The sequence below is a fragment of the Ammospiza caudacuta genome, chromosome 2 (genome assembly GCF_027887145.1).
Source record: "Ammospiza caudacuta isolate bAmmCau1 chromosome 2, bAmmCau1.pri, whole genome shotgun sequence".
NCBI lineage: Eukaryota > Metazoa > Chordata > Aves > Passeriformes > Passerellidae > Ammospiza > Ammospiza caudacuta.
Genome location: NC_080594.1, coordinates 9054725 through 9126813, shown reverse-complemented (window position 1 = coordinate 9126813; position 72089 = coordinate 9054725).

Below are 72089 nucleotides of genomic sequence, written 5' to 3'. Positions count from 1 at the left end.
GAAATAGTTACCAGACTGTAGAGAGCTGTTAAAGAAGTGGTGATGAGGCAGCTCCATGAACAACTGACTTCCGCAATATTTGTTATTTATTCTTAACAGGCTGAAATGATGTAGAAATAGAACTGAAACCACACCAATATAACAGCCCAGGGAAGGCTGCCTTTAAGTGATTTTTTTTTTTTTTTTTTAGTTAGCATTACAAGCAGCTTCTGATACTTTAACTAAAGCACACTGTTGATTTGCCTGTGAATTTTACTCAACTGGACAGAATGCTCATGCTATTGATGCCCCAGAGGAAAAAATGACATTTTTTCACCTTTTTACATGGACTAGAGCTCAGGTCTTCCCAGCACAACCTGTTATGTACCATTTACAATGTGCAAATCACAAGTAGGGATCTGTGAAACCCTTGCTGGTGCTTTTCTCAGCTTGGGCAGCATCTGATGCTCAGCCATGTCATTCAGTCCCTCTCATGCAATTCTGTTTGCTCCAGGAACTCAGCATTTAGTGGCTGAGCAGCAGCCAATGTTCTGTGTGCATGGAATGTAGCACATCACTGATCACAGTTTTGTTTTCTCTCTTGCAACTGGATTTTAATAAAGGAAAATGGAGAAAATTCTTAGATCATCTAGTACAGCCCCCTGGTATTACAGGCAGTCACTTTTTGTAAACCCTTATGTAAACTGATCAAGCTCCCTGAAATTCATAATATTTTTATGACCTTCAGAGATGGCAGCAGTATATTTGTTTATTTCCCTTTTTTTAAACACTGCACAAACTCTTCCTATCTTCTGCTATTGCCAAAGATTTTGCTCCCCCCTACAACAAACACAACAGAATTCACTACAAAAAAGTAACAAATGTACTAAAAAATAGCTGTTTCAAATTTAACCAAATAAGTTTGTGTGCTGAAAAAAAAAAAGTAATACCATGCTATAATATTTCTGGTAAAGTATGAAAAACAATACATACCTGTAATCATAAACTCATATTGAAATATGAATTTTTGATAAGAACTGTGCCATTCCAAGGTACAGTTACTACTACAATTAAGAATGGGGCTGACCAGTCAAAATTAATTCAAAGCATTTATGAAGCTGAAGTAGCTCAAAGGTTGCAAGATTGGCCAAAAATTCAGTTATTTTGATTTTATCTAATTTGTGGAATCGTCCCTACTGAAACCAGAAGAAAAAGGATAAACAATGCACTGCACAGCAGAGTGATTCAGCATCTGAAGAGCTTAATGAGACACTACTACAAGTTCCATCTCGAAAATTCATCTCTCATGTAGAATTTAAATTTAATGATTTTTGAGGTTTTTTTGAATTATTGATCTTCCAAGACAAATATACAAATTTGTTTAAGATCTGGGAACAGGGGTAGCAAAAAAAGTTTCTGAACAGTATAGATAAGAATATAAAAAAAAAAGATGACTGAAACAAGAAATATAACTTTTCTATGGGCAACAAAGAACCGATAATTATTGGCAACAGCAAGTCAGACCTTCCTTAAAAACATTGAATAGCATATTAATATTATATATAGAACTCTTACATTTTCAGATCACACTTTTGTGTTTTTTAGAAAGCTGTTTGAAGAAAAGCAAACACCTGCTGTACTTGTGTTTGCAGAACAACAGCTTTATTTGTGGTCTCATGAAATACCTCATAGCTTCCTGATGATGGAAAAATGCCCGAACTCCTCACTCAAAGGCAAGCTGAAAAATCAGGACTTTGGACCAGGAGATGTGCAATGAAATGGTGAGGTTCAAATTATGAGTTTAGCAAGCACATGCTCAACTTTCAATGAGCAGAATGTGCTAAGGCTTTTCTTAGCTGTAAGGTAATTAGTTACAGATTGCAGCCTTCTCCAAAGGGTCAGACCTGAGGAGTGAGAGGGTCCCAGACCTGGCACCTGACAGCAAGGGAAGGGCTGATGCAGTGTGGGGAGCAACATCTGTGCTGTGTGTGCTTAGCAAGACCAAATTCAGAGAGAAATTCAGAGGATCAGACTCAATTTTTTGGCAAAGATTGTGCTGCTGGGCTGGGGAGAGGAAGACATTTGACATGTTGGCTGTTCCTGTCCATCTCTGGGCTTGGAAAAATCACAGTAGTAGTTACAGCATCCTTTCCTTTGCTTGCAGTTTTTTGCTGCACTTCATCTAAGTTATTCCTGTGCCTGGGAAGTGATGGGAGCATGAACTGTGGTTACATTTACAGCCACCTTTACCTGGTGCCCTCAATCCATCCAAAAGCAATAGCCAGGAGTGCAAGAGAATGTGTTGAGCCATCTCACATGAGCTCCATTTCTGTCACTAATATCAAGCACTCCAGACATATTTTATAACTCAGCTATAATAGCCTTACTTCTATGATTCCAAAGCTGTGGAAACCACTTAAAAAAAAAAAGAAAAAAATGTTGTGAAAGCTAGGGCCAACAGCCAAATTCAGGCCACTGCAGCTCTTGAAGTACCAGCTTCAGCTTTTACTGAGAAACACAGATATCTCACCCAGCAATCGGGCTGTATTTGTTTTGCAATTTGAGTGAGTCAGACACATAAATATTTAAGTTTTAATTCAATTGCCTCTCCTGCGGTCGATGAGTCACTACTACTCTGATATCTGAGGAGTCTCACTAGGGGAGGTCCTGGAAATATGTTATGACTCCCAAGTGGGTTCCAGCCGGAAAGTCTGTGAGCTGTACTTTTAAAATGTATAAACTTATTTTCCTTTCAAACACTCAAAATACATGTAATGAAGTAGAATGTGTTTGCTTCCTGGGCAGCAAACAATCTTGCAGCCAGAAAAAATGTTTACTTTGTAAACACTGTTTTCTTTTCAGAAAACTGTTTCAGCAAGAGGTTCCATGATGAAAAACAGTTTAGGTCATAAAAGACCTAAAAGAAATAGAAAGTGTAACAATTTTCCTTCTCTCTAAACCCCTGAAATTAACTTAGAAGGACTTACAGTCACTCTCATGTGCTAAAAATATAGAACATAATTTCTACAGATGGATGATGCAAGATAATTTCAAAAAACCTTTGCTCAAATAGGGGACATTATGACTATGTCCATACACAAGCTGCAAAGGAAGACTAATTACAAACTAAAAAGCTGCATTCCATTGGCATACACTTTACAAATCAAGTGGGTAAGTCAGCTGTGACTGTGAATAAAAATAATTAATGGAAAGGTATAAGAGGTGCACTCCATTTTCTATACAGCACTGTAATATTTCTGTAACCTTCTTGAGCCATGTCACCACTACTTTGCATGGAATGGGCCATGGTTTACTCACAGTAAACCATGCCTGTTTTGACTAATTCTGACAGTGCCTGTTTTGACTAATTCTGGATATAATTTTGGGTCTGTACCACAGAATTAGGTAATCACTGAACTCAGTTTCTGCCCTGAATCCATGAGAATTTGTTTCATCCATGGGGGTAAAGGAGAGAACAAGAATAACCACGATGATGCTCAACAAGTTCAGATTCTGCCCTGAATTCAGGAGAATTAATTTGTTTTATCCATGGGGGTACAGGTGAGACAAGAATAACCACGATGGAGCTCAACAAATTGACAGCAATGACAATGGTAAGGCAAAAGTCTAATTTTCATGGCTTTCCTGGCCTAGTGAACCTTGCAGCCCCGGAGATCCCTGACCCTAGCTGAGAACCAAGCAGCTCCATCTCAGATAAAAAGTAAACCTGCTGCAGATGTCCTGACATGGACCAAAGCCCCCAGGCCTCCAGCTGCAGGTTTTGGGGCCTGTGCAAATGAGCTCCCTGTGGTGTGGGTTTGACAAGCCCCAGTCCCCAGGAAGAGGTTCTGCACACACCTCGTGGGGACGAGGCCCAGAGTGGCGTCACTGCGCTGCACATCTGTTGGCGGGGAAATATTAGGTGTGAGCGCAGGGTTATTAAATCTTCCCCCACCAATAACCATCTGTTGTTACACCCACTAACTGAACTCTGTGTTTGTGCATGAAATCCATGGACATGCACATGCAGTATGTACTTTCTCCCTAAAAGAGGGACAAAGCCCTTTGGGTTTCACTTCACTGACATTTTGAAACTAAGATAGGTGTTCACAGGTCACTTGGTAAGTTTTGTGGCAGTTCAAATGTTTCAAATGTCACAATCTAATGCCATATATTTGTGGAAGCATTATTTTCACTGCTCAGTAGGGATAACCCAGGAAACACCCAACAAAATGTCCCCTGTTTTTACAGAATGCAAAAGCCCATTTCACTATACATGTACTAAGCCTTTCACATTCTTCTTCATTTTTCTTTTCCTCCTGCCAACCTGTATTAATGAGGTGGTAGATATAGGAAGGAAATTACATACTGCCTACACATGTTATTTCAGAATAAGGATTCCAAGAAGAACTTGGAATAAAATGTCCTCCACATGCTTTACTTTAAACCCATCTCTCTTCTCTAATGGTTATTAGATTGGCTTCTCTTTTACACTTTGCAATAAGCATATAAATTTTCTGGATGCTACAGTAATTTTATATCATGTTTTGTTCCTAACCATTGCATCTACCTTCCATCAATTGCATTTTTTTCTGAGGTACTGACAGGCAGCAGCCACTTTGCTGAACACAAGGAGAGGGAAATACACGCCATGGGTAATTTCATGGACATGGAGCGACATCATGCCACTGGTGCCTGAAATTTAGCGGTTAACTGTGGGTGCTGCAGGGCTGCTTTTTATCATGGGTGTCAAATTTACAAGAATTTTACCACAGAATCCCTTTAATGTTGGCTACACTTTTCAGCTCTGGAAAGTATCAGAGGGATGCAGGGCAATGGATCCCTCCCCATGTACTGGGATTTGTCTTTCAAAGCTGGAGCCATTATGGATGATGGGCTGTAGTTCACCAGCAATCAAGATGTCACAGAACTACAAAGAATTTCTTTCCTCACATGTCATATGAGTAAGATACAATTGAATTTTAAACTAAATAATTAGTTTATTTTTTTTTCTTTCACTAATTTAATGTGCAGATCTTCATGGCGACTTCTAACTCCACAGACTAAAGAAATTAAGTGACATAATTTCATCACTTGGAATTACGATCTTGTCCTCCATGTTCATCCAAGAAAACGCTAAGCATTTGAGTTTAGATAATTACAACTTTGCTACATTCGTATCTAAAACTATAATTTTAATCATTAGAAATACAGTTCTAGAGTGTTATCGTGCATAAATTAACCCTTTCCCAACAATAACTGCAGACACTGTCCAGCTTAAAGTAACTAGTTTATTAACTAAATATCTAAATTAAAATGGTAGGAAAAAGTATTTGAGTATGACTTATTACCACTGTAGCAAGAGTAGGGATTTTACATGCATTAATTTGGCAAGATTTGACATACAGTAGTTGTATTTTCCCAAAGGGAGAGCTAAAATCTGGTCAGATCTGTCATGGTTTTGTAAGTGTGCCAGATCTGACACAGAAGAGATGTGATTAATTATCTGAAGAATTATACGTGTGTGTATTTCCATGAAACAGCCACAATCCCCCTTACACAAATTCTACCAACAGCCATCTTCCTGGGCCATCAGAAAAATCTTACAAGATGCAGTAAACTTCTACCATGTACTACGACGTGAAAAATTTCTACCATACACTAAAAAAACTGAAAAATACCAAAACCCAAATCAAAAAGGACTTAAACAAACAAACAAAAAAACCCCCAAAATTTACTGGCATTTATTTCTCATTATAGAGTGAATTTTAAATTGCTTCCTCATTCAGTTTCTCCTTTTTTTCCAATATAAAACTCTGCAGCTTGAGTACTAGAAATCCAAGGAAAAATGTGTGTTTCAACAATTTATTAAGAAGGAAACAATTGGAAACTCTTCTAAGTGGTGTTTTATTAAAATCTCTTCTTTCTTTACCAACTACAATAATTGAAAATACTTTTGTTCCCCTATTTTTTGTTGTATCTAGGAAAGAAATACCATAGCTTTCCAAAATGAGCTATATGAATAATTGTCATGATAAGTCATAATGATTACAACAGAAATAAGTTTAAAGATTGTATTTTTTAGTAGATTTGACACCTAAACACTCTGTATGTGTGTTTAGACATACATATACACACATACTCTATCTTGTTAGATGATATTTTCCAATTAAGCTTGAGTTAAAAAAAACAGTATTTTAGACATATTATCGTACAACCTCAGTGTTACTGTGACTATAAAGGAATTCCAGAATTCCTTAGGCACAGTTCTGATTTTTGTGCCTTGGGGGAAGACATAAAACAATTGTTTTATGGTCAATCAGTGAAGTCTTTAGAAGGCCCTGCTGGGGAAACTGCTACTGCCATCTGTACTGAAACCGTATAGGCATAACTAAAATGGAGCACAAGATATTCTTCCTTTATAAACTCAGACCTGCTGGAGTAATTCCTGTGAACAGCCACCTGCTCCTACAAGCCATTTGTTCCATTTGTAAAATGGATGTTAGCTCCATTTTAACTTCTAAATGAGAAATTCATGACCGTTCATGCATCGTTTCATTGAGAAAATCACAAATGTTGCTACACTTCAAAATAATAACACATCATTCAGTTGTCTTCCACCTTAGACGGTGCCACAGAAACATTCAAACTGCCAGACACGAGAATGCAAGACAAAGGGATGTTAGAAAGATTTTGTTGATATTTTTTGACCCAGACTCTGAATATTAGCCCCTATCCAGCCTCCCTGGCCATCTCACGGCCTTTGAAGCCACAGGAACATCCAGCAGCCACAACAGACAGGAAGGTTTATCCTTAGCTATCCCAGACGGATCAGCCACTCTAAAGTTTGGCATTTTGCTTCTGAGGAATGACATCATCAAACTGCCCTGAGATCCCAGCAGTTGTTTCCATCAGACAGCGTGAGGCCACTTTGGACCCGCACTTCAGCTGTCTCTGTGCTGATCTGCATCCCTGCAGCTCCTCTCATAAAGGGCTGGAGTTGTGCTCCAAAGTGGAAGAGAAAAACACACTTGAAACAGGTAAATTGCATAAGTTGCATTCAGTTTTGCTTACTTCTGGATATGCAGCAAATATCAGAGAACCTCTGGGAATGTTAAGTGGGAATTTTCTGGCTGAGAACTACAGTCAGCATGTAGAGTACATCTACATCAAGGCAGGGGAATTGTGGAGGAGAAAGGAGCAGGATAAGGTGTGGTTCACATCTGCAATGGCAATCTTCATCTGCTGCGGATTCTTCTGGGATTGTGAAATCTAGCACTTCCAACCAGTCCCAAATGCATCACAGGACCTGAAAACATTGCTGGGCCTGAGAGTGCCAAGTCTTGGCACTCACTCTTTATGCCAGTGTGCCAATGGCACTTGAGTGCCAGCATGCAAACAAAGACCATGACCTGTTTTGTCTCTAGCCAATGAAAGTGAAAGTCCACATTAAGTGATAGCCAACCAAATAAACAGAATCTTAACTGAGAGACAACTGTAAATACAAAACTGTTCCCTCACCTCCCTTAGAGTCATTCAGACTCTAAGATACAAATATGTCCCTTTTTGTCCAGTTTCTGCACATGTACACTCCTCTAATGCCTAAAATGAACACTGTAATATTACTGTTCATCTTGTAGTACATTCCCAGGAGTTGATCCCAAATAAAAGACTAAAAATCTCTTCTGAAGGATGAAGGATGTCCAGGTATTTTGTACTCATATGACACTGCTTTCTACGTGGTGTAACTAAAAAGGATGGAAGGTGAAAACGAATTTCACAACTTTTTGCACCAAAACACACTAACTAAACCATAGGTATTAATTCAAAAGTACATTTTTGAGAATGTGAGCTGATGCAATAGATTGATTTGATGTTAGAAATATGTTATATGTGTGATGTGAAGTGTTCGTGTGCTGTGTCTTCCCTGTCACCCAAACATTTAAAATCCTTTTTCCACTTTTGTTATGTTTATTGTGTACTCTCAACAAGGAGGTGTACACTCAGTCCCAGCTGGTTACCAAATCACATTCATCAGATTATTTTTAAAGTAGTAACAATGTCACTACTTTTTAAAAATTATTAAATAGTATGTAATTTATATCTTCAGAATTAAATTTTAAACCCTGAAATATTGTTCTTGTTTCAGTGCCTAGATATCTGGAATTATTTCTTGGCACTGGTCTGAATATTTGAAAAAGCAAAAGGGGTGAATTAGCAGACCATATTTAGCCAACAAGTAACAACTTCTATAAAGATCTTTTTTTATTGAGACTACTTACAGTGAACTGCCCTATCACTGCTGTAAAAGACATAAAATCATGCTCTTTGGGGGTTTGAATCATTTGCACTTGTAAGAAACATCACATGTACTTTAATGTATGGTAGCACAACTGGGAAATTTGGTGCTCCTTCTGCCTTGGGAAGAGCTGTCAGGCAGCACCCCACTGGAGCTGAGTACCTGCAGATGCCAACACTAAAGTAGGTTTCTAAAATCCCCCCTCTCCCTCACTTTTTAATAAATACCTCTGGTTGTATCTGTTCAAACACACTGCAATTGAAGAAAACTTGCATGTAGAAAGGATGAGCAACAATAGACGAAAAACTCTAAGGCCATCTTGTCCTCAAAAAAAAAAAAAGAGTAAAACTGGCAGAATTGGGGTCTTAAACTGATGAAATTCAGAATTAAGACACAGACTTCCTCTCTGACCTTGAAAAAAGTCAATTTTCTACTGGATCAGGTCTTAAAGTAGGAGTATTGACACATTCTCCCTCATTATCGATAAGGCCTGAAAGTCTGTCAGATACCCTGGGAACAGAAACTGCTAAAGTACATTAACACCAGTGTGACTTCTCTGAAATGGATGACTTCAAATGGATCCCCACTTCACTCACTGGGGTTTTACTTTTAAATAAATATATAAGTACATACATGGATCTCTTTGTAAAAAATGCTTTCCTCAGGTTTATGTTTTTGAAACTCTCTCTGAAGTTTATTGTTGCAAGTGAAAGTATGAATTGTCTCCTGTATTTTCTTCCTCTCTACCCTTACCTTCTGAGAGGTCACATTAACTGTCACTTACATGCACAGTTCTAGTTATGTTTTGTTTATGGCTTTTCAGCAGCTCTGTAATCCTAGAGGATGAAAATATTTTCCATTTGCCACAGTGACACGTGCTGCGGAGGAGAAATACGAACAGCTGCCGGCGTCCCTAACGGTGGGATCAGATAACACACTCTCCAGGATTTCAGGTTATCTCTTTTCCTTAAAGGAAAAAACAGGCTGTCTGGTTCATCTGTGACTGCTTTAGGACCACCATCCTCTGGATCAGGAGCTCACTGGTACACACTCAGCCTATTTTAACCATCTTCTCCTGACCCAAACTTGCTGGCTTTAAATTAACCATATGTGCTCTGTGTGAGTGCTCAAGACTTCCATCCTTTTTGCAGTTAAACAAACCCTTCAGAAGAAAAAGCAGCCTGGAGGTCAATGAAACTGAGGTGGTGAGTTACCATTCCCTTACTGGAGAGCTTTCAGTATTTGTCAGTGATATATTGGGTTCATAAAAAATAAAATTTCATTATTTAGGATGTTTACTTTAGCTTGGCTCCGAGAGGCATTTGTGACCTTCTAGAGGTACTTCATTGGAGGTCATTATTTAGACTAAATTCCAGATACAGAAAACAAAGAGCTCTATTCATAACAACTAAGACAGCAATGTATTCATAAGAGAAATAAGCAAGAACTTAAAAATGTAGACTAAATAAAGGTTCAAATCTAGGAAAGCAACCCTGTAAAGCTAACTCTTTAAGCATATAATTATTTTCATTCTAGGCAGTAGTTTATTCCACACAACTTTAAAAACACTTTAAAGTAATGTCTTCAGTTGAAGACCAGAATTCCTCTCAGGTTCCTTGATTACACATAGGATACACTTATTTAGAAAACAAAAATCCCCACTACAATATCAGTCACCACTGCAGCTATCAAGAACATGGCATTCATGGCTCAGAATTCCAGTTATTCTTACCCAATGGGTAGAAGCACATGGGTCAGAAAGGGATGTAGCTTGCAGACAGGCAACTGGAATTAATTGAATCAACCATAAATGAGTGAACCAAGAGAAGGAAGTTTGTATTCCCAGGATATGCTCTAGCAGGATAGTCTGTAAAACCTTGAGATCTGAATGAGCAGATCAGTTTTTAATGAATAATTCATCTTCCTATCTTTTCACCACTCAGCTCTACTGAAAATATCAAGTAAAAAGAACAAGTATTACTGGGGCAAGGACACTGTTCTGTTTTGTCATGAAAGATACATCAGTCTTTCCTGAGGAATACATAATCACCACTTACCTCAGGTGATCGCACAAATATTAATGTGTTTCAAGGTACCTGCAAACAGTCTCCAGACTAACAAGACGCAAAAATTGAGAGGAGAATTTCTAAAGGACAGAAAGTGCACAACGATAATGAGCTTTTGACTGATTTCACTTGACTTTATGGAAACTGTGAAGAGTGGGTCAGTGCTGGAGAGGCCCTGGAGACCGATCTGTCAGTGAATATCAAGTCTAAGAAAAGCTGGGTATGGGATCTTTTCTGAGAGTAACCTCAAGAAAATACTCACTGGTCATCATTATCTTCCTCTTATATGAAATGGGAATCCCAGTTAGGACTGTGTAGTCTTGTACAAACTGATTTGGTTGTGAAAAAAATGAATCTGTAAATTTCACATTTGTTCTTGAAGACATAAACGAACAACAAAAGTTCTCACTGAGAACCAAGCTATCTTTGGATTCAACAAACTTTGCCATTAAAATATTACCCTGAAAGACCTTCAACAAATACCTTTTTTAGTAAACACCAGTGATTTTCAAATGGAACATTTTAGCTTCTTCTGAAGTTGCTTCCTTTTCCATTCCTTCCAATTTTGTATGCCTTTATAATGTGAAGGCTTTGTGTGGAGATGGTTATTAAATGGTCGTTATACATCCTGCACCAAAGGGCTTACAAAGCCTTGGAGATGTTTGTGGTATTGTGCTAATAATTGGTGAGACATGATAGCAGGAAAAAACGACTTTCTAAAGAACATCCTTGGAAATCCAACCCTCTTTCTGTCCTTGTTGAGTGCAGGGGTTGAAAAGCATTACAAAGAGAGAGGAAATAGTTTTCACTTTTACAGACATGGTAAAATGAAACCTATGTAATCCTTATGGGACACACATTTCTGCATCTATATGTATTATTTTTAAGCCTTCATACTATATAAAGATCACTGCTTTAACAGTGTGAATAACCCTTCCTTCTTCCAGATTAAAGAACAAAGTTGATTCCCTTTCAATGAGGCTAATTTTGTTTAAAATCACCGATTTTTTTTTTCTGTAACAGCAGGTTTAAAGGGAAGAAATTCTTCTATTGTCCTATAAGTTATACTAATATATTTTACTATATTATTTGTAGTCATTAAAGCAGATCTCCTGATCCTGCTGGATTTTTGTGTATGATCATAATTTTTACACTGGAGTGATGTTGATTCTGTAAAGAAGGAAATACCTCATTTTCCAGAAGGAATGCTAACAGAAAATTGGAAAATCTCTTTTTCTTTGAAGAGAAAGAGGAAAAATCTTTGGAACAGCTGCATGGAGCTAAGAATGTACTTTTCTCTGTATGTTCTTCACCTAATACAGAGTTGTTTTGTTGTTAACAAGTCCCTTTGCCATTGTTTTGGGGACTCAATATTTTAGATTTACTGACTGGCTTCATTGCAGCAGAGGAAACCCTGACTTCACTTACAAGTATTTACAAAGCTGTAAATCCTCGTTCTGTGCAATTATCACAGTAAACACATATATAAATATATTTTTTTTAAAAATCTCAAAGTTCTTCAGGAAAAAAAAACCCACTTACAGTCATTAATAACATATATGCTTGCAGTGAAATATACTGTAGTACAAGTAATAAGGAACTTAATGCATTTGCAACAGAATACTTGCATATTAAAATTTCATTTGAAGCTTTCTGAGATACCATTAACTTTGGGATTGCTTTTGCTCTGTCTAGGCACTTTCTGAAAGTTTAAGATTCAGCATTCTTAAAGTGAAGGAATCTTTTCCCACCTTCTCAAACAAATAAAAATTCAAACCAACCCTTAGCAATTACACTGTTCTGAGGGATGAAAACATCAAGCCCGAAAGGAAAATTTCATTAAAGAAATAGACTCCAATGCATACAGGAACATGAGAAGCTGAAAAGTACAGAACTCATTTAAGCACAGTTTCACTCTACACCTAAAGCACATTACAAGTGCCTTAAAAACCTTTAATCCCAGCTGCAGTTATCCCTCTGCCCTGTGGAGTATGAATTATCGAAGCGCATGACATTAACCACGCTTTACTCTTTTTCAAGGAGCCACTAAGATTGCAATTTGCTGGTGCACAGAACTACTGAATGCAGGTCCCAGCTTCCAAAGGCAGATCCCAATTTCCAGACCCCACTGTATCTATTGTGCAAGCTAACAGGATTAGCCAGCATTAGCCCAGCATCCACAGGAAGTATGAGGCACACACAGTAAGACCTGAGGAATTCTCCAGGGAGGAAGAAGGTCCAAGTTGAGGCATGCATGATTTCAAAGCAAATCTTGGCACAAATTAACTGCCTGACCTGCAAGATGAGCAAGCATAACATTTAATTAATTGCCCACCTTTTTGGAGCCACACTGTTTTATTTTTTTTTTTTTTATAAGTGTATGATAATATACTGCTACCAGTTTTTTTCGAGACAATCAAAGAAATCACACATTAAATTGCCTGGTGATGAATTAGGATAAATTTCACATTGCTTTCAGTCACTCTCATCAACTCTGTTGATGTGAGATAAATATTTATGTAACTTAATATTGCTGCAAAAATGAAACAACTCTATTAACACAGAAGTACTTCTGGTTCCTATGGGGGTTCTTCTTTTTTGTCTCCTTGAAAATAATGGCAGAAAAATAATCTGAGAATGAAAAGATTTTAAAACCATTGATGAGGCAAGGTGTGAAATACCCAAATAATTCTGTTCTATGAATAGTTTCTGTCACTTTTGGACTCTGACAAATATAATCTAGGCTGACATCTGTACAGTCTAGAGCCTGCAAGTCAGAACAAGAAGCAAGCCTTTTCTCCCTACATAAGTAAATTCAAGGAATTTTCTCTTGTTTTTTTTTTTTTTTTTTTTTTTTTTTCTATAGATACACACATGTTTCTCATAATTTCTTTAACTGGTATCTGCTTAGAAGCAGAAATATGTTTTCCTTGGGTTAGTGGCACACAATGCTTTTGACAATCTATTCTTTAACTTACAGTATGCACAAGGAAGCACTTTGATAATTTTAGATAGCAGCTTATAAAATGATGGCCAAGGAACGTAAGAAAACTTAAGGAAAATGACAGTTTCTGGTCCAATTTCTTGTTCCTTCCTGCAGTAAGTTTACAAACAGAAGACCTCCTTTACTGAGCTCCTATGATTTTTATTTTGACAAAATAGGTGGATGTTGTGTTAGCCTACTGGACAATTTTAGAGGACTTTGTGTCTTTGTCCTGCCCAGGTGAGATTCCACCTGGAGTGTCCAGCTTGAGATCTCATAACAAGACAGACACAGATTTGCTGGGGCAGGTCCAGAGGGGACCACACAAATGATCAGAGGGATGAAGAACCTCTCCTGTGATGAAAAAGGCTGACTCCATCTGGGCTCCTCACCCTGGAGAACAGAAGGCTGCCCCCAAAAAACAGGTACAGACTTTTCAGTAGGGACTGTAGTGTCAGAATGAGTCTGATGGCAATGGTTTTAACCTAAAAGAGGGACAGTTCAGAATAGATATGAGCAATTAACTTTTCACAAGGAGAGTGGTGAAACACCAGAATAGATAATTACCCCAACCCTGGAAATATTCAGGGTCAGATTGGATGTGAGTTTGAGCAACCTGGTTTACCTAAAAACAGCCTTCCTCATTTAAGGGAGAGGCTCAACTTTATGACCTTTGAAGATCCTTTCCAGTACAAATATTCTAGGATACTATGCCTTAAGCAAAATCATGCTAAAAATCTGCTTTACTCACAAAGCTTGGAAGAGCTAGGAAAATGGTTCTGTGCTATTAAGAAGATAAAGTTTTTAGTAATCTAAATTGTGCCTTGGAATATATATAGCTATGACAGAAGTTCCAGGCAGCCATATAGTATACACTTTAACACTTTGTCATGTGTTTATTCATTGCCTGTAGTATTCCAGTCAAATTAATTTTAAAAAGTTATTAGAGTCACCAACAGCTGCTTTTTAATTTCCAGCATTTCTTTTAATTCTTTTTTGGACTGTACTCTCTTATTGCAGTTCTTTCTCACCATCCCCAATCAATAAACATATAAAATTCCTAGCTGATGCCACCTATATGAAGCTCATTATAAATATAAAATGAATGAAACATTATTTAAACAACTATTTTTACTAATGTCTTTACGTGATGAAATTCAGCAAATAAAAATTATGGCTGCTTGATGTTCACTTCCCTACATCTCCTAAAAGACAAAGCAGAGACCCATCTGTATTTTTTTTTTCATTTAGTCATTTAGAAGAAGCTACATTTTTTTTTCTGATTGTTTGGTTTTGTTTTGGTGGTTTTTTTTAATAATCATATCTTTGTATAATTTAGATGGTAGGTGACTAAACAGTTTTTCTTTTCTTTTTAGAAATGTATACATTTATAGAATTGCAGAAAAAACAGAGCATACCCAAGAAGCCTCTAGCAATAAGATTTTTTTTCTAACACCAACCTCATATTTTAAATAATTTCTCTTTTATCAAACAGCATCAATCTGTTGTAAAACCTGTTGCTTTTAAGAGTTAGTGAAAGCATAACAAATTATCAGGATGGCTTAGGAGTTTTCTAAGGAATATATGAAGATAGTGCAAATAGCACTGACTTTAATAAAAATATAGTGAAAACTGTGCAGGGAGATAAGCTGCAGGGATGGAGGGGAGTGTATATGTCTTTAGAGGCTGAGGAAGTCAGCCTTTGGTACCTCTTTTGGTCTCAGAACTATTCTTCCCGACAGCAAGAGATTTGCTATTAAAAGCATTTCACTCTTCTCAGAACTTATAATTTACAAAGCATTAAATATTTTCTGTGACCTTATCAAGTCTCCACTCGCTCAAATTCACCTCTGCTCTAAAAAGTACCAACAAGAGTTTTCTCTTTAATTCCCTAATATAATTAAGTTAAGCTTGAAGCAACTCTTCTCTTCTGCGATTAGCTTAAAGTTTTCTGTTTCTGACCTTGGTGCCTGAGAGCCAAGGAATCTGTAGTTCCCAACTGTGTCACCTAGTCTAAAAAAGAATTAAAGAATCCCCAACAAGCCTTTTCCCTGAAGCCAAAACTCTCACCCAATTCAAACTGATTTATAAATGCACATTATTTCTTAACATGAAGCCCTTAACACATTCTGATGCTTTGAAACTAGTAAATTGATGATCTGAAGAACAGCCACTCCACTTTTAAATGATCATGGAAACTCAGAGACATTAAGATCCCAGTGAACTATACCAGGAACACATAAACAACACCAGGCAACAAGTGGCAGGAAGGTTCCTGTGTAAAAAAGCAGTTTTCTACACAAGTATATTTGAAAGAAGTAAAAGAAGGAACACCTCCAAAACCAAAGCCTTTTTCTCTGATGTATAATTTTTTTCCTCCTCCACCCCTCTTTATTCACATAGAACCACAAGACCTGTGGATGTCAGAGGAGATCAGAAATTAGCAGCCTGCACTGCCACTCCTATTAGCTCACAAGCCTAAAGGAGTCACAAGACAGACACAAAGAAAGTGTAAGCCAGAAAAGCAGCCCTGGGCTGCCTCCTGCTCTCTGATCTTCAGTGCCTTGTGGTCAAGAATATTCATTAGCAGCACAGAGAAACCCACTAAGGGCATGCAACCCATCCATACCCCCCTGTCAAATATTAGAAAGGCAGCCCATTGATCTGTACAGGTCCTTGATCAGCTGCTTTAGCAATGCAACATCACACAAGGAAGGACAAGCAGGAACTCTGACAAATGAGCCATGTATTCTGCCCAATTTGTAGAAAAGGAAGTAATAACATTATTTTATTTCCTAGCTATCCAATAGCTTCATCTTCCAGTGTTTGGACTTATTTTTAGCAGCTACAAATGCCAACATAATATTCTGTTTAATATCAGATTTGTACATTTATTTCAACTAGGTGCAAATAAGACAAAAGACGATATTTAGTACTCGGAAATTCTCTGGGCATATGAAATACCTTATGACTATAAGTTTTTTACCTGTCCTACATTCAGTGACTAAAATTCCTGCTCCAGAATGTCCACAAAGCCCACCACTGTCCCCATCCCAAGAGTCACAAAACATAAGCCATGAAAATCCACAGGGCAATGTGGCAAATTTTGAACCAAGCAGAAACCTCTTTTTTTTTTTTTTTTTCGATTGAGGAAATAAATGAAAGGAAAACATTTTGATTTGCTGTATACATGCTAGATGTCTTCTGATATAAGTCCCAGCACCCTAACACTGCTTTTAGAAAGGAAAATGATTGGTGCATTTTAGTCAGTTAAGGTAAGGGATTATCCTAAAGAGCACAAACATATCTGCTTGCTATGTGATGTTCATTGTGTCTTCACAGAAATGGATGTTGACTTCCACACTTGCACCCCCTTAAAATTTGGCAGAAAGTAAAAATAATTCTTTTCAGTCTTTTATGCTTTTAAATTTTCAGTGGAACTATGGTCACTTTGTGCCCAGTGCAGATATCCAGACACTGGGCTTCTTTTCAGTTGGACAGGATTTTGTATGTGGCAGAAAATATGTGAGAACTGAGTGTGGAACTGGGAAAGAACCAAGTTTGCAGACCAAAGTGGAAAGATGAGTTGGATTATTTCCAGTAGTGGTTTATTCTGCCTTTAAATAGATCCCAGCCGCTTGTGGCATCACATCCCCACAAAAATGTCAGGTAAAATCCTCAAAATGTACAAAGGGACACACATCCTGTGATACTGTGTGTAGCTCCCAGACAGAACTGGTCAAGTTTTCACCTGAACTCAATCTGCAATGCCTGGGGAGAGCTAAATTCACAACAGAATTTACAACAACCAGTAGCGAGAGTGGAGCTTATTTTAAGTAAATAATTATAAAATCCTGAAGAACTCCTCATCATCCCCAGGCATAACCAAAACCTAATGGGATCTGGCCCTGACCAACATGCTCTGGCTGACCCTGCTCTCAGCAGGAGGATGGACCAGGTGCAATATCCAAAGGTGCCTTCCTGCCCTGACTGCTCTATGACTGCCAGTGGAATCCACAGCACCAAGGCCCCTTTAGGAAGCTGTGCAAGGGTTGGAAATCATCCAGCCATAGAATTTTAGGAGTTCCTATTACTTTTATTCTAAAAATAACCTTATATCTGATAAAAAGTAAACGTTTTTAAAGAAATTCTAAATAATTATATTTCTATTACATTTCTATTTGTATATTTATATATACAAATATATATTTCTATTATATTTCTATTATATTTCTATTATATTTCTATTGTTTTCTGAGAGGTAAATATACCACTCTATTTCCAGTAGTAACATTTTAACTTTATTTTGAATAATGCTACAATATGTTAACTGATTACGAATACAAAAACCCAAAGTTATTTTTGTCCTAACAGATATCAAACAAACAAACCAAAAAAATAACCTCACCTAGCCAAATGCATTTTTAAATAAGACTGAAAACTTTCTGGCTATACATTTTTTCTAATAAAGATGCAATGATTTACTGCTTTCATGAAACTTTTTAATACAACTTCAATCTCCAAAGTACGCTATTTTATATTCAGTACTACTTCTGGCAGTCCTTTAAACTATTCTTTCTCTGACTTACAGAGCTATCAGTCACTTTTTAAAAGTCCTCAATAAACTAAAATCGACTGCCCTGAAAGAAATCCATCAATCATATTGACTAGCACCGAAAAAGGCCAACACCATGTTAATTGCATGCAAAATTAACAGGAATTTGCAAGTGATTTCCTCAAAGCAGAATCCCTCCTCTGCTTTGCATGTCTTGAATTACTAAGTATTCTTACCATAAGAAGCAGCTCAGGAAATCACTTAATATTATCAAAACACAGAAAAAAAAACAGTGGGAGATGAAGAAGTTTTTCTTTTAAAAGCTTTGACTGCATGAAATGATAGTAGCCACACTTCTCTGAGGCTTTAGGGCAGGGCTGGTGGTGGTGTCTGTGCACCTTCCAACATCCCAACAGCTGCTGCAGTCTCAGACATGGGGCTCGCAGAAAACCTTGGCCAACTCAGTGTCAGTGCTCAAAATGCAAGTAGCAGCAGCATAACATACTCAAACAAGGGTGAGGTGTTCAAATTTTCTGAGAAAGCCCCCTGCCCCCACCACTGCTATTGCTGTATTTCTGAATTCCAGAAATGCCTGCTTTGGTGATCACACGATTACTTTTGTAGAGGTCTTAGTGTAATTCCTTATGAGCAGCATTAAAATTGTACACACAGCTGTATTCATTTTAGTCTGACAAGCCTTTGTTCTTAGTTTCAACCCTCTACTTTTTCCACATTATAACTTGGGGGGATATTCTCATATTGATGAGTTCAATGTTTCTTCTCTAACTCTTAAGAAGATAATTATCCTCTGAGTAAGGTCTGACACCTTTCTTCCCCCCTCCCCGTTTTTTTTTTTTTAAAGAGTGGGTAGATGAAAGCGTGCTTTTTGGGTTTTATATTGTATGTAAAATAATCATACTTCTTTCCCATTTGATCTATATAATCTTTATCTAGCATCAGTCACATAAGCTTAAAAAACAACAGGGGCAGATCACATGAAAGCATTCTAGAGGGGCAGATGTGGAGATTAACAGGAGAAGGATACATTTTCACCAGCCTTCCAGACAGATCATAATGTCTTTTAAGACATATTTTTAGTCCTGAACTAGCAGACTGATGACCTGAAACATTCTCAAAGTGCAATATTTTGTACAACATCTACACATATTGGGGGAGCTTAAATCCAAAAACATACAAAATCAAGTGTGAGTTTTGGGTGGTTTGGACTTTTGTTTGTTTTAAAAGCAGCCTGTCATCACTTCATGGTCTGTTAAGAGAGTAATTTTGCTTTCTAGTTCAAGTTCTATTTCTTCCAGGAGACTTTTCCCAACAACAAGGTGGGCCAGGCTGTGGGTCACACTCTCTACACTGCATGTCTGTGTTGGCATATAAAAGCTGTAAAACTCAGAGCTGTGGCAGGCAAGGCAGCTCAGCTGACCTTTATAAAAGGCTACTGTAAGTGACAGTTCACCCAGTCCTTCACTGCCTCCTGAGTATCCCTCTTTTACTCCCAGGCATGTGCTTGAGCCTCTCTCACACTGACTGTGGTACTGATCTGATTTTCCAGCAGGCTGGTATAGCTCATCTCTTGTTCCCTCAACTGGTTTTTAATTTTCTGCTCCCCTCTGAACTGCTTTGGTTTTCCAAAGGGTTCCAACCAAGGATCAGCTTCATCAGCTACACCTTTGTTTTCCAGTTGCATCCTAATTCACCTAATTTTCAAAAGCAAATGGAATATATTGGTAAAGTGAGGCTCTCTGGAGAGCATTGCTGGGTGCACTCACAGGCTCATGGAAACATTTGGGTTGAAAGAGAGCTTTAAAAGGCATCCAGTTCCAACCCCCTGCAGTGATCAGGGACATCTTCAGCTGGATCAGGTTGCTCAGCTGGAGTCCACTCTCATCACAAGTCCCAGACAGAAGAATGAGCCTTACAGATGGCTGTCCCAAAAGGGACTGCCAGGTGTGCTGGAGTCCTTCACCGTCAGAGGAAATGGGTCATGCACAGAAAAACTACGTGCCAAGAGAGGGTAACTGTGCTCTGAAATCCCCTTTAAACTAACTTGCAGAAGAAGAAAACTCATTTAAACAATTCAAAACTTTGAAACTGAATCTGAAAGTACCCCTCAATACCTGGAAATCAAGTGATGGTTGATCTTGCATTCTACTAGCTCAGCCTGTCTGAACCCAACAGTGAGAAGTTCTGCATCCACCTATAGCAAGAGGCAGTGATGATATTACTAAAAGATGCATCCAATTAATGAGTGCACCTGGAATTTATCAGAAGACAAGGAAAAGAAACAATCCTTAATGGTGAAGAGCAAGAAAAGTAACGTGTTTGAAACAATTACAACAGTCTTTGAAAGACCAAACTGAAGACATGGCATATCCATATTCAAGGATCCAGGTAAAATCAAGCTCATTTAGGAAGTCTTAGATCTGGACATTATATTTTTTTATAAATCAATAAAAACTAAACCTCCTGAGAGGCAACATTACTACTCCCCCAGGTAATTTGATGATTTTCCCTCTACAAAGTTGCACCACTTACAAAGATCACTCTGGTACTGGCTCTCTTGGGGAGCAGAGTGGCAACAGCTGAACGCACTGATAATATCAAAGTATTAATTTGTTGCTCTAAACAAACTCACTCACCATCAATACCTTTCACAAAGCGGTTTCATGGGCAGAAATTCTGCCTGGAAGGTGCTTTCAAACCTGTTTGCCAGGCAACAGCAATGCTGGAAACTTCTCTGCTCCCAGGCTGTCTGTCCTTGGTCAGGCCAGGACAGGTGCTGGTTCATGAGAACCACACTTAATAATGAACTCAGGCCCCCAGTAATGTTTTTGAGCATCTCTTTTTTTCTTCTTTTGGATAAATTTTCTTAGTAAATTACTTAATCCTATGGAACATAATGTTTCTAATGTGGTTGAACTGAACCAGATTTTTCTGACAGGAAAAATTTGCTGGCTCAGTCCCTGCCCAAGCCCCTACCCACAGCCCTTTTGAAAAGAAAAAATGCAACAATTTGGTTTTATTACCACATCAATACCTACATGTGCCCTCTACACTAAGAGCTCAGAGAAGTAAAGTGAACCTTAATGAATGATTTCATTAAGTATCCTCTACAACTTGTTGCATGTGTATTTTAACTGTAGCACTGAGTGCATAAGACTGACAATTTCAGCAAGGCTGGAGTCTCCTTGAAAATACTGACACCTTCAGTGAAGTACTGGAAATTAAATAAATACAGTATACTACAGAGAGACTTTCTCTGCTTTAACCCATCTATGCCTGCAGAGGAGCAAGCACAGACTCGGAATAACAGACTACTGTTTTAAGATCACTAAAGGATAAAGACATGTTAAAGAAAACAGGAGGAAGTCCAAAAGCTGAAATTACAAGAAAGATGAATGGATTAAGTACACATTGTTAAGCTAAAACGTCACAGCAGGACTCAAAATTCTCCTGATCAAATTGGCATTCTCTATTTACAAAATTAAGACAAAATCCACATTAACCATTAATGCACTAAACATGCAAACCCCTTCATGTTTGCAGTCTTGTTGCAGCCCCTGGAAGTGGACAACCCGCTCTGCTGGGTCAGACTTGTTCCCCCTGTAGTGTTTATCTCTAAATACTGCCATTCTCTGGCACCAGTGCTGAAGGGAAACCTCCTGCAAAAACCATGGGGATACGGCACATAAACTGCAGGAATCCATAAATCCCAGAGGAGCCTCTCCTGCAGCAAACAGGAGAGCTCAGTTTTGGGGAGCACAAATACAGGATGACTTAAATAAATGAGGCTACTTTTCCTACCACTTTTTCTGTGTAGGAATTCAGAGAAAAATGCACTGGGTTATATATTGAAGTTTTTTTCCTTTAGGATAACCCCCTCAGGCTCGCTTTTGCAATAGCAAGAAATTTGAGCTTGATGAAGGGCAGAGCTGGCTGCAGTCAAATGGAATCCACATGCTTGTGCAACATGAAAAGGCAGAATAATAGAAAGAAGTTACTACATGTCATGACTGTAGAGTTTCCAGCCTCAACTTCCTCCCCATTTTCCCTTACTGTCTGTCTCATTCTCATTCACATCACAACTCTCTAAAAAATAAATAAAACCAGCTGGGCTCCTTTCTGCAGCATTATATCCAGGAAAGGATAGCTAAACCCAGTGTTCAAGTTACACAAATTTAGATCAGCTCAGGATGAGGTCCATAAAACTTCTGAAGTAACTCACCAGTATCATAAAAGCTCAAAACCACTGGCCAAGCCAAAAGGTCTTAAAACACTGGGAAGCAGCTGAAGCTGGCAAAATTATAAGCAATTGAAAACAGACGTGGTAACAGAAAGTGTTAAGAAACTTTAGCTATAGGCATTGCTGCCAACTCCAGCTATAAATCAGACAAGTAAAATGGGAGGGAAACCTTCAACAGTCTGTTCAGAGCTTTTTAGAGTAAGAGTATGTCTGTTTATATACTTTTGTATGGTGCTAGAAAAATATGGTAATTCAAATGGAAATACTACATTTTACTTTAGACTCAGGAAATTACAGATCTTCAGAATTTACAGTAAAGGACAAAAATCACAGAACTAAAAGTTTCCTTTCAATTTTTCAGTGTTCTCTAAGATAGCGTTAAAGTTCCAAAGTTTGAAACAAACTACATCTCCCATCCACGTTTGTTGAAAGTGTCAGCAAGTCATGCTCACCTTCATCTAGAATATCAACAATTTTCTTAATGAATTTCATTCAAATTATCAAGCCTACTCTTTCATGAATAGGTTGATATTTTGTACAGAACTAAGGAGGAGTTTTTGAGTATCACAGGGATACTCAAGTGAATGTGAGGTGAATGAGTAAGCCTCCTCCTAATGTTGGTCTTTGTGGTTAACCTTCCTCAGATCTGGTCCAGAACTTTCTTCTTTCCATCTTAAAATACCTGACAAAATAACACTGCTTGCCTGTTTTATAATAAAAGCAGGGTCCCCAATGTGCGGGAGGAATGATGCATCTGACTCCAATGATGTCAGAAGGCTAATTAATTACTTTATTATTCTATATTACACTACATCAAAACTGAAACTGCATAAGCACTCAACTCAACAAAATCTTGTGACTGTCTGCTGACAGATGGTCTGCACACCCGCTTGGCCCTGACAGGCTAAGGAAACAAAACTCCATCACTTTGGGTAAAAAAATCTCCATATTGCATTCTACTGTTGCACAAACACAGGTGCAGCAAATGAGATAAGAATTGTCTTTTCTTTCTTTGAGGTTCCTCACTACAATTTTCAGAAAATATCCTTGGGAAGTCGTGCCTTGCTTTTCTCTGTGAGGAGAAACGTGGCCAAAGTGTTTTATATCTGAGATACATTTACTCATCACAGAAATACTGTCATTCCTCACCTTGCAGATGAGGAACAAAATTACTTACTCTGTTTCCTCAGCAACTCAATAATTAGAGTGAACAGATGGGCCAAAATAATCCAAGCAAGGGACCCACAACCTCCCTCCCTCTGCTAAGCTCTGCCCCACACCTGAGTGGCACCACTCCCTGCTCCATTCCCAAAGCATCACAGGATTGCCCTCATGTCATTCCTACTGTTGCTGGCAGCCCACCCTACTCAAAGCTTTTTCTGATTTTTGATAAGGCCAGTCTTAGATAACAACTGTGAATGACACTTGAGCAATGAAATCTTTGATCCACAGCCACCATCCTTGAGCTTCAACAAGCCAGAGGCTGGCAGAGGAAAGCTGAAATGAGGATGTGAAGGGAGAGTGGAAAGAAAGTGAAATAGGAGGGCAGAAGCCTTGTAGATCACTTCTTAGTACTGGTGATTCAATGATTACGAATTCTATACCAGCTTTGTTATATGAAAATAAGAGGTATTTCTAAAATTTAATTTAGCCTCAGCCAGGACTCCTAACATTAAGGTCTTTATTGAAAATATAGAAAGAAAGGGGCTGTAGAAAAACATATGCAGTTGAATTTTTACGAACTGCTTTACTTATTTTCATTAATGACTTAATAATAATAATATTTATTCTCCCCCAGATGGCTTGATAATAAAATGCACTATTAGTTTTAAATAAGTACAGAGTATCCTAGAGTTTGTTTCTGTAAAAGCTAAAGTAAATCTGTCACTGACCTTGACAGAATATTTAAGTCAACTAAGCCTTTTACTAATTTTTCAAATTCTTATCTTATTTCTCCTAAACTATATCCTTGTGTTTGATTGGATGGCTAAATACAAAGTAAAGCTCTGCAGTCTGCCTATTTATTTCAGCCAGCTTCTCCTACACACCTGCTACTTGAAAAGATTCTTGCATAACTTTTTAAGAACCCAGCATTTTTTGCTCAAAACTACTGGAAATACAAAACACTTCAGCAACTTTTTTTTTACTGCAGTATGCAGTCAAGACAACAAATAAATAAAGGATGGTTCAATGGTTCTTGGAAATGTTTGAGTTTCTCTTGGATGTGTTTCAGTGAATTCAAGAATACATTGATACACAGACACTAATTTTGGGTTTGCTCAACTAACACATGCACAGAAATTCTCTGACATGAAAAGTACTATTATAAGGGACAGTTTCACTTTGATTTAATCAGGAATATAGAATTTTTCTACAGATCTGGAACACATAAAATTAGTCCCATACACTTTGAAATAAATCAGATAAACTGTCGGTGGCACAGGATAGAACCCTTTAATCCAGAAGACTAAAACATTTCATATCTATATTAAAACACCTGGGGTTATCTAGAATAGATATATTCAGTAATGAAGTGTGAGAATAAATTACAATAAGAACAGCAGAAACATTGAAAGAAGTCCACACTAATTTTACATCCAAACACTGTTTAAGAGTCAGTGTGGAATAAAACTTTCTATGCTTTGACTGACTATAAAGGATGTGAAGTCAGGTATTTAGGAGTGAGAATATATAAAGAGCTCTGAATGTGTTTTTTTGGTTGGTTTTGCCTTTTTTTTTTTTTTTTCTGCCAGTGATACAAATTAAATAGTTAAATGAGAAAAATAACAGTGCAATAGTAGACTGTATTGTTTTCTTTAATTCTAGCTTGGCAATGCTTTTAACAAGCAGGAAAGGAGAGGCACTGGAGCAGCATGTCTTTAAACAATCAACTTGATCAAGGTCAGCATGCTCCGTGTTTGCCAGGACTAAAGGAATGCAGATACTGAACAACACTACTTTGCTTCCTAAATTATACTCCCCAGCCACAGTGGTGGGAAAACACAAGGCAAGGTATTACTAAATAAGATTTAATAGATCATAACTTATTAATTTACCACCTATTACTGATTAGAAGGGCAGTGGGTTCTGACCCACTAGTGGCATATGTATGTTTTAGATATTCATGCCTTCCTTCTTTATTTCCTTATACTTCCCAACTCCAGTTCTGTGTGACAGCCACTCTCTCCTGGTACATGAATCCAGGCTCACACTTAGGAAATGGTGGAAAGTAATGCAAAGGAGGGAGTAGGAAAAGGGTCTAAACATGATCTTTTTTTTAAATAGATTAGTATGTTTTTCTTTTCTTTCATACACTAACCAGCTGCTTATGCTTCTCTAGCATGTATTATCAAACATGCTTTTGACTTGGTTAAATCCTTCTGTGCTAGAATGATTAAACTCATAGAATCTCATCATAGTTACTATTTACAGAGCACATGGGAACAGCTTAGCAAAAGTTCAGGTTGAACAAAGCTCAAAAGATGACTACTTTTGGCACTTGTCTTGTTTGCAGAAGAAACACTATCTAAGGAAGTGAAGTTAATGAAAGGACTCTGTTTAATCAGCATAAAATAAACAGCTAAAAGCAGGTTGCACAGGGAGAAGCAATAAAAGAACAAGTGACTTGCTAGGGTATTGTTTTCTTTCCAAGATTGCTCACAACAGAAGGTTTTCAACAACTGTACTTAAATGCCTTGGTTTCAACACTGAATTCCATAAGGAAGGAAAGAAAAGCTTCCAGTCCTTTTTACTATGGCGCTCACAAGCCACTCTGGATCTTCCATAAGCCTTGTGGCATGCTCATGTAGTGAAAGGTAAAAACACAAAATCAATAAAAAAGAGCACAATTTGTACACCAGATGCAAGGAGAAACGCTGCTGGAGCATTAAGACTGAATTCTGACTGAAAAGTGGTGCTCTCTGAAGAAACAGGCTCCTCTTAACACTATGTATGTAGATTGAAGAGTACACATTGAATTTGGGAATAGGCTGTTCTCTTGGAAATCTTTACATGATTGAGTTCTTTTACCTCAGTGAGAGTTACAAAATGAAACCCTAGATTTTCTTCCAATCATAAACAGTTATGGTGCTATTTTGATCTTAAGCTAGAACCAGACACAAATAATGCATATAACTGTCCATGGAATAACAAATATAAAACACCAAACCAAAACAATAAACAACAGCAAAGCCTAACTCCTTTGCCATTTCAGCAGCCTTTCTTTCTAGAAGAGATCAAATAATTCCAAATTCTATTAAGCCACCAGAAGCAGAGGACTGTAAATTTTGGTTTTAAACTGAACTGTCTTTTGCAAATTCCTTAATTAAGATTCCAGGGCTTCAAATGCAACCCTTCTTAGGAAATTAAATTGAATTATATTTCCATCATTAAAAGAAGTCTGCACCATAAAAAAAACCCCTTTTTAAATCTGCTGAGCTCTCTCTGGAGGCACCACATGCAGGAGTCAGCAGAATCAGCTGAAGTAGCCAACTGAGATATAACAATGTGGTACACATGAGTTTGTCCTCTTACTGCTATAATCACATAACAATCTCAATAACCTCTGGTTCTGTGATCTGTAACAACAGTTTCATACTACAAATATGTGTCTAGAGTGTCTTTCATCATACTAGAAGATGCACTTCTGCAGAATATTTTGTTTTTAAACCACAGTTTAAGCTTTTAAGTCTAGTGGAAGTAGTTTCACTGGCAATTTGTCAGATAGACAAAAAATGTAGGTAAGAGTTTTTCCTTAAGAACTGACTAGAAAGGTTTTGAGTAAGAAGTAAGGCCAAGGATGAAGACTACTCTGATCTTAAAGATGAATAAAAGGAGTCACATGTCACACACTACCACAATTAAAAACAGTACAGGTGAAACCTCTGAGCTTTTCAGCTTATTGTGTTGCACACAAGGAACAAGAGAAAAAAGTGGGAAGCTAAGAGCAGCTGAAAGAGACCAAGAAAAGAGACCAAGAAAATCACTACCCAAACTGAGAATTATCTTAGGAGACTTGGAGATGAATTTTCTCCTTTACCTGTTAGTTTGTTAAGACAATCACAAGCATTGCTAATGGTCTGTGATGCTGCTGCAGATGATTTTTTTCCTGAGGCCCACCTTGAAATTGTTTATGCTTTCATTATTCAGGCAAAGTTTGTTATGCCAGATACAGCTGCAGAATAAAGCTTTTCATTCATAGTAACCTTGAAGAGTGTCACTGTGATTCTATACCCTGGAGTCTAAGGTTTCTGAATTTTGTTCTCAGTTCCTTTCCTTAATAAAAAACAAGCAACTAAACAAGTAAAACAACCAAAAATTTCTCTACAATTTATCCCTCATATCACTCATAACATTTAAATTAATCACTGATTACCCATGACATTCTGGGTGCCAAAAAAGAATCAGAATAAGACAAAAGAAACTTCTGTCAGCTTGATTTTCTCAAAAATTTAAAGCTGAATAGTGAATATGTCTCGAATAATTTATTCCTTTAATTTCTAAAAAAAGAAAAAAGTTCTGCAAATAAGGAAATATTCTATTCATAAAGAGTATAGGATATAATCCATGATTAGCCTGAAGATTGTGGAAGGTTGAAAAATGGTAAATACCCAACATCCACCAGGACAGCACAGAAGAAATGAGAAAACTGTGATGTTAAAAGAACTGCTGCTTCAAAGCACACACATTCTCCAGTGAAGCAAGGGAGGGCAACATGTGGTGACTTTTTCTTAGTAGCTAAACACAGGAGGAGTAAAAGTGACTGCAATTGTAGTGCTCTGTAGCGACTGAACAGCAGCACACCCAGAGAGCCTGGACTGGGGCTTGTGCAGGAACTCAGCAGCTCATGGAGCAGTTGCTGTGATTGCAACATCTGAATTTAATGTAGGGATTGAAATAAAACTGTGTCACAGATAGACCCTGTTCAGTGTCTTTGGTTCAAAATAACCACAATATCTGTGATGCCATAAGGCATTAGCGCTGGGGTAGCATAGTGATGCAGTTCCACTGTGCCTTTGGTTTTTTTCCTTCAGGAGATGGGTCAGTAATTTCCATCTGGGATCTTTGATTTTTAGGTATTTTTATGTGCTGAGCTACTACTGGGCTGTTCTGGAGGAAGGAAAAGGGAAAGGGAAAGGGAAAGGGAAAGGGAAAGGAAAAGGAAAAGGAAAAGGAAAAGGAAAAGGAAAAGGAAAAGGAAAAGGAAAAGGAAAAGGAAAAGGAAAAGGAAAAGGAAAAGGAAAAGGAAAAGGAAAAGGAAAAGGAAGGAGGAAAAAGGGAAAAGGGGGAAAAAAGAGAAAAAAGAGAAAAAAGAGAAAAAAGGGAAAAGGAAGAAGGGGAAAAAGGGAAGAAGAAAAGGAAGAAGAAGAGGAAGAAGAAGAGGAAGAGGAAGAGGAAGAGGAAGAGGAAGAGGAAGAGGAAGAGGAAGAGGAAGAGGAAGAGGAAGAGGAAGAGGAAGAGGAAGAGGAAGAGGAAGAGGAAGAGGAAAAGGAAAGAGGAAAAGGAAAGAGGAAAAAGGGAAAAGGGGGAAAAAAGAGGAAAAAGGGAAAAGGGGGAAAAAAGAGGAAAAAGGGAAAAGGGGGAAAAAAGAGGAAAAAGGGAAAAGGGGGAAAAAAGAGGAAAAAGGGAAAAGGGGGAAAAAAGAGAAAAAAGGGAAAAGGAAGAAGGGGAAAAAGGGAAGAAGAAAAGGAAGAAGAAAAGGAAGAAGAAAAGGAAGAAGAAAAGGAAGAAGAAAAGGAAGAAGAAAAGGAAGAAGAAAAGGAAGAAGAAAAGGAAGAAGAAAAGGAAGAAGAAAAGGAAGAAGAAAAGGAAGAAGAAAAGGAAGAAGAAAAGGAAGAAGAAAAAAGGAAGAAGAAAAAAGGAAGAAGAAAAAAGGAAGAAGAAAAAAGGAAGAAGAAAAAAGGAAGAAGAAAAAAGGAAGAAGAAAAAAGGAAGAAGAAAAAAGGAAGAAGAAAAAAGGAAGAAGAAAAAAGGAAGAAGAAAAAACGAAGAAGAAAAAAGGAAGAAGAAAAAACGAAGAAGAAAAATGAAGAAGAAAAAACGAAGAAGAAAAAAGGAAGAAGAGGAATTTTAAAGCAAGACTTTTAGGAAAAGAGCTCACTGTTGAAAAAAAAAAATTCCCATGGGTAAATATATCTTAAATTTAAGGTTTTACTTTAGGAAATGAAGGTTTTCACCATTTTGTACGAATTTTACCCTTTTCTTACAGCTAAAAATGTATTACCTTAAACTTAATTTTGATCATACTGGGCATGTTTACATTTTAAATGTATATACATATCGACATAGAGTTCTGCCAACTTGTTTTCAGAGCAAGAGACACTTGGGAGAAAAAAAAGGGAATATCTTTCAGTTATTCCTGAATTATTATTCCAGTTATTCCAGCAGCTGTCCCCAATTATTTCAAAAATGTACTAAAATAGAAACAAAAAAGAGGACATTTTGTGACAAAAAGAGAAAATTTTGTGACATTATGACATGACAGGAATAGCAGTGATAATTGTATAATTTTATCCTATGGCAACATATGAATAAATTTTAAAAAATTACCTATATAGAGTGAAATGATATTTCAGAAATCTACAAAAAATGCATTTTTTGCAGTCTTTTCTATAATTTCCTTTTTATGAAAAATGAAACATCTTTAATTCTGAGGGAAAATTAAAATAGTGACAAAGGATTTCTAGCAGCTGAAACGAAACTAGGTATTACTAAGCTAACTTTTACATTTATGCATATAAAGGTGTATGTTTAGCGGCTTATCAAAGTCCTGATTGCTCTGCTTAAGAAATGAAACTATGACTTATAGAAATGCATACTATCAATTCAGTAATCAATGAAATCTGAAGTGATAGCAGCAAACTTCTCAATAACTAATTGAGGTCTAATGCAGACCAATTTAGTAGCCACATCCTTGGAAAGAGGATCCATAAGCTGTCCCTACTTTTGCAGTTGTGTGCAGCAAGTCAAGGAGTTGAAAAAAGTTTTTTTCCACTCCAGTGTTTTGTTTTTACCAAACAAACAGCTTCAAACTGTCTCAAAACCACATGAGAAGGATGCCTGCTTCCAGTATTGACTTGTACCTTTGCTGCTAATACCAGAAAACAAGGATTTTAAATCCCTGATTTTAAGGCTTGTTCTCACATACCTCAATCTTGTCATCCTTGACGTCCAAGATATGTTACAGTACAAGAAATTAAGCAATTTTTTCATTATACTTAAAATATCAGGCATGGTCTACAGAAAGGCATATGTGTACAGAGAGCTTTGGTCTAAATGACCTTTAAAACCTCCCAACTCATTCTATTCTATAATTCTGCATCAGGAAACAAGCTTAAAAATACTTGCATTTACAGCTGATTCCCAAGAAGCTCCATTCCTGCTTTACCCAACTAAGCAGCTGCTGTAACAAATGATCAGAGGCTGCCCAACCTTCACCGGGAGACATTTCTCCACCAGAGCACATCTTTGCTAAGATGCACATAAACCTTTATCTTCAAAGCCTCCCCAGCATGCTCCTCAGATGCAGACCTTCCACCCATGAATATTTCACAATTCATAACTTAATCAGGTCAATTTTATTACTTTTCCAACAAAACTATCAGCTGTCTTGGCCTGATTTAAGAAATATGTGTTCTTATTAGTAATGGCAATTTGGAACCAATAAATCTGTATAATGTTAAAAGATGTGACCTCTTTTTAAGTTGAAATCAATCTCATACTAACATATGAATATAATATACTGTACAGTCCTATGCAGGAAAAAAATATACATAGGCTTCATTCTCTTTTATTTTGGGAGTTAAAAACACTTGTAAATTTTGGGTGAATTACCTCTTAACTGAATTTTTATTTATACTACTTCCTTTTGATGTTTTGGTTTAGATAGATAGAAAATTTTCTTTCCACAGAAAATATCATATAATAGATGTTTGTAGATTTATGCAATTTTAGGGAGTGTCAGAATTAATTGCATGATTCTTTATAACTTTTTCAACTGTAAAGGCTGTTTAAAACCAAATCTGTAGAAGGAACAGAAAAGGTTAAAAATCTCAGGCTGTAATTTATAGTGTAGAAGGCAACCATGAATGCAAAAAAGACTCAATTTCATACTGTTTTGCAGAAAGAATAACTTAGGAAAGAAGGTGCTAGGGGAATTCACTAGAAATAAAAGAATATCTTTGCCTTGTAGCCATGCTTAATGAAGGTATTAAATTTTTCTCTTCTGAGCCTGTCAACTTACCTAGCTGAGGCTCACAAATTCTCCCTTAAGAGACATTTGTGGAGCATGCATATCAAGAAAATGAGCTGGAAGATGGATATGAGGAGGGTGTCTTGTGAACAGCATGTGGGGAAGCTGAATAAAACACCAGATTTGGCTGCTACAGTGTTGTTTTCTCCCCTTGCTTTGTTAAGGTACCACCATTGCTCTCGCACAGACTTAAAAGAAAAGACCAGATGAAAGTTGTGGAAAGCTGAAGATGCCAGTGGGTAAAAAAGAAAAAAAAAAAAAAAACCCATAAAACAGAGGATACTGATACAAGAAACCCTGGGAATTAATATGAGAGAAAAATAAAAACAGACATGAAAATAGCAGAAGACTGTGTAGCAAAAAAGTGTTAAGGGAGACAGGAAAGAACTAGATACAGCTGGAAACATTAAAAGAAGGCAAAATTTTAAAGAATACAAAAGTGAGTTTGGCATATAAATCACTTGATGGGATTAGCTTAATATTTAGTTCAATGATTCTCCAAGTTAAAGGCTTCTAAGTAATTATATCTTCTGAATATGGGAGTTGAGCTACTTTGAAAGTTTTATTCAAGGACAGAAATTATCTTGAGGAAAGGGAAGGGATTTTTGGAGAGAATAACAGCTTTAAACAACATGTACAGCTACAGAAAGGTTAAAATGGAAAAATGAGCTAAAAAAAAAGATCAAAGAGAAATTAAGATAAGAAAGTCAGCAAGAATAAGGGACTTTTTAAGCTTTTACACAAATGCAGAATGAAGAAAGGGAACAAGAAATGAATACAAATCAGGGACTTTCTTGACACAACAAACTTGAGCATTAAAGGCAGATCAGTCAACTCAAACTCATGTGTTTGCACTCAGTTTTGATACTTTAATTTTTAGACATGACATTAAAATAGAGACTTCTTATCGAATTAGTGACTTTAAGCAAAATACATCCCTTAATTCAGCATGTTACTGGGGCAAAACTGTGCTTTAGCTTAGCCTGACACATGTGCCAGCATGTCATTACATTGCTGCAAAAACCAGTCCATGAGCAGGAGGGTGGCTTAGCTATAGAAACCTTTCCTATTTGCTAGCTGGCACATAGGACAAGGTTATTGGTTATTGAAAAAAAAAAATCCTTTTGTAGGAATACACAAATTCAAGTTCAGACAACTTTGGCCTGCAATGGAGCAGAATAAATGCATTGCTTATTGCTTTTCTTCAGTAGTTTCCAAAACAGCAGAATAGATAAGAGAGGAGTGCCAACCAGCGAAAGCTGACTCCTTCCTCTCCTAAATTCAGGGCATGCAAAAAAAGAGACTGCAGAAAGGCTGTGTGGAGTCAGGGACCTTTCTCATTTCTAGCATAAGGTTGCAAGAGGTAAGTCATGAAAATATTTGTTGAAGTACCCGAACTAAAATATTTCAAAATGTCAAGATATACCAGTGAAAGTGTTTTGTACGAGTAAATGTTTCAAATCATTTCTTTCACACTACCTTAAAGCAGATTTTAAGAAATGTGCCTTCATAAGGATGATTTGTTCATCTACACCAAGGTAAAGGATTTATGGCAGGGACCATAATCAGTCTTGGTTATAATTTGTAGGAAAATAGTCTAGAGGCAGAGAATAAAAAAAGATGAGCAGAGGCAGGCAATAGAGGAGAAACCATAACCTGTGTAGAAAACTGAGCAACCTCAGCAAAAGGCTCCCATGACTGGAAGTGATGAAGACTTCTGTAGAGTCTGTAGAGCCATGGTGCACAAACCCAATCTGTATATCTGTATTTATGGATGGTGATTAGATAATCACCACCAGAACATCTGCTATCCTATCAGTCAGGGCTAGAAAATGACACAGCAGTGTTGGCAAACCTTTTATGTACAGTAAGGATTCAGTCCCCCCTTCCCTTCCCTTTTTTTTTTTTTTTTTTTTTACCAGCTTGCATGATTTTGATAATCATTTCCATCTGTCTTAAAACTGCTTGAACTATAATGTTGCAAATGAAAGCACATCCAGAGTCCTTCATCTGCAATTACATTTTCAGCATAGCTGAAACCAGAAGCAAAATCTTGATGACAGAATTCACAGAGTGAAATCTTAGTTTAACCTTGGGAAGACGAAAATGCCTTCATTTAATATTCATTGACCCACAATCCTAGTTTTGATCAATATTAATTTCTGATGCTAATAAATCTTTACACTCTGCCAAGGACAGGGGAGTCAATAATTCCTTATTATAGTTAGAAATGAAAATATAATCTGGCACTTTTATTCATTTCACACACAGCATTAAATTTTATAAAAACCTCTATATCGGGATCCATGAGCTAAAAACAACTTAAAACTTCTTAGTGAGCTGTGGTTGATTTAAACACTATGGAAAATTAGAGCTTTTCCTCAATGAGCCACAAAGTACCACCTCATTTAATACCTGCTATGTTGCAAGGAGTTTATTTCATATGGACAATCCATAGACACGTGTCCCAAAACAGCTTCTCACTGGGAAACTGTTTCATAGACTTGGACCTTATACCTGAAACCATTCTTGAATTTTTAGGCTAAACGTTTCTTTCCAAGATTTCATTCTCTATCTCCACTTAGGCATGAGGCATTTAAAGGGAGCTCCTGACTGCTCTTAAGGCAGTGCCAAAACTCTTATTGATTTCAACTTTGACAGGGTCTCTCTTTTGGGAAATGACGATGGCTGTCAGCAATATTGGAAGAAAAGACAAAAAGTCTCAAGCAGGCAATAGTGGACAATTGTATTTAATTTCAAAAGTATCCTGGTTTTGGCTCTAAGAACTAATGCCTGCTCAGTCAGAGTCACTTCTGGCCAGCACCAGCAAATGAATGTGTTTTAATGGGATGGTGGTGTCAGGATATCAGGTCATGCAGATGAGAAGGCAATATATAAAGACTTGACATACTGATGGCTTGGTTCCTCTAATTTCACTCCTAAAAGGAATATTTAAGCCCACATATAAGGCTGTAACAAATATTACTGCACAATTAACTTTAGCTGGCAAGTCCACATTTTCAGTTAGATTCCATATAAGTTAGTGACTTTTGACTTTGATGATTAAGGTTTTTAATGGGATGCCACACGTTCACAGGGGCAAACAATCAATCAGTGCAATATTCAAACCATTTCATCAATGACTGCAGCGATTGCTTTTTATCACACAGTCAGCAATCTCCTGCTTTTAGCCACCAGCCACACCAGAGCAGCTTTAATCCACTGCCATTTTTGCCTCCCTGACACATCATAGTGTGTAATTTTTACTTAAGTAGAAAACAGGCAGTTATGGATTCTCAGTTTTCTGATACTTGTCTTTTGGTAGAATTTTTGTCTTTTCATTAAAAAAAATGAAATTGTCATCCAATTTTACTGAAATCTAATTTATACCAATGTTAATTATGCAGCCAACGAGCCTCAAGGGATGATGTGGTACATTCTTTATCATCATAAATATTGCATTACTTCAAATGCACTTTGGAAATTCCATTCTCAGCATTTCTTAATGATATTCAGAATTCCAGGAGAGAGCAGACTCTTATCTCCTGATGTTACAACTTCCACTGCTTGTATATTATTTTTCAATTAGTCAAATATCATTCTTTTATATTTCAATAATCCAGTAAAAATTAATGTTATCCTTGCTAATCAAAGGGTTGCTGAAATTGCTATTTAAATGTTTTTAATTAAGAAAAAATGTTAGCAGTTGCAAAGCTGTTAGCATTGGAAGAAAAGGTCTCTACGTGTCTTAATTACAGGAGATACATCAGGAGGAGGAAGGTGGAGGAAGGTTTTATATAATGCCTGTAAAATTAGCACACAATGTAACTTAAGTGCAAGAATTATTTTATATAGAAGGGATTTTTAATGGACTTCTAATCATGATTCCCTTTACTATCTTTTTCAAGCTGACTCCTTCATTTTTAGTGGTATGCTTGCTCCTGAAACTGCTAGGTTTCTCAACTACTGAAATGCTTCACTGTTAATTTATTCCTCAGTACTGACATTAAAAAAAAAAGAAAAAAACAATACACCTTCAGGCACCTGATGTGCATTGCTTTGTCTTTATGGCTATTAATCAGTAAATGCAAAGATGGGACTTGTTTCTACTATAAAGGAAATAATGCAAGTCCTCTAAAAGGTAAGAGCAATGCAAATCATCAAACGCCAGGAGAAGAGAGAAATCACCTGTAAACTGTATTTTCTGTTTCAACTCACTGCTGTTCATTATGAGGGCTCCCAACAGAAAATGTGAGCTGAGAAAATAATGAAAAAGACACTGTGAGAGTGCCAAATAGAATTCTACCTGAGTGTGTGGTGATGGGCTGCCCAGAGAGCACGCGGAGCTGTGCTGCGGGAGGGTCGCAGCCTTGCCGTGCACTGCAGATTGCTTTCATACTCCACAGCTTACGTACCTCTCCCTTCCATAAACGCCGCTTTGCTGGGCCATACACCACATTAAAACCCTGACCCACAGCTGTGGCTTCCTCCTTGGCTCTTCAGGGACAGGACAAGGGGTGGGAGCGGAACTGGGCCTTGCCTCGGTGCCTTCCCTCTGACCCCCTCAGCACAAACCTGTGGTTTCCTCCCAGCTGCACACAGCTCTGATAAGCACAACCAGCAGGACTAATCACATCCCAAAAGCCCTGTGGAAGCAGTGCTGAAAGCTCCTTAAAATTCAGAGCCCTCCCCTTGCATTGCAGAAACAGTGTGGGGAAGAGGACATCTCTTTATAAAGAACGTCTTTTTATGTGGGCTGAAATGGATATATCCATTCCTCCAAACCAACACAGAACATGGCAGTTCCAAATTCAACATGGCATTGAATGACAGCATCTAAAAACCTTTCAGATATTGTCCCCCTGCCATAACTCGAGCTGCAAGCAGAAGTCTCGAAGAGGAGATAGAAAGAATGAAGCATGCAGTGTTTCTGAAATTAATTTCAGACAGAGCTCCAAATGGAGTGAGTTCTCAAGTCTCACTTGCTTATCAATTCTTACACCCACTCTATTTGTATCAGCACATTTCAGATTTCAGTGTAAACTTAACTGTATTTCATCTGAAGTGTGACAACTAATATTATTCAGGTAATTTAAAGTGCATGTTTAAGGTTTAGCTGTTAAATAGGAGCTAATAAACAATAATAAGAAAATGAAATGCAATGATAAAAGCAAATACATTATGCAAAAATGAATATTTTTTTCCACATTCCAGGTTTGGAAGCTGGTTTGTTTAGAAGAGTTTTTGTTTCTGCAATTGAACAGAGTAGGCTCTGCTTAGGTTTTCCCTATACTTTCAGATAGGGGTTACTTCTTTAAAGGTTTTTATTAATCATAACAGAACCACATTCAATATTAGTCAAATGGAGATTTCCATGACAGAGTTGATAGACTGCACTCCCAGGTAGAAATAATATTTTCTTTTTTAAACAAAAAAAAATTGCTTCCACTTTTGGAAGGTTTCATTTGTTGGGGATGCCATATTGCATTTCTCCATCTCCAGGAATCCTAGATCTCTTCATCTGAGGACACTGTCTGTCTGCACAATAGGGCCATCTGTTACTTGCAGGATCTAGAGTTGTTTTTCAGGGTTTTCCTCCCTAATTTATTTTTTATTGTTTATTAGATATGTTTTTCTAAATCAGTATGATTTTGGTGTGATGGCAATTTTGGCAAGGAAAGCTGCAAATAACCTGGGTTTCTTTTTTACAGGATAACTGGGATTGAAAGTCCTAAAAATTGTGGAAGAAAACCCAAATCCTAGCCATACAATTGAAAACAGCTGAGAAATTGTCGAAAACGTAGAGATAGGGAACCAGTCACTGCCTCACAGTGCTCCATCCTGGCTTTGTGCTTCATTTCACTGGGTTTTAGTCTGTTACTCAAAACACAGATTTCTATGTGGGAAGGAGAAGCTTTCCAGTTAAGCTAATTCCCATATTTAGCTTCATCTCGAGCTCCTTTCCTGCAAAAACATCAGACCATCTCCACTCTGTGCCCTGAAATGATCTGTCCACACAGTACTCATAGTTCCAGCGCCTGAAAAAACCCACTGTCACTTACTCTAAATAAAAAATTAGGCTCAAATTCACTGATTTGGGAAGGTACTGCTATCCATTCATTGTGTACTATCAAAGCTTATTAATAAAACACCACAGATTTACATAGTCCTCTCAAAATATGTCGCTTTAAAACCTTGTAAGAGTTGTATGACCGCAATCTGAGCTAATAGAATTGCTGATTCAACATCCTAAAGCTACCCATAAGTTCTCAGAGTATTTTTTGATTTGTGCTGACATTGTGTTTTTTATACAGCATATGTCTTCCTTTATTATATATTGATTTTTATTTCTATTAACTATACAACTGTTATCTTTTTTATTTTCCTTTATAAGGTGCTTACATCACATCAATTCATCTGTCATATTTGAAGGCAGCCTACTTCAGTAAATTATGATTGACTTCTAATATATGGAAAGAGTGGTTTTGTACAACATTCAAGTATTATGAAAAACCAGCAGAAGTTGAAGTAATTATAAGTGCTTTCATATAAATGTAGATAGTTTCAAACTGATTTGTTTTTACAGTGTAAGTATTCAATCAAAAATACTTCAAAATAGTACTTCAAAATAGAATATCTACTATTACAGGCTGCAATCCACAGAATGCAGAGTTCTAGTCCTACTCTTTATAGACACTAAGCCTGATGATTTTAATTCTGCAATTAACACCACAACTTTATTGTCTGTCTATATTTTTGAAAATATATAAATAACTGGCATTTAAATTGCATCAAATTGCTGAAAGCCAAGGTCTTGAACACCTTAAAAATGCAATGCTATAGGGTTGTCTCTGGCAGGCATAAATTGAAAGTGAGATAGGATGGAAAGTAACAAAGCACAAAATATTTTGATAATAAAGATATTTTGAGAGTGTTATCAGAGTGCAGCTAAGGAAGATGATTTTCCCAAGTGAATGGACCTGTAAAGCAGCACACAAGGGGACAGCCATGAGGAAGAGCCATCAGTGAATGACCCATTCTCATCCAGCACTCTTTGCAGTGACTTCTCCCCACTGATTCTGAAATCAGCTGGGCCTCCCCACCTTTCATTTTGAACTTTGGACCCTCAGCATACACAATATACATTTCTGTTAAAAAATTGACATGAAAAACCTAGATTAACATTCATGAATGAGGAAATAGAAATCCCAAACCTAAAAAAAAAAGATGCTCTATTTCATTTCTTGCTGGGTGGTATTATTGAAAAGCGAGACGATGAAATTACCTTGAATGTCTCTGATCAGCTTTGGGATGGACACACAATATGATCTTTGCACATTTGTGATTTTTTTCTCTGCGCCCTATGAACCTGAAACAAGCTGAAAACCCTGAGGGCGAGAGTGGCTTGGGTAGGAAGTTTTAAGGAGGTTTTCCTCTCTCCCTTTCATGCAAGATATTCACTCAGCTGTTTCCACATCCCTTACAAAGCCACACTGGGGAAAGTGGGACTTGTGTCCTGCTCCTTCAGAGGCCAGAAGACAATCCTTGTCTCTGGACAAGGAAAGTGAGTGTTTCCTCACTTGGGCTCACCACGTTGACTTTTTGCCTTCAACTGTTCAAGACCACTGATCCCTAAAAAGAGCAGCATTCCCTGGGTGCCTACCAATCCAAGCTTCCTGGCATGGAACTCCTGATTTTGCTTTAAATAGACTATCCAGTGTTTCTAGGCTAATAATAAAATCTCACAAGAAAAAATACAGATTTTTAAAAACACTGAATTGCCTGACTAGGCATATTTTATCAGCTATTTCTATAGTTTCACAAATCACCCAGGCTAATGCAGCTTAGTTAATAATATCACAGGAAATTAGACTTTGGCATCTAATGTTCCAGAAGAGAAGATTTTTGAAAAAAAAAGTAATATCTTTATTTGAAAATTCTTTTGTGCAGTAAATTGTAGCAAATGACTTCTCCTATCTGAGAATTTTCCTATTACAACATTCACAAGAGGATATTCTAGCAGTACTAAAACTACCCTTAAGTACCTTTGAGGGCACAACTCCAAGTTAATGAAAACATCAAGGAAGGCAAAAAAAAAAATCTACTAATCAGAAATCCTGCTAGGCAAATACTGAAACATCCTCAGATCCTGTCTCCTTGCAGGGCTACTATACACAGGCACTACCCAAAAACATTCCTTGACACCAAGAAATAAAAATGCAGATCCAGCTGTTTTCAAGTTTGGTGTAAGGAGAAAAAACTGCAGAACTGGAAAAGAACAGGACAGTTTGCACTGCTGTGTTTTATTGGATTTTTTTTGTCTTCCCCCACACCTCTCTCCCTCACCCCATCATCCTAGAGAAGAAATATAGCTCATTCAGAAATTCTGCTTACTGTGAGTCAGGGGTGGGAAAAGGGCAAGGCTAGAACCTGACTGGAGCACCACTTCCCTGATACAGCTATTTGAAATTGCAGATGTACACGTAATTAAAAAAAAAAATAAAATAAAAAAATTCTATTTTTCTTTTGAAGCCTAAATGACCATCTGTGTTCTACTGGTACCTCAGGTCTGACTGACCCACCTTTAAGGTTAAGACCATTTTTGCTGAAAGTTTGTCAGCTTTCCCATTACCTGTGGCCAGGAACTCAAATCTTGCCACTTTGGTTTTGCCTTGGGAGCTTGGGTAGTGTAGCATAAATATTTGGGTTAAAATCAGTAGTCGGGCAGAATAGCCACAATCTTATTTACTATATAAATTCCAGATGTACATTCCACACAGATATTTCCCACTAATTGAAGATATTACTTTGATGAATGTACCATTAGGAATTTCACCTAATAATTACACTCCAAGTTGTTTAAAAAAAAAAGGAGACACCTTAGGAGATACAATCAATGACTGCATCTACATAAAACCCACTTATTTAATATTTGGTGTTTGAAAAGTATCTTAAGCCCACTGTAACAAGAAAATAAATTGCTTTAATTCAACATCATCCATCTACTAAATATGTTGCTAAGATATTAACAAGAAAGAATTTGGTCCTATGGCTCTTAAAAGCTTGATTGTTAAATTCATAATAACACGGGACCTGTCCTTCATTGAGCAGAGAAAAATGAAAACCAACAAAAACCAGATCCCTAAAATGAATACATACAGTTGAGGAGCCTAGTTTACTGTCACTGAATTTTATTCTCCTTTTCATTTTCAGTAATTGCTGCAAAATAGCTGCTCTTCAGGGACATATTAGGCAAAGAATAGTAATTAAGCTTAGGAAGGTATAATCTGTATAAAAATGAATTGCAACTGACTCAGTCTAAAACTAATGTATTACAGATCCAAATGAAAACCTAGCTGTACCTTGTGAATAGCTTATTCAAAAACACTTCCAGATTTCTACATGTCAGCTCTGTCACTTCGGGCACATTTATTATCCTCTTCAAAATGTGTAACCCTTCAATGTGAAAAATGACATCACTGAGGAGTCAACACTTTTCCTTCCCTAAGGAGCCATGCCTGGGAATGCAAGCAAAAATCCTAAAACCAGATAAATAGAACCTTTCTTTATGAATGAGTCTGGATGGTTTATCAAGAGAACCACTTAAATGGCCCACATTATTTTAGCAAAACACATAACCCAGCCAAAAGGAGAGAAATAAACATCCCGAGGGCTTTCAAAAGTTGGTTTTGCAGCACCAGATTTTGAGCTGAAGCCCTTTATTAAAAACAAATATATTCACCAATGAATAGTTCTTATACTTGGTTTCCAGAGACTGAACAACAGAAGGAGGACTAAAAATCCATAACCAGTCAGGAGCTTTTCCACAATATGCTTCCATATTATGGGAACATCTCTCCTGCTCCAAAGAAAATGAGCAAAAATATTTATGGATTATTAGAATATACATTATCTACCAAAATTTCATAAAATGGCACCATGAAAGATACCATCAAGTTCACCAAGCCTTTACATTCCTGTGAGGTCAAAAGTGGTGTACTTCCAGCTTTTCATGACACTGGGGAGAAAGGAAAGCAACTTCCTCTCAACTCCAGTTTTAGGCCTTCCCTTTTTTATGGGATTAGAAACCCACAGCTCATTCTGTCAAGTCTACATGCTAGATTTATCATCAAAATTATTTTAGTCAATATTTGCACAACAGAAAATAAAAGGACTTTAAACAAACCTCTTGGATTTCTCTGCTATAAATTATAAAACCAGAAATCAAATTAAACAGAAAGCAAAATAAAGCATGACCCTCCCTAACCACTAAATCATCTGTAGCAACCTGTACAGATGGATGTATTTTGGAATGTTCCCAAAGCCAAACTGTTGAAGCTAGCTTTAAAACAAGATATGAATTAGCTTGGCATGCTCTACCCTTGACTTAACCCTCAAGGATGTGGTCAAAAGTTTACTGGACTGGCAGAGAGGGAAGCAAGAGTGGCATCACTGTGAACAACTAGAACAATTTCTTCGCTAGAATTTTGCAAAGCCCTCCCATCTGTGCAGGAAATTTAGGAAACAGAGCACATGAAATTCTCTACTTCTCCCCGTGAGATATTACTGCTTAATTACAATTGAAAGTTATATTTTGATGATTACCATGTTACATTGCATTTCTGAGCATCATGCACTATTTTCGACTTCCATCTTTGAATAACATGTGAAAATTCTGTGCATAAAAATTGATAACCCTGTAGACAAAACATTTGAGTATGTCTTCTGGGATACAGCCCTAAGACTATCAAAGATGCCTGACACTGGGTAGTAAAGATTTACTATTCAACTAGAAACACTGGTTTTACTTACTCTACAAACATTAGCAGCAGGATTGTCTAAAACCAAGGAGATCTGAAATGCTGTGCAGTAACATTCTGCTTTATGGATACACACACAGAAGAGCTTTGAATCCCTTAATGCTGATGGATAAGGGATTACTGGCACAGCTCCAACGTGACACACATGGGCATCCATTGCAGCAGGTCCTGGGAAACAGGCAGTTGGCTTGGAGAATGCAGGGCTAGAGAAGCTCTACCTTGTGTAGAATGCAAGACAGTAAAAGAGGTTTAAAATATAATATAACCAGGAGTCCATAAAGTAGTCTTAGTTTTATTTATTAAACATTTGGCAGTGGATATCAAATGCTGGAGTATATCACAAGTGGTTTGACTGCATCATTTATTTGTAGTGCAGTACAAAATGAGAAACATGCCCCAGCTCCTTATTGTATGTTAATATTAAATCATTACGCATGGCAGCTGTTTTGTGTTCCATGTGGTTTTCAGTTTCTTGCTGACAGGTGTCCAAATCACAAAAACTATCCCCACATGTAGTGGCAGCTGGCCACACTGTCATCTCTGAGATACCAGAAGTGAATAAAGAAGCAGTTTGTATACTGGAATGATTAATTCAATCATTAGCTGGCTCTCTGTTTGGTTTGAAAACCAGGCAGAATTTAAAATAGTGTATTTTTAAGTGTTCAAAGAAACCAGTCTTCATCAAAATATAAGCATGATCTTGGTTCAGTATGGGAGAAAAGAACCCCAAATCCCTGATAACCACTTTAAATATTGGTGAATAGATGATATATAATTTGCAGAGTTTTTCTTTAGCTTAGTTACCTTTCCATAACACGACTGTGCTCAAGTTGGGTAATCCTATCACTGCAAGAGTTCATTATAAGTAGACAAACACACCATGTCATTCCTAAATACCTAAATCCAGACCATTGTGTACCTTTGGAGGTTGAAGCCATTTTTTTGATAATAAGTGAGAAGAGTTAGAAGATGGAAGAGGTTTAAATTACAGAGTAGCACTGGGTCAAACGTGTATTCTCATGTTTTTACTTCACTCGCACCAGGCACACAAATCAACAATATTATTTTCAGCTGCCTTTTGTAGCAACAGTCTATTGCACAAGAACTGCTGATATACCATAAAAGATGTAATCCAGCAACACTTGCATCTCCCCAAAAGGCAGAAGGTGAGTCCTGGGGGCTGGTGACATCCCTGTCCTTGTGACAAAGTGGTGAGATGGCATTGCAGTGGGAAAAGGGACAGACCTTGATTGGCCTCACAGAAACAGAGCTCAGTGAAGGAACAGGAAGAGAAAACCACAGACTGCTTCACTGGGAAGCCCTTCCCAAACATTATGTCTGCCCAACATGTCACAATCTAAGCTTTTCCAAAGCTTAAAATTAGAAAAGAGAAGTTGAAGGCCAAATGGGCTTTGAGTCATACAGACACTGCGTTTTCCCTGTTAACTCCCAGGCTTTAAAGGGTTTAGCAAACTGTTACCATCTTGGTTGCAGTCTCAGTCCCTTAAGAAATTCTAAACCTGATATTGCAGAAAGCCATGGATATTTCATCCTCACACCTGCTAACCCTGGAGGGAAATATCTTTAAAACAATCTTCTGGGAATGCTTTAAAAAAAAAAAAAAAAATCCTCAGAGCACATTCCCAAGAAATTTTAGCAATCTTCAAGCAACAGTGTGCCTTTGAAAAGAAAAGAGGCAAAAACCCCCAGCAAAAAAAAAAAAAAAAAAAGGCAAGTTAATTCAAAGCATATTTTGAAGTATCAGATGTGCTTAACTGTAGCAACTTTTGCTTCTATCACATAAAGTTACAGTTGAGCAGTGCCATTGACATGCACATTTAAAAAAAAAAAATCCAAGCAGAAAAATAGCTTAGATTTTAAGTGGTTACAAGAGAAATAAGTGGGTTCTTTTTAAACACCAGTTCTAATTTTGCTAATAGGCATATATATAAGAATTAATGAATTCTGATTATCTGTAGTGCACTGTGAACATTACTTTTCAAAACATAGAGAAAATCCTACAATAGCAGTTCACAAAATAGTCTACTTTTTACTCAGAATTATGTTTAGAAATCATTATTATGGGTAAGTTTTTAATTAAAAGGTACCTACATTTATAACAAGCACAGAAGAATCTTCTAAATATGGCAGGAGCCCAAAATTACAGAAATGCTGCTCAGTTGCATACTATTTACAGACCATTTCTAGTCAGAGAAGAGAGAAGCAGGTCTCCTTTTCTTCCTGAGTAGCTGCTGAGGCAGGTGGATGCCACATGCAGGAAGCTGCTCGGTGGCATTCTATTCCTTCCCTCAATCCAGGGTCAGCTAGAGCTGCACCAGAAATCATTCCTCAATGTGCTATCAGCAATTTAAGCACAGAAACCAGCATTTCTGCTGCAAACACACACTATTTGATGAAATCACAGTCCCACAGTGTTTGCTGTGGCTGTGCCTTATAAAGAGATAAACCCTGTACCTACATAAGACAGAAAGGAACAAGCTCAGATGGGAATTGCTTCTCAGTACTCAAAGCCACGTGCTGATAAGCAATCCAGAATTCCAGTTTTGGATCCATATGAAACCAAAGAGAACAGATGCAGAATCCACTGGTCTGGCAATAAATCTCCCCTGCCCCCAGCACTGTGGTTGGCTTTATTGAACTGCCTTGCTCAGAAGTTCACAGCTGCCCCCCGAGCCTGACCTTCAACCTTCTGCCCAAGCTGGTGTTGCAAGAATATTAACATTTGCACTTTTAGTGCACACCAGCAGTTCCTGTATTTTATTTTTATTTTCTGAAACTTACTCTTTTCTCTTTAAAGCAGAAACATATCTGTTGAACATGCCATAAACATTCAAGTAATTATTGCTGCCCCACTCATGAGTATGTCCTGAAAAGATGCTTGGCATGTTTAATATCATAGATGAGATTATGCAGTGAGAACAGCCTGTTGTGTGATTGCAGGAAGCCCATTCCTCTGGGCCACTGAGAACAAGATGTGCAAATGCAAATCAGAATTTAAAAATACACCCATTAAATTAGGAAAAAGTTCTATTTATTTGTTTATTTTAATTAATAAAAGGATACCCAGAAAACATTGCTCACTCTTCCCAGCGCCCCTACCCTCAACAATGAAAACAAATGCATGGGAAATAAGAGTACACATTCTAGCCTTACTGTTGATACAGAATCCTCACAGATTTAGTATCTGAGGCAGAACAAACAGTCTGGGCAGGTTTCAGACTACCTGACCACATCCTATATATGATGTTTCAATTATTTTTAATTTTTTTCCCAATACTGCAACTCTGGTTTACCTGACAAAGCTGGAGGAGCTCACAGCACTGCTTACTGAGAGAGACTCCCCTTTTTGCTATTACAAAGTTATCTTTGTGCTTTTATAATGGTACTACACTTATCTGTACATACCATTAGCTACCATTTAAAAGTATTAAAGAAAAATATATAAATGATCTAGTTTACATAAATCTATGGTTCTGTTTGTTTAACCTGCTTGGCAATATGATCTGATTCTGAACTATAAACATTTTTCCCATTTTGATCATGACACTCCTTCTATTTTTTTTTTTTTTTTTTGCAATATAACAATTATCCCTCTCTATCTCAGAACACGCTTTAAAGCATATTTTTTCTCTGTATGTGAAACTAACCACGCAAATTTCTACTTTCCATGAAGGCATAACTCAAAATTGTTTACTAGATGTTTTATACTGGTTCTCTGTGATCAGAAGAGATTTAAGCAACAGTTTAAGGAAATTAATCTTTAGACTCAGCTTGCCATTTTTAAAATACCCCAATATATCTCTATTAGGCCAAAGTCAAAAGTCAACAGAAGTGCAGTCTGCCCAACCTCCTTATTCCTACATTAATCAAATCCCATCCTGCTTAATTTTCTTTTTGGAATAGGAAAAAAGTGAAATACGAGAGGAGCTAAAGAAAAAAAGAGATGATTACACAAACATACACTTCAAGGAGATGGATCCTCTGTAGCTACACTGTTGAAAAATATTGAATAAAATAAGGTAGGATAAGGCTTTCTTTATGTAAAGGAAAGATCAGTCACATGAATAAAAGAGCCAAATGGAACCTTCAGGCCTAATGTAGTAAATCTCCAATAAATTCCAATTAGTATTGAAGTAATAAGTCTGGAAATTATTTTTCCTTCCTTTTAAGTAATGTATGTGTTTACAGGAAAAAAGAAAAAAAAAAAAGCTTGGGTGACTTGGGTGCCATCAAGGACCAGGTCTTGAGATATCGAGATTCATCATTTGTAGATACTGCCTAATTCAAGATATGTCTTTAAAAAAATAAACAAACCCAAACCAAACCAACAACAGCAAACCCACACATCAGTAAATCAGGACCATAATGCTGGCCCTTGGAATGGTGCCATTTAATGGCCACTTTCAAGCTGGCACTCTCTTTCACTGAAAAATAACATTCTGTATCCAGCAGTAGAGAAGTCACTGATGTAAATGAAAGTCTTCAACAAAACAAAAAAATAATAATACAAAACAAAAACAACTAAGCAAAAAAAAAAAAAAACCAAACCAGAAAACCCCCAAACCAAACCAGAAGCAGCAGCTATGTTGTACTAGTGCTTTGTGAAGCAGTGTATAAATACACTAAAATTATCTCTGCTGAAGAGAGGGCTTTCAAAAAATACTGTGTGTCAAAGTAATTTTTGACAATTTTGTTCATTAAGGGTATTTTTAAATATCAAAATTTGTGATCAAATGATGCTCATACTCTAGCAGGTAAGTGCTGTAGACTTTTGACAAATATACTGAATATTCTTTACCATAAGTGAACCTAGGATCTGATTAAGTCTGCATCAAGTGATGGTGAAACTGGAAGGCAGAGATGATTACCACTCTCTTTCATATATTCCTACTCCATTCTCATATGTGTAATACAAAGGTGGAGAGAAATCCTAGATTTACCTGGATTAGAGACAAAATCTTATGGAATTCATAAGAATCAGGACTTCATCCCCAGGTCTGGGCATGAAGTCTTGAGAGGCTGAACTCAATAAGAGTGTCTTTTTTAACTAACTGTTCTGCACAATTTTGCACAACACAGAACACACCTACACAAAACCCACAATAAACAATCCAAGGAATCACCTAATACCTTTGATCAGTAAAATAAATAATAAAGTCTGCTTCCCTTGCCTTTGCTTTCTTTCCACATGCTGGCCAGTGAATAAGAGCTAATGCAAAGAAAAGACTGCCCAAGAAAATCTGCCCCTAGAAGGGCCAAAGAAGAGTCTATACATTTTCCCAAGACATTCCCAAGGCAAGATTTTGCCTTTCCATGGACTTTGCCATAAAAGCAGTCCAGTCACAGACCAGAAAAATAAAGCAGCAGCTTTTTACCTCTTCCCAGCCGCTCTAATAATTTAATTTTTTAGATAGCATAGACTGAAAATCACTCATTGCCCTCCTTTTTCTGCTTCTATAGACATGTTTAACACTGAAAGAAAAATGGGTTTAACTCTTGCTGCTCCTCAGCTCCTTGTGTTTATGTCAGCTCACTACTGCGTTCCTCCAAAGACCTGGGCACTCACAGATTGCATTTTTGTGTCACTGTGATTTACAGAGTGCAAGGGGGACAATTACATAACTGTTTACTTAAACTCATAGATTCTCAGAAGCCCTACACAATCCTTTTGTTATCGTAATCTCCAGCAGGCATAAGTAGCATGGATATATCATGGCATGAAACTGGATATAGCTGACTTTGCCTGTCTGACTGGTGACTTACAGAGTCCTGCATATCTGAACTTCTGGGAAACAGCTGCTGGTCCCACACTGAAATTAGAACATTTGAGCTCGCCTGATTTATGTTAATTCCCGTGGGAACAATGACATGAAAAATGAACACGACTTGTAAATAAAGTACCAGTTCTCTCAGCGGTTAAAAAAAAAGAAATAATCTATTTCAGTACACACTGATCTATTTACCACCTTGCTGCACTGAAACATAGGCAGCCTAATGTTATCATTAATAAATGGAGCCTAGAATATAAAGCTATTCAAATGTTATCTGTCCCTATCTTGCCATTATTTGAAGAATTAGTTTGCAATAGTTATTGGCCTGGTTTTAGTTTTAGAAGAAATATTTTGATGCTGTCAGGCATGAGAGAGGTGAGCAGAAATGAAGTTTATGAAGAAAAAGGGAAGGTATAGGATATATGTTCATGTGACCCAATTGTCAAGGAGTGCATATTCCCCAAAAACTAGAAGACATTACAGTTTATCTAGTTCTGATTGTTCAGCCTGACAGGTCAAACACTTGAAATCTGCTTTTTTAACATACTGGGCTCCCGTGGGATACTCCACAAAACATTATATTGTCCACAGATCAAAGCTGGTATTCATAAGATCAAAACCAAGGTGGCTGGGAATGACTCCTTAAGGATTTGATAGTTTTCATATAGATGAGAAGAATAGTCCCTCCAAATATTTAGTGTACTCACAAAAAGCAGTTTAAGCAAAGCAATCAGTTGTCTCTGAGACCAGACTGGATCATTTGGTAGCATAGCTGAGATACTGCTCAGACAGGCACATGTAACAACGTGATGTCTTATGTCTGGTGACCTTTTATCATTCAGAATCTGTCATTTCTGAAGCACTAGCAAGAAAATCCGCAGTTAAGTTTTACCTTAAGAGCACAGATAACATTTAATTGACTCTGGAGATCCTGCTGTTTGAGTTACCTGAGGTAGCAGAGCACAGACAGGATTATTTAACAAGAAATTACTACTTTAAGGAACTTCCCTTCAGGACAAAGTCCTTTGCTAGGCTAGCTTGGAAAAGGAGGGTCAGGGGAGGAAAGAGGAACAATCAATGTGTTTGCAGCTACAGGTAGGGCCATTTCAAAAAACAGAGCACTAACAGACTCTTACTACTTTTCATTTTCTTTTGAGTTTTCCATGACAGACAAAAACTTCTTTCCATCCTCCAGGTTTGCTGTTGTCAAAATTTCAATTGTCACCTTCGTGTTTGGAAAGGCCTAAGATATACAGAAGAAACCTACAATGATACAGTTATGAAAATTGCAGATTGTTTACTTAAGGACCTCCATGAAAAGTTGTTAGTGTCAATGTCTAAAATTTGAAAGTGACAGATGACAGTTTTACTGCGGTGCGTAAACGCTAATATGGATAGGAACACTGAAGCCCAAAAAGCAGGATGACGCCTCCATAAAATGTGCTGATATATTATAAATGCCTAAAAAAGCCGTCCTCCCCCCTCCAAAAAAAAAAAATAAAATAAAAGACTGACTGACTACCTGCTCATTCTATAGCTCTTTGTATGAGACTTTTTTGCAGGCACAGAGTGACTTCGATTTAAATTTTTATGTGGTCTAGCCCAGTACAATTTGAAAATCTATGGCAATGGCATAACTGCAAAGAGCTCTGAAAAGGAAAGGAGGAAAAGATGGCTTTGCCAAAGGAGTGAGGAAACCTACAAATATCAAAGGACTGAAGCAAGGGCAAGGGAACAAGATAGAGCACTTCATACAGATGTTTCATTAATGATTGCCAATCCAATTGTGTCCCTCCTCAACGTGCTAGAGGAGATTAAAAACTTTACTAGTCTTCAGGGTTTGGAGGTAAATTAATGTGAAATAGGACTTATTTGATCTGGGAATTGCACTAAAACAAAGTATAAACAGAGGGAAACTGTTACCAATAGAGGCTATTAATAACAACTGAAGTTTGGATGTTTAATTTTGGCTTTAATTTTTTTTTCAATAACTGCACTGACTGAGGAGACAAAACACATGCTGGAGAGAAAGCTAAACAGAAAGGAAAGAGAATCTACTATCATTTAAAGTCTTAGTGACTTAATTTTTCTCAAAAATGTAGGAATGGCAAGATATAGCACAACTACTTGCTTATTTCAGGATGTAAACCATGGGGGAAACAATTGAGGTACAGTATTATTTTGAAAGATGTAATAACAATTCGTAACCTTACTTTAATTTTTACATGCTTTCCTCTCCAAAATTTCCAGCAAAACAAAGAGGAGAATGTGGGAGGCAGAACAGACACATATAACCCATACAAACATTCAATTCACCTGTGTTTCACTACCCTCCCATTGCTTTTTATGTTTTGTCCAAAATTACATTTCATACTTCATGGCGTCAGCTTTCCAATCTCTAGAAAGATACAAAAAGGGGTTTTGCCTTCTGCATTTTGAAAAATCTTACAGAATATTTCTTAGGCTATTAGTACAAGTCCTTATTCCTTTTTTCTGGGTGCATCCATTGAAGAGCTACATAAATGTTGAAGTACCTCACAGCCATCACAATGCTGTTCCCAGGCACAAATGGCTTCCTTACTTTTATCCATAGAAAAGTTCCTCAGGAACGCAGAATCACAGAATTATGAGATAAATCCCTCCAGAAGCTTCATTTTCAGCCTTTATGTCAGCACTGATTTTGAGGGAATGCATTTTGTGCTTGGATGTCACACGTGGCATCCTCTCACTGAAGAAGCATTCCAGTCAGCAACAATGAAATATAGATACTTTATACACATATTACCTGTTAATAGTTATTAACTTTTATATATTACCTATTAAGTTAACAGTTTTCTGGGTTTTTTTGGTAAGTAGCATAACAATTCTCCCTCTAGTAACTAGCCCAGAAGAGCAGCAATTAGAGGTAATGGTCTAATTAGTGTTTATGCACTTCATCAAGGAAGCTGGAGTCCATTTGCTCATTGAAAATGGAATAGCTACAAATCTGAGGAGTGAAGACCAGACTTGTTTTCTTGTGTCCTAGTGCTTTGTTTCCTCCAGGAAAAATGCTCAAAAAAGCAAATTTCATGGGAATTCACACCATCACTTCATCAACATTTGAATGAGGCACAAGAGTAACAATTACACTCCAGAATTCTGTCAGTTCTTATTCTTGTTGTTTCTCAGGGCAGACACACGAGGGAAACAGTTATTTTTGAGGAGAGAACAATGAGACATTAAAATTTTATGTCCACAATTTGACTTAAACCTCAGACATAGCAATATTCAATCCCATCTATTTTATGGTCAATGCATCCATGCCATTACATGAGTACTCATGTAGACAATTCCTGTTGCCAGATGCACTGGGGCAAGATGCAGCAAACCAGCAGCATGTAGTTTTTCTAGATTTACTTGAACTACTGAAGCAGCTAAATAGAAGAAGGGATTAGCAAAATGAAAATAACCAGAGAAAGTCATCCTTGTGCTTAGCAGATGATAACATCCTGGGGCATTCACTTTAGAAACTGGTTATAGATTCCTGTGTTGCAATCTAACAGTTGAAGGTATGTTTACAAAAATCAATCAGAGAAGTAGAAAATGGAAAAGAACCCAAACCCTCAAATATTCCACCAAAGAAAAAATCCCTTCCCCTCCAAATATTCACACTAAACTGAAGAAATAATCTTAAATATTCATCCTTATACAACAAGTGTGGTAACACTACACAGCAACAGCACAAAGTGCTCTTCTCTCTTTTTGTTCCTTTACATTCTAAAGGACATATTTCCTGTAATGGTCCAGAAAAGAAAGTTAATAGTCTATGTTTCCTTTTTTTTAATTAACTATTGAGGGTAACTATCGAGGTAAAAATATTCTATGATCAAAATACTGACGGAAGCAATTTTAAAAATAGTTATCCAAGTGTTACTGGTTAGGCTACTCAATAATTTTTAATTATAAATTGACAGGTATGTGTGCCTCCATTGTGCTTGCTTTCGGAAGTCTTTACTCAATGTAGTTGAACATGGAGCATTTTCACCTTCGAATTGAATAGTTCTCCATTGTGACAAGGAATGCATATTACTAAGAATTTGACTGATTTTTTAAAATTCTTATTTATTTACTAACAAAACTTGAGACAAGATTTACTGTATTTTAAGTTGTTAAGGTTAGGGTTAGTACTGAGAAAGTTTTGAAGGTTTTTTTTCAATTTCTTTTCAAATAATTTATTTCCTTCAGCTTAGATAAGACCCTTGAAGTTTTCAGTATGCTGCTTTGCTCTGACAAATAGCATAATAGCTTTTGCACAAGACCCTCTTATACAGGGGATGTTTTATTTGTTAAAATGAAAGAGGCAGCCAGGGTGGTGGAGCTGTGTGTCCCGCAAATCTCCTTTCTCTCCTCTCTGCTTCGAAAACTGTTGTTTCCATGAGATGCATCTTCTCAAAGCTCATGGGAAGCCACTCTATCATCTAATAATGGAACCAACATTCAGCATCTCACTTTTCCTTCAAGAAAGCTGTCCTCAGTATTTTAACATTTCCATTTTATATATCTATACCAATCTTCACTTGAGGGCTGACAGGACTTCGAAGGAACTACAAGATTAATCATCATTTTCCTGTATCTTTCACATCTTAAAAGTGCTCCTGGAGCAAAAAAGAAATGGAAAGATGTATGCCTATAACTAACACATCAATATTCCTGCTTTGTCTTGATCCATTATCCTACTATGGTTGCTGTAATTCCTGATATTTATGATGCAATTATAATCCAGTTACTCCCAGCAGAATAATCTTTTGTTTCTACCACATCCCCAATAAATAGAGCTATTTGGATGCAGCTATAAGTAGTCCAGAAATACAGTGAGAGATGAAAAGGATCCTGGGCTGAAAGACCAACAATATAATTTTCAAAAACCCTGGTGAAAAAAAACTTCAAGATGGAACATGTAGGACTCATCCATTCTTCTCTTTGGTTCTCAGAGTCTTGACCAAACCCAACAATTTTTCTACAGATTAAGACCATTAAACAACTTCCCGCTTGTACATCTAACAACATTCCAGGTACTATCTTGTGAGAGAAATTATAAACAAAGTATATCCTTAACCTGATATGTGGTTTATGCACACAGAGCTACTCAGCTGTTCCTCAGAGCCTTTCCCTTTCAAACAGACATTAATCTCGCTGCCACAGAGCAAACACTCAGTATTTTGCACACTTTCTTGTTTTCAGAGTTATTCTCTTTAGCTTGGGGGGTCTTCAATATGGAGGACATGTCCAGGAAAAAAAAAATTAGGAATAGAGTCCATCATTGAATGGAGTCATATTTATGAAAAAAAACCAAAAAACAAAAAACCAACAACAAAGAGAAAACAAAAGAAGCCTAAATCCCGGAAAAAAACCCCATACCAGTGAAGAACTAACACTCAGAAGTCTGCCAGAAAAGCTGAAGTCCTTCACACATATGAAATATTTTTTCCCCACTGTAATTTGCTAAGGAAAAAACAAAATCTATTGGAAAGACAACAGAAGAGAATATTCTATGTCCTGCCATCCCACATGAAATATTGATGATAACTCATGTGGAAAAGACTGTGTAATGTTGAAGTTTATCAGCACTTGACATATGATACAGTCTAAATAATTAGTAATTATTGTAGGTGATAAATAGACCAGACTACAGAGTCAATAGGAAGGGTCAGTGTCACAGCAGTCCTAATCTGTGCAGGCACAATCACAAAGAAATATGTTACCAACATTAATTTCCCATTGAAAAGGAAAAAGAAGAAAAAAGGCACACACTGATAGAGACACAAATAGTTTTTCGTTCCAAATTAGACTTGATTCACACAGGATACCAAAAACAACAGGAAGACCCACAAAGCTCCAAATGCCTTTACACAGAGATCAAGGTTTCACTGGCTGCAGCTCCAAATTAATTAGAACTAATTTTAAGAAAACATATGGGACTGGCAAAATCTCTTGAAATCTTTTCAGCTGTGGAATCAAAGAGTATCTTCTTACCATTTTCTATCTTTATATAACCTCTTTCTAACCCCTCCTGTCTTAATAGAAGGGTTAGGAAATTAGAGAAATTAATAGACAGACTAATAATTTTAGAATGCCAAGTTCTGTAGAAAATAAGTTTTAAATCATTAAATATACACCTTTGATATTGTTCTGCACAAACAATTAGAATAGGTGCAGAGGTGCAAATGAGCTTAGAGCTTCATTTCTGTAATTCTGAAGTGGAATGTTATCTGAATAAATATGAATTATTTAAAAATTAGATGTTCTTCATGATACTTCACAAAATAGGCTGTTATGCAAAATTCCAAGAGATTGTTTAAATAGAACATGGAAACATCTGCCCATGCATTTTTCACTGTGCTTTTAAAAGGAATGTTGACTCTACAAATAGCTTCCTGTGAAATGTCCTCGTGTTTTTTTACAGAAATAAGTGTTCTCAATTAAAGCCATTCTTTCCCATCAGTTGTTATACAGCATTGAGTCCTATCATCATATGTTCCCTTCTCCACAGACTCTTGGAACAGTTAACTCTCCAAAACACATTCGATCACTGTATCATAGTTATAATTTTGGGACCAGAGGGGGATAGAACAAATTCTTGGAGCTATTTTCTAAGAACAGAAGTTACTGAACATTCTTTGGCCATAACCAAGAAATATGCCTGCACCTTGTACTCAAAACAATGTTATTTACTGCACATCTTGAGTCATCAACACAAAGGGGTAATAACTGAGTGTTGGGGATCCTTTTCAACCTGCTGAACAAACTGGTTAGGGCTTCTTCAAAAAGCCTCAGCTTGGAGTCCCTTGAGTGTGATTTTTTTTTTTGTGAAAGAATGACAAAAGAAGGACGGGGCATACACAGAACTGGCACAAAGACCTGGCAGAGTGTTAAGAAGATGGAAGTGGGCACAAATCCTGCAGGTGTGGACACAGCTCCCACTCGCACAGGGATGCGGGACCAGCAACACGCAGCTGCCTGGAACTGGCCAACTTGGCCGGGGTTGCTCTGTCAGCCTCCTGTGTCTGCTGTGGAGCTGACAGAGACTTGCACAGACCCTGCAAGGCTGCAAACTGGAGCACAGGGCTTGGTGACTAACCCCAAACAGCTGCCATTCCTAACACAGCTCCCTCCCGCTCCCGCTGCGCGGATGGGTGCGGATGGCTCTGCTGCTGTCCGACAGCCAGAACTAGAAATAGCCAGGCTCTGCTTGTCTGGACACACACTCAAATCTCAGCCACTCAATATTTTGAAATCTAAACCAAAACCTCCAGAAAGATGTATGGGATCAGCGCTGTTGTGCGCAATTCACGGGTGTTTTTTTTTTTTGCTTTGCATTTTAGTTTGAATTTTCATTTCCCAGGCAGTTACAGCTATTGCTAAATCAGCACAGGAGAGGTTCAACATAATTATTTGCCATCTCTCAGGCTGTCTAATCCCCTGAGTGAGGGGGCAGGCCTGTTGTGCAGCCCTAGGAAGACAGGGGAGTGAGAGCCTTCTGGCAGCAGATCAAAGAGTTACCCTGCTAGCTTGAAATGCTTAAAAATCAGAATCATCCAGTGCTTTCATTAAGGCAGTGAAGGTTTTTCCTGTTCTGCCTCTTAGCCGGCCATTGAGTTGACTCTGCTGATTGCCTGAGGGAGGCACAAGTCAGGAGACAAGGAGGGTGTACACAAGGAAACCTGTCTTTCCATCCATCAGAGAAGAAACATTCAGCCAGCGATGATTTCTCAAACTAGCCATTAACTGACATGAAGTTTGTACAACTCTGCACTTCTTTGGCTACTGCTACAAAAGCAAGTTGCAGCATTTTGTGCTTCTTTTTTGGAAGCAGGCAGTGGGTGCAGATGGCCAGGGGGTGACACAGGACAGGCTGCCAGGTGGTCTCTGTGAGGAGGAGATGGGATCGCCCCATGACGGACAAGGATGGTTCCAGACAGCCCAGCACAGGGCACAGCTGAGCCCACAGCTCAGCTTTTCCCACAGGGAAAGCCTGGGTAAGGAAAGGCAGAGCACAGCCCAGAGCCAAGGGGGAGGGAAAAAATGTGACAAACAGCAGAGGCAGCACACGCCAAAGTCAGCAAAGAAGGAGATGTTCCATGTGGTGCCCAAGCAGAGGATTCACTCCAGGCTGTAGAAAGCCCACATGTGCAGAGGGGAAATCTATGAAAGGGAAGAAGTTTCAGGGAAATCTCTGTGCTTACTGTACCCTCTGTGCAATGCCCTGCAGGCCGCTCAGGGCTGAATGCAGAGAATTTGGTAACCAGGGACTGATGCTGAAACTGAGAAGAGGCAGCATGCAGAGAAGCTGGTTTTGCTTTTTCTTTGTTTCTCCTTATTTTTTTCATTATCAGTGTACATTTAATTTATTTTCCCAAGCCAAGGCTATTTTGCCTGTGTCTTACCAGGGTAAGACACCTTGCTGTCTTTCCCCTCCTGTGCTGTCCCTGTCCTGCTCATGATGGGGAGAATTGGTGGGCATTTCTAACCAAGACTGATCCAACACCACACAGATGTTATGGTCATGTTGCTCTGCACAGTGAAAAGGCTTCACAGAGCTTAAACAGGCTTTACAAATTCGATTTGGGTAAAGAGTAGTATAAGGGAACCCTTCAGGAATGCTTTTGAAAAATGCATGGAAAAATCTAGATGAAAATACCCTGCAATACTGGGATTCCCTGTAGGTTGGGGAAAAGTTAGTTAGATCTTCATTGCTAACACATGCTAAGTTTTAGGCTCCAAATCTCTCTTGTTCATGTACACATGTGCATGCTACATGCAAGAGCACACTGGATTCAAAGCAGAACCCTCCAAACAGCAGCAATGTTCAATACACTTTTTGAGTCTGTATGAATGACTTCTCAAGCTAGAGTGAGAACTCCTGCTTTATATCAAATAATACCATCTATTCAATGAGATTCTAAAGAGAAGTTAATGAATTCGGACCCATAAATTCTGCACCAGGAAAAAAGGGAGATCAGAACTGTGCAAACTGGGCATGACGTAATCCATGGTAATTTATGATAATTTATAAGGCCATATGTCAAGTCATACTTAGAAATGAAGGTACCACAGCCTCTTGAATGAAAAAGCCACTCCACTGCACTTTGATTGCTTGATAGTGATAGATAAAAGCTAGAAAATATGGCCAGCACATTTCATATATCATACTGTAGGTTGATGCATGCACATACTGCACTTTGGAAAACATCCACAGTATTTTTGTCTCATGATAAAATAATCTAGCAGCCCTTTGCCCTTACTGTATATCAAGATAAATTGTGACAAGCAAAGCTAACATCAAACAAACAAATGGCTTATTTCTAAACATTTAGCACATCTCCATGAATGGAATGCACCAAGATATTGAAAATTCATATAGGTTTCATTGAGCCATGTGCAATGGTCACATGCTTTTTTTTTTTCTTTTCCTTTAAATGCACAGCTGTCTAACTGAGCATTAACAATCTAATAAGGTACACAACAGGACCTGAAATGCAACTTTTCTTTCAGGCCCAGCAGTGCGCAGGTTCTGTATCAGTCCCAGCTTTTCAATTAGATCATAATTATAACATGCCTCATTTAGAGCTACAGGAACCCTGACCTTGTCAACAGTACTGGGCCATAACGTGTCTGTCTTAATTAGGTCTGATTAGTTCTGGGCCCAGGTCTCATTGTGAATCTCAGCTCTGCTAAGAACTGCTCATCTGTTTGGCAGCTGGGGGTGTTGCTGAGGGTTTTCCATCACCCTGCATGGGTGTGCTTGGCTCTTCCCAACTCTCCTGGGAACGCCCGGACACTTTTGCTGGGCCCTCAGAATAAGGAAAATATGGAAAGTAAGGCAGAAGGGGTAGAAGAGAAGTCTTTGCTTTATGGGTGATTTCATACATTATCACTATGTATTATTAGGGTAATTTCATACATTACCACTGTGTATAATTAGAGCAATTACTGCTTAAAAAATACAGCAGCAAGCCACATATTGGGGAAAAAAGGAAGGATTTTTGTAAGAAGTAATCACAGATATGCTGAAATTGAAGACAAATGGCAATAAAAGATCACATACACCATCTATGAGTGACAGAAAAGCGCACAAATGAATGGTGTTGCATTTTGGTGTTTTGTTATTGTTTGGGGAACTGTTGGCTTGTGGTTTTGGGTTTTTTCCCATTTTTTCTGCCCTTTTTTAACATCAAAAGCAATAAAAACTACAGCAATAAAATTCTGGGGTTACTTCTCTAGTGCAGTGTTTTGAGCATATTTTAAATCTTATAATTTATAAACTCCTTTGTTTTCTATAATGCTTTAGAGTCTAACTTTGAGTTTTTATAACACACGATTGATAGAAGCAAGGGAAATCACATCCTTTTTAAAACCCTTCTAAATTGCAGTGGTTGATTTTTCTTCTGTATCACTTTTTGGGGTGATATTGAAAGACCAGTATGATTTTCCTCTTATTGTGACAGTTATATTGACAATTATAACAGGCATCTCCTCAGAATTAGGACTCTATACCAAAAGCCCTATTTCCATAATTAACTTTGATAACCATGTGCACTAACGAAAACCTAGCAAATTTCAAAAACTTAGTTTACAAAAAATCCTGCTACAATCTTGGGCTGTTAAAATTTTTTCCATCTCCAACCACTCTGACTGCAAATCCCCCCTTCTTAACTCCCACAGTGATTCTCATGTACTGGCTGTAATTGCAGTGGAAAGCTGAAAAGTCCTCAGCACTATAAATACAGACTTCAGAAGCTGTCACTGTGTACAATACACCCACAAATCCATTGGCTAGGAGAGGCATTTCCAAGAGCTCCCACTATTGTCAAAAATACAGACTTTTATTTAAATAGACAGCTCAGGCCCCTCACAGAAGGCCTGTCTGTGCTACATTTTCAGACAAGAGCTGCAGTTTCCAAACCTCACTCTCTGCACATCTCCTGCCCTTAGGAAATTAAGAGAAACATCCTATGTGCTATGGGATTGTTTTACATGCATTCTGTATCACAACAAGAGTAATTTGCATCCAGATATAGCTAATTTAACAAGAATTCCCAAGGTTTGTAAAAGTTAGGAGTATCTGAATAACTTCACTTGGTTCACTTTTTGTACCAGAAAACATATTGTTCCAACTAAAGTTTAAGAATGAATAAAAGTTGCAGTAAGACATTTTTCAGAAGCCAGAACTAATCAATACCTAAGTCAGCATAAGGTATTAGATCAGAATAAAACTAATTTGTTTTTAAAAACCCACAAATAATAGTAAATACTTCACTATCAAGGCCACATGTAGCTGAATTTAAAAGCCTGAATTTTCTTAATTGTGGTTTCCTCATAAATCTGCTCTTTCTGTTGGTGGGCTTTTTGTCCTCTATACATCACAATAGGTGCTGCAAGAAGTACAAAAAGCTTCAAATACAAAACTTCCATCACTATAACTCCCAGAAGCCCAACTTGTTTTGAACATGAAAATATTGAGCAGGAGGCAAGGAAGAGTAATATTTAACTACTACTGTAGTATCTGTATAAAAAGAATTAAAATAAAGCAAGGGTTGTAGACACATTAAACAGTAATTACAGTTTGGCTACTGACCTAAGTGACTTGCAAACGCTAATTTAGGGAAAATTTTATTCTTATTTGAAGTAAAGAGGTCACCATTAAAATGTCTACAAATTATTTACCAAGTAGTTACACAAAGATAATATTTATTAGGCATTAAATATACAGAAAACCATGGTAATCTTTGTATGTTTACCCGAGTGAATAAATATGAATCATTGTATGTCTGTGCAGATTTCTGCCTGCTCTCTATTAAGCATGTCATAATGTTTGCAGAAAGAGAATATTTACCAGACTCCACGCATGGAGCTTACTATAAATTAACACAAATCTATTTTGAATAACATGATCACCAATTTTGCAAAACATTGCTGTAAACACTAAAAGTTAAATAAGTCACTGTGTCAAGACACTGCGACATCACTACAGGAAGTATCATAAATATAGACAGACTTTTCCCAAGTTTTATGCAATACATTTGCCATTAATAATAGAAAAAAATATTTCCATGGAAAGATCCATGTGTTTTGTTTAATAAACTCTCAATAAAAATGACCATTATAATTCACTGGGCATTATTTTCTTGAACTTATATTAACCAACAAAATACAGTACAAGTTCATACTCAACCCAGAACTCACACTGTATTGTTAGTTTATTTATCTGCATTCCTTTTGGTTCTGTTGCAACTTCAGTAGTATTGTTTTCCATGCATTGTTAATTTCAGCTGCAGTGCCACGCTCAAACACTTAATGCTCTAACAGTAGTTCACAATCACAGAATGGTGGGAGTTGGAAGGGATGTCTCAAGACAATCTACAATATCTCTGGGCAGCCTGTCTTAGTGCTTTGTCACCCACAAACAAAAAAAAACACCACCAAAAAACCCCCCAAAAACCCCCCAAAAACACTACCAACAAAAAAATGATTTATATTCAGAGGGCACTCTCTGTGTGTCAATTTGTGCCAGTTACCCCTTGTCCCGTCCCTTCCTCTTGACAGCCACCTTTCAGAAACTGGCACACATTGATAAGATCCAGGCTAAACAGCTCCAGCTCCCTCAGTCTCTCCTCATAAGAGATGCTCCCATTCCCTAATCACTTTCCACTGGACTCCCTCCAATAATTCCTTGTATTTCTCATACTGAGGAGCCCAGAACTGGACACAGCACTCCAGGGGCTTCACCAGGGTTGAGTAGAGGGACAGAATCACGTCCCTGACCTGCTCTTCCTAACATACTTCATTATATTGTTGGACTTCTTGACCACAAGGACACCCTGCTGGCTTATGGAGAGCTTGGTGTGCACCAGGACCACCAGGTTCTTCTCCACAGGGCTGTTTTCTGATCATCCCCCAACCTGTACTGGTGCCTGGGCTTATTCTTCCCCAGGTTCAGGACCCTGCACTTGCTGAATTCCATGAGATTCCTCTCTGCCCTATCCAGGTCTTCCTCAATGGCAGCATGGCCTTCTGGTGGATCAGCCACTCTTCCCAGTTTTGTAGCATCAGCAAACCTGGTGCAGGTTTGGGGACTCTCTGTCACTTCATCCAGGTCACTGAAGAATAAATTGAGGAGGATTGGACCCAGGAATGCCCCCCAGGGAACACTGCTAACCCCAACAGGACTTTGTGCTGCTGAGCCAATAAAACACAAGTCTGACAGAAGTAAGAACTCAGGGTTTTCAGTAAAAACTTTCAGAGATATCTTTGAAGGCAGCACACTGGACATATGCATGCTAAATCCAAAGTAAAGAAAGTGAATTTGGAAGTATGAATGTGTTATGTCTGGACAAACAGGTGAGAGCTATTGAGAATATGGGATAAACATGGTGCTATTCCATCACCTATTCCTACAACACATGGTCTGCAGGTTTGGCACTGACCAGGGAAGGAGGGTGGATGTCAGAAGCTAGAACAGCAGCAAAGAGTTTAGTCCTGCAGACTCTACCATTCCTTTTGAAAACGTAATCAATGCCTCATTTGGATGAAATTCCACTCAATGGTGAAAATGAACAATTATAAAAAGGTTTCTTTCTGTCCCCAGTGACACAAATATTTGGCTCAGCAATAGGCAGGGATGTGGGGGGAGAAATGTGAGGATAAAATATACAGGATTTTTTTTCTTTTTATTCCCTTTAAGGTAAGTCAAAACCACAGTTAAGCTACTAAAACTGCCTATGAACTACGGAAGCAAGAAAACATCTTGATGACAAAATAAATTAGAACAGGACTGTCAATTTCTCTCCACAGTTATCTTAAAATATTCCAAGAATTACCATTAGGAAATGCCAAGCCTCTTTCCCTTATTACTGTTGTCATCATCTCTTCCATTCCCCCAGCATTCCCTCTCCCTTTCTTCCCTACCCACATAAAAACACAAATGCAAAAGTAAAAGAAGCCATCTCCAGCCAAAAGCTCAAAACCACGCTGGCTACATATAAATACACTTTTCAATGAAAAGAAATACCTACAATGTAGGAGAGGGTAGGCATATCAGGGTTTTAATTTGTATTCTTTGAGGGTTTTCTGTTATTTGCTTTGTGCTTTTGTTTAGTTGTTGTTAGTTTGAATTTTTTTAAACACAAGGGTGACCATGAAAATGTGTTTTAATCCATAACATGGTGCATAAAATAAATTCAAATGTGTTTTAAATGTTAATGAGTTGTTAGATTTATATACTGCTGCTCTCAATGTTATCCCCCCAAAATGGATGCCAGGCTTCATCTATGTAAATATAGAGCAAAAATAAAACTGATCCATCATAAGGGAAATTAAATTGTCCCTAAAATATAAGGACTTCTGGAACTGATGAGGACGAGAGAGTTCTGACCGTCAGATAGATTAATAGCGTGATAATAAATTAAACATAAACCTCCAATCCCGGCTGTCTGTGATCTAATGGTCACTCAGGGACATTGCAGAGCTTTAACATCTGGTGCAAAGAGGGCAAAATTGCCACTACACTGGCCTTTCACCTCCTAAAGACACTGGGATTGCATATGGCACAGTTGCATGTGTGCCAGATGCTCGTTCAAAATGTGCAACTCAGTCTTCCTAGCAAGCCTAAAGTTTAAGTGACTTTAGTCCAAAGTAAATCACTGTGATTTTTAAAGAAAACAAAACAAGAATATTACTTTTTCCATATAATATTTCCGACTTTGGAGATCTATGCTTAGATAAGAGAGGCACTTGTTTTCCTCCAGGTCAATTGAGAGGGCTGGCCCTTAAATCCTGGGAAAAAGCCTTGAAAAGCATTGTATAACAACAGTCAGGTCTCTCCAGCCCAATTTCAGTATATCCCTTTCAAATGAAAATGGCTATGCTTGAAAGCACAAAGTTGCAATTTAAAAATCTAATGCCACAACATACAAAAATAATGACATCCAAAACAATAAAAATGTAAATCCAAATATAATGAGAGATTAAATATGTGGGGAAATTAACATTAAAGCAACAATTTTATCTTCTATACAATATATAATGTTTTAGTCTTTTTTAACATTTGGGAAAAGAAATGTGTGTAAAAGATTTACTGACAATACAATGCAATATATCTTTGTGCTCAGAAGTTCTGCAGTATTTAATCCTTATATAATGGCTTATTTCTGTTCACCACCCAAATTATAACTTGTATCAGCATGACAATACTATATCAGACTAGAAGTACTTGTTTTGAATAAGTCTGACTTTCATCAATAAGCATGGGAATATTACAAACTTTTGTCTTTTTGTAGTTTTCTTTTGCTGTCTTTTCTTAAAATTGTGTGGTTTTTGGAATATCTTATTACTCAAGCTCTCCTTTATTATTTAGCCAAAAATTAATTGATTTTCTAACTATTAATACTTATAACAAACTAATTCAACTCAGGAAGTAGAAATTAGCTGGACAAACCAGTAAATTCTTAACAATGCCTTCCCAAGCTGGGTTTTTATTTTATTCTTGTTTTATGGTTTCTTGTGGAATCATATTATTAAGGGAATGCTTTGCATATGAGCTAAATGCATGAGACAACATCTGGATGTTACATTCCATCTAATAGCATTTGCAGAAATGGGCTGCTGGGTTGAATCTCCCTCATGGTGAGACTCTCCACTTTATTTTACTATTGGGCTCCTATTTAAAAATGCTTGGGCAAACAACATCCACATATGAGTTGAAGGATATACAAGAAGGCAGCAACTTTTCTCCTTTTATATGTTTGTGTTACTTTGGAAAAAAATAGATTTACACCACATTTAGTGTACTATAGGGCACCTCAAGAGGACAAATGTTAGTGAAGTTCTACTATCATGCACTTTTGCTTAACCATTTGACTTACTAACTACAGTAAATAAAAAAAAATTGAATTCTTCTGGACTACATACTCTACTCAACATAATCCTTCAAAACAGAGAAAGAAGACAGCAAAATGAGAATATGTCCAATTAGCAACAGTTTCTTACTACTACTGCTGCAAGTATTTGGTCAAATTTTATGCCATTATGGCTGTTCTACCAGAAGATAATGAAAACTTTATGACTTGCTAAAAATTAGCTATTTCTTCCTAAAAATTAGCTACCTCTTCAGCTTTCAGGTACATAATGTATTTCCAAAAACTACTCTCAAATCAAAATTTACAGTCCCTTTTCAGAGACTTTTTCAATACAAATAATACAAATACTAGAAGCAATAAAATGCTTTAGTGGGTTACTAACACTGATCTGTTTGGTGTTTTTTAACTATTATTGAGTTTACTTTAATCTTCATACTCAGACATTTCCATGATGAAAACGCAGATATTGCTGAAAAGTAAATCAGCAAGTGGGGAGTGCAACTACTACAACAGAAAAAACAGAAATTTGGGCTTGACAGCAGCTTCCTCCCTTACAGACCTCGAGGCATTTGATTTTGATGCTCCTGTTGGAGCGTAACCTAGTGACTAACCAGCACCTTTTCAGCCACAGCCTGAAAAAGATGGGGGAATCAGGCGTCTCAAGAAAACCAAACAGAAACCCACTGCGCATTGTAAAACAATTTTTATCAGTCATCTGAATACAGAAGAATAGCATGGAAATATGGACAGGTTAAAGATACAATATGCGAACCAGCCTATCTCCATGCCCTCATATTTAGCTTCAATATGATTTTCACTCCAATCTTTCCTTTCTATTTCTGCTTGTGCTGCCATCGGGCATCCGAAGCTTTGCTACAATCAACATGGCATACTTGAACAGAGAAACACATCATTTTTCAAAGTCTATGGGGGAGGAAATAAAAAGAAGAAACAAAAGGTGCTAAAACAAGAAGAAATAAAAGGTGCTGTGCTAGCTGAGAAGTATGTAAGAACCTGGATGAGAATTTTAGGTACGTGTGTGAAGAGCAAATACTACACTTAGGTACGAACAGGTGATCACAATAAAGGGCTGCCATGGCTTCGCGAGGTATTGTTTGTTAGTGAGCAATAATTCCTGAACACACACAAACTCCCAGTACAATGGGTGGTGTTCTCACCACGGGACATGCACTGGCAGGCCTGCACCCAGCCTGACACAGGGCTCACTGCTGACCTCTCAGCTAGGAATGATCAGTCATTGACGTGAGAACATCGTGTCAGAGCTTGTGCGTTCCGGCGGGCACACTTAAGTACATCCCTTGATCTTTGAGGTACATAACTGATTTCTGCTAGAAAAAGCAAAACAAAATCACAACAGAAATGTCTCAACCCTGCCATTTGCCAACAAAGGGGTCAATTTGCCCTGAACACAGTGTACCAATACATTTCTCTCTGAATTGGCCCCCTCAAGATAAAGGAAAGAAGAACTTAACATGCTGCTGTATGAATACTAAAATCACAAGGAAGAAAAGAGCTGTTGAAAACAAGATGTTTTACTTTGGGTGTTCCTGACTCCTTTATAATCATAAAAAAGTAAGATATTTCAAAATTAAAACTATTTCATGGAGGAAAGCTGGTGTTTAGTTATTGCTTTTATTTCAATAAACAAAAAAAGTGATGCTATATATTTTTGCTCTTATTTGTCTTCGTATTAACTGCTGAGAGTTCAGTTGCAAATACTGTACATGAATTTGGGAACTTCTGACACGGATTAAGTAATTTTTTTAAGAAATGGAAGAGCATGATAAAATTCACTTATACATTCCACTCACATACAGTAATGCCATCACTAATACATGCCCAAGAGACTTTCGGGTTTCTATTTTACGCAGTATGAATAACCACTTCTTATATATTTATTTTAATCAAGATATTTTAAACCAGAAACTTTTCATAGCTCCATTGTCAATGACAGAGTAAAAATTTTTTCTGGAGGGGGCGGTGTGGAATACCAATATTGGACAAAGCAATCATTACACAGAATCACAGAATAATGAGGTTGGAAGAGACCTCTAAGATCATCGAGTCCAACCTAAAGATAATCTAGTCCAACCATGTTTCGCCCAAGTAAAACAAAATGTAAGGGTTTCATAATTAAAAATGGCTATCAAAGCTTTGTCAGGTAGGAGCAACATCAGTGTAGGCTCTATGAAAAACCCCAGAGGGAGACAGAGGGCCTGGGATCCTGGCAAGGGAAGGCAGCTGATCTTGTCTGCCTGGCACCTGATCTTGTCTGCCTGGCACCTGGAGAGAAGCACTGGAGAGCAGGTGCTCCAGAAGCAAGTCTGGATGCCCATCAGGCCCAAGTATCCAGACAAGTCAACTAAAACAATTTTGGTGAGCCAAATTTGGTGAGCATGACAAGCAGCAAAGCTATCTGAGATGCCTTGATCTTCTACTACAGGAAATCTAATTTTTCGCTCCTTTCCATTTGACCTTTCTGTATTTCTTCTCAGAGGCCTTCAGCTTTTGCTGGTACAGATTGCTTCCAGGGCCCAGCCCATCCCTGCTCCCCCCACAAAAAAATACAGCATCATGAAAATTTAGACTTAATCCTCAAAGAAAAATTAAACGTCATTAGCAACAGCCACCTGGCCTTCTCAGAGGTGAAGGCATTTGGGGGTCTAAACATATCTGTCTTCCATTGCAGAACTGGCAGGGTTGGGACTCTTCCACCCCCTTGACATTCAGAGAAGGCAAATACCACCATGCATCAGGAATAAATACATGAATTTGAAATGTAAAGCTGTTCACCACACTAGCTGTTGGGATTGTGCCTCTCCAACACTCATTTCTTGGTGTAAACAGAGAACAAGTTAAGCTGGATCCTAGGCTTGGCCTGAGTGGTTTTGCAAAGGGTATAACTGCCACACAGCTTCATTTGCATTTCTAACTTCATAGAGCTCATTAGCACTAATATTTATTTTAAATGGTTTATTGAAAGCAGATTTTCTTAAAAGTGTTTACAGTCGAGTTTATTATCAATGCACAATACTAACCTACTGTTGATTATTCAGATGTTAGTCACAAAATTTGTCCTAAGACCCTCAATTCCTGGACAACTGTCCAAAGTTTGAAGTAAGCAAAGAATCTGAAAGTTTTCAGCATGTTTTCAGAAGAGCATGGAGAAATTATTTGTAGCACATAGACCATATGATATATTTAGAACACCCATAAATAATGGCATGAAATACTTTAACTATCATTTATGATTCTTAATATTACTGATTTCCTGGTGCCTTCTTCAATCTTCTGCTTTCTAAGACAAGTACCATTTCTTCTACTCTAAACCCTGCTTACTAGCACTGGGACCAACAATTGGCCATTAAGTTCTAAAAGATTAGAAATACTTCATATGAATGAATTTCCCTTCAAGAAAGAAAGATCCCTCAGTCAATAACAAACCTGGAAGGAGTTATGCAGCAGGCCTGTGTGTTAACCAGAAACAGACATCAGAAGTCTTACAGCTGCTTGTATACATGGGATTACTTTATGGGCAGCCATAATTTTTATTCACAGGGGTTACTTCCCAATAGACAAATGAATTAAAGAAAATTGCATTCTATTAACTATTCTTCTTCCACTATTGAATTCAAGAAATTCCATCTTTATTTGCTAAAGTACTTCCAAAATAATAGAAAAAACCAACTCAAATAGTATTAACATCCAAACCTAAAAAAATTTCTTTTTCCTAATGTCCTGACCCCATATGGAGGCTGATTTAATGTAAACTAAATACGTAAGTAATAACCATAATAAGTCTTCAACCATCAAGTAATGTTAAAAAAAATAAAATCAGGAATTAAATAATTTCATTTGATTGTTTTCATGAGAACCTAACATTTGTATCATGGGAAAACCAAACCACAAATGTGCACACTGGGAAGCATTTCCAAAGTCAGTGATAGTATAACCTAAACAACAGTGCACAATTATTTAGGGCTGTCTTTAAGCCCCAAGAGTGAAGTTATTTTTAAATAATTTTTCCTCAGTGTACCTTCTGGATCTTTTGCTCACTAAAAAAAAGAAAAAAGTTCTTATAACCTCTTTGTTCCTAAAACACTACTCCCATTCTTTACAAACAAATTATTTTGGACACACTTACTGTAGTATTTCTAATGCTGTTAAAAGTCTTTGACATTTGGGGTGCTTATTTGTTAAGATCAGAGCAAATTTTGTGAGGTTTTAAAATTTATATGTGGTTCCAAAAAAAAAAAAAAAAGCAGGAAAGTTTTATAATGAAGATTTTTTCAGTAAAAAATATAGTTTCACCTTCAAAATCTATATCTGATAAGAAACAAGTAATGAAAAACTTGGCTTTTTAGAAAAATTGTTTTGTATGTCTCCTTTAGCACACATCCATGGTCAGGTACATATTGACTAGGTTTTAGCACAGCCTTTATGGTGGAGTAACATTTCTACAGATGTAGAAAATCATTTTATACAAGTTCTATCATGTTCCAATTTCCTATACAATGAAATAAAACCAACACAAATGCTTCTAAACAGTATAATTTTCTCAGGTTTAAAATGTCCTTCATCACAGACAGAAAATGATGACGAGCAGAGATAAGGATGGAGAATTTCTGCATTTGGCAAGCAGCAAGAATATTCAGTCTCTAGGTGTTTCATTACTGGTGTCCATAAAATCTGAGGAGAGCGTGAAAGGTAGAAAATAAAAAACACAGGAGAGGCGAGGCAAAGCTGCTTGCTGTGATCACTAATTTTTGCTCCTTTTCTACACATCAGAAACTGCACAAGCAAATGTGTACCAGGACCCACAGAAAGGAAAAAAAAAGGGAAAAAAAAAATCAGGCATAGGTCAGTGGGATAGGAGCACTCTCAGTAGTGCACAGCTCTAGGCTGGGCAAGACACCTCAGCTGGGCAGCTCAGAGGCCACAATTGCCTCTAAAGCCATAGATAATTGCTTGAATATACAGGTGGAGAGTTACAGATACAGTTACAGATATTTCCTCCTGGAGAACCACTACTGCCAACTAAGGTGTTAAACCTGGTGCTCAGAATGACCAGACACCAAAACAATGTGCAATTTGCTTCTCCAAAGGGAATTCTTTTTTTTGGAATGTTCCAAGAGTCTCTTCCAAACTTTGGCCTCAGTCATGTCCCAAAGTCTATTTCCCATTCATAAGCCATTTCTAACATGAAGACGATTCCCCCACAGGTTAATAGGATTTCTCTTCCAACAGCTGCATACACAGGTTGACTGAAATGAAAAATTTTTTGCATGATGCCTAATCTAAAACATACATTCACATCAAATCATGAGCTGGGCTCTCTGCTACCTGTACTTTCTTAAGCCAAATTATAAACCCCTTTCTGCAGTTATATTCCTTGTCACATGGTATCAGCCTGCAGCTAAGAAACTTTCCTGATCCTTCCCTGCAAACAAGACATTTTAATGAACTGATAGCTCATCATCTCTAAAGCAGGATATCAGAAGCTGTCTTGAGCTCTGTCTTTTTGGCTACAAGCCGGCTTATTAAGCCTGAAAACTTGGCTGCATTAAGTACAGTCCAATGTTGTTTTAGCTTCCTGCCTAGTTCCTTTAATAGATTTCCCTGAATAGAAGCAAATAAATGAAGAAATAATTTGCAGCAAAATGTACACAATTAATAGAAAAATTTCTTATTGTGCACAGCTTCACAGAGGAAGCCCTTACTTACATATTGCTTGCAAATAATTTCAAATTGAAAAACTCCCCCTGTAAGAACTAATGGATTATTTAAGCAACTAACTACATATGAATAGGCTGCTTTATTTAAAATTATTAGGCTTAGCCAAGGTACTTCAACTACCATGAGGATGCTTCTAATGCAAAGCACAAAAATAATTTTTTGTTTTAGGCTCTTCCCTCATCTAGACTCAGTTGTAGTACACAGTCATCAATAAAATGCACTGCAGAACCTATTGTTTTCTACTGTTGTTAAGAGTCCCTTTATTTTCCATAGAGAAAATGAACTGTCATAATGGGCACAAGTTCTCCTACGAAGCAGAAACCCAGGCATTAGGCATGGAGTTGTTCAGTAAATATCATTAAATCCAGAGGCTTATATCAAACACCTCTCAACTATAAGCGCAGGAAACAATCAGTTAAAAAAAGAAAAAACCCTGAAGAACTCTGGCAAGGTACAGTAAAAACTGTTTTGCTCGTTGTAGATGATGAGAAAAGCCTAATTCACTTGAGAGTCGGGCTGAAAAAAAAAGGTGTTTTTTTCTCCTTTGGTGGACATGAATCAGAACTCTTTGTAAAAGCTTGTGACGATGGTGCTCCTGGGTTCTCTCCTGTAATCAGGAGAGAAACAACCCTAATCATGTCCAGGAGAGCCTCTCCCCAGCTGCTTTGAGAGAGATGGATCCTGCCCTTGGAGGCCATTAAGCACGACCACTTCCTCAGTGGAATGACCTCCTGGACCTGGAGCAGCCCAGCTCCTGGTGCGAGCTGCAGGACCTGCACCACGTGGGGCACAAAGGGCATTCCAGACTCCTAACTCTACTCCAAAAACAAAAGCAAGGCTGCAGTTAGGGATTAAAGGCAAGGGTGATGTACGAGGAGGAGTCGGCACCTCGGGTCTCTGATCGTAGTTAGCACAGTAATATAACATTGCAGCAGTGTCCTGTATGCATTGCAGTAGTCCTGCAAATAATTTTCCCTGCTAGGAACAAAACTTCAGGCACATTAAACTTGTTCTGTGATATTAAAAAAAAAAATCTTCCTTATTATACAATATTTGAATGGAAAGGCAGTAATGTAACATGCAATCTCACATGACACGATTTACTGTCCTGCCATGTAAAAATCTCCATTTCCAGCACAGCACCACATGGAAGATCATCAGAGCCATTTCTTGAAATCCTTTTTTTTTTTTTTTTTTTTTATTTTGTACATCAGCCATCACCATGGACTGATGGGGATTTCCAAGACAGGTTCTCAAATCCCAGTCACTGTGTTGTTGGAGTTATTTCTGTGAGGACTGATGGCAGTACAAGACTGCATTTTGCCCTCTTTTCTACTATGTGTATATAGACTACCTCCATCTGGTACAAAAATTAGGGTATAAATGTTATTAACTGAAGTGCAGCAAGGTGACTGCGAACAAGACTCCAGTGGCTTAAGTATCAAAGTCTGCCACTGCTGAAAGTGATCTGACCCTATGATAAAAGAGGCCTTGGTTCCTTCTGAGGTATGGAGTTCAGCAGTTTTTCATATCACAGGTTCTACTCTTTCCCGGAGCACTGATTTTAAACAAAGGAAACGTTACAATCTGATATTGTGCTTATCACTCAGCAACATCCCTTTGATAAGCACATTGTCCTTGAAAAGAATAAAACAAGTAAAAAGTTGAATATCATAGAATTTATAATATTGTCTGTCTCTAAAACAACATTTTAAATCATAGAAGTACAGTTTCAAAAATAGGAAGGAATTTTAGTTAGGCAAAGATCATAACAGCTCCATTTTCCTTAAAACATACAAAGTTCAAGGAGAATTGAATGGAGAGCTACAAAGGAACTCTCAATAAAAACCAGCAAGAGACAAACAGAAACAAGAAAATTACTGTGCATATTCCACCTTGTTGAACAGATGCCCATGAAAACGACCTTTATTGCAGTTATTACATAAAAGTAATGCTTCTTCAAGATGTCAAAATAGTTTTGCTGGAGTGCCCTCTCGAACTTTGGAAAATACATATCAAAACAATTTTCTAGTATGTTCTCCTATATTCCACTGTTCTAACAAAGTCTTCAGCATTTTGACTTAAAGAAACAGCAGGAATGAAAAAACCCAAACACCACTGCATAGAAATCTCTGGAAAAATATATAACCTATGAAAAAAAAAATAATAAAAGGATATTCTGGAGGGACTGAGACATTCAGAGTCACATGGTAAAAATCCACAGCCATCCAATCTGGGTGTAATTGAGCTTATCCAAATCAGCTTTGGAGAAAAACTAAAAGTCAAACAGGACTCCAAAAGCTCCTGTTTAAAAAAGAAATGCCTACTGCATACATTATGGTAATCCTTTACACAATGTGTGATCTTCTATTCTCCAATCAGAGACAGAGGATTATTATTTATTCAGACAAGGAACAATGCACAATTGCAAAAAAAA